This window comes from Pteropus medius, unplaced genomic scaffold, assembly GCF_902729225.1.
Source record: "Pteropus medius unplaced genomic scaffold, Ma_sr-lr_union100, whole genome shotgun sequence".
Taxonomy (NCBI): domain Eukaryota; kingdom Metazoa; phylum Chordata; class Mammalia; order Chiroptera; family Pteropodidae; genus Pteropus; species Pteropus medius.
In genome coordinates, this window is record NW_024342473.1 from 5,089,322 (window position 1) to 5,161,410 (window position 72,089).

Below are 72,089 nucleotides of genomic sequence, written 5' to 3' on the forward strand. Positions count from 1 at the left end.
AAAATGTACCTTATCAAAACTGGAAAATTTTGCTCTGTAAAATACCTTATTAATAGGATGAACAGATAAGCTTTGGAATGGGAGAAAATAATGGCAAATCGCATACCTGACTCAGACTAGTATCTCAAATATGTAATAAACTCTCAAAACTCAATAGTAAAAAATAAAAATCCACATAAAATGAACAAAAGATAAAGAAATATTTCATCAAAAGTAGTATAGAAAAGAGAAATAAACACATTAAAATATGATTAACGTCATTAGCCATTATGAAAATAAAAAATAAAACCACAATTATATATCATTATACACCTATTGGAAAGACTGAAATAAAAAATATTGACAAAACACACAATGCTAGCAAGAATGGAGATAAAGTATATGCTTATACATATTTGTGAAATGTAAAATGGCATAGCCACTCTGGAAAACCATTTAACAGTTTCTTTAAAAAATGAAACATACAACTACATATAATCGACTAAATTCACTCCTGGATATCTATCTCAAAGAAATGAATTCTTACATCCCCAAAAAACAAACAAACATAACCTGCACAGGGATATTTATAGCATCCTTATTTTTAGTTTTCCCCAAATTGGAAACAATCCACAAGTCTTTCAATAGGTAAATGGTTAAAACAAAACAAACAAACCAAAAAACTGTGATACTACCATACCATGGAATGCTACTAAACAATTAAAAAAAAAAATTATCGATACACAAAACAACCTAAATGAATATCCAGAGAATTAAACTGTATCAAAAAAGCTGAAGTCAAAAGGTTGCATACCATATGATCCCATTTATATATTTTTAAAATGATAAAATTATGGAAATAGAAAAAAAGATTAGTGGTTGTCAGCAGTTAAGAAGAAGGCTGAGGGAGGAGGAAAGTGGGTCTGGCTATATAAGGACAACCTTGTGGTGATGGAAATTTTCTGTATCTTGACTACATCAATAATAATATCCTAGTTGTGTTATTATTCTATAGTTTATAAGATGTTACTACTGGAGGAACAGTACAGGGTATATGGGATGTCTCGATTATTTCTTATAATTTTATGTGACTGTACAATTATCTCAAAATTTTTAAAAAATTATTAAAAAGTTATTGAAGAGGTGAGAATTAAGAAACAAGTCAGAAAATAGGAGACTCTATTTGCGGCATATATATATAACAAAGTTTCTGCCAGGGATATACAACAAACTGCTACACATCAATGAAGAAAGACTGGCAGTTCAGAACAAGAATAGGCAAGAAACTTGAATATGTCTTTTACACTAAGAATATCCACATGATTAAAAAACATATGAAATAGTTTTCAACTTCACTGATTAAAAGAAAAATGGAAATCAAATACAAATTTTTATACTACTACTTACCACTAGAATGGCTAAAATTAAGACTGACAATACTAAGCATAGGTGAGGATATAGAGAAGAACTCCTATACATTATTCGTGGGAAACAACTATTTTGTAAAGCTGTTTGAGGTATTCAACTATAACTGTACATTTGTCACCAAGAAAGTTGCTCTTAAGTGTTCATCCAAAAGGATAAATGAACACATATCTCAAAATTATGTATAAGATTATTTAGAAAGACCATTTTTTTGGTAATCATTCTAAACTGGAAACAACCCAATGTTCATCTACATTAGAATGGATAATGTATTGTGATACATTTAGACTATAAAATCATATATATTTTAACAATGATGATAAGCAAACCATAATACCATAAAACAGTGTGAATTAATCTTACAAGTATAACATTGAGGAAAGTTCATTAAGAAAGACATTCCATCCTTCATTTTATATAAAGGTCAAATAAGGCAAAACTAATTTATGACACAGAGTCCAAGTTAATAGTTACCTTTGGAATTTAGAGTAAAGATTTGAAGTGGAACAAAGGAGACTTTGGGATTGCTGGTAATGTATTTCACACCTGTGTGCTCACTTTGTGTCAATTCCTTGTGCTACATGTCAATCATTTATGCACTTTTATATATGTATACTATATACTTCAATGAAAATCTGACAAAGTAAAAGTCAATCATGTATTTGACAAAACAATACATCTTTATCAAGTAAAAAAGTGACCATTTTATAGGCTATATTTTCTGGTTATAGTTAAATACAATTAAATATAATTTTTGAATCATTGGAACTTAGCCAGCATTTTATTACATATCATTTGGATCAAAATAGAAATTTAAAAGATTATAATCTTTCTGAAATCAATAAAAATTGCATATGTCATGCCATAATTTTGGGTCACAGCAAAATCTTTGCTTATAGAAAAACGTATCATGTAAGTACTTTTATTAGTAAGTAGTATGACTAAAAATAAAAGAATTATTCCACTTAAAATTTTTTAAATAAACCAAAAAGAAAAGGAAGAAAATTTAATGAGCATATACTTGAAATTAATAAAGCAGGAAAGAACAAACTATACAACATTTGGGTGAATACAATTTATTTTTCTTGAAAAGATAAAGAAAATGAATAAATCCCTCATGATCCCAAGGAAAAAAGAAAGGGAATAGAAACAATGAAGATTAGACATGCCAAAGGAAGATATAATCTAAACCAAAGTGGAGATACTGTGCTTAACTCTTTAAACACAAATTTGAAAGCCTAGAGATAATGAATGTTTTTCTAGATAAATTTGAATCACTAAAATAAACCCCAAAAGATGTAAAAAACTTGAAAAGAACTTAAAGAATGGGAAGATGATTAAAGATCAACCTTACTTAAAATGAGAATGGCTAACTGACAGTTTCGCAACTGCATTCTATTTCTTAAATGATGGATTTGTAGAGCTTCGAAAGCTTATTAAGCTATATTTAACAATAGGAAAGATGGAAATTTAATTGATTTTATGAAACTAGAAAAGAGATAATATCAAAAAATTATATCACACACATATACATAGAAGTGTAAATTTTAAGTATAATTTTTACAAATAGAAACACCTCAAACCTTTAATATAAAAATAATAAGATAATATTATGATAAGGATTAATTCATAATTCATATTAAAATTTTTCTTTTATATTTCATTCCGATCTCTAGGAATAAAATTTAAAAAAACATTTTAATCAAAAGAACAAATAAAATAATAATTAGTAATATATTAAAATGCAAAACAATCCAATTAAAAAATGGGCAATGAACCTGAGTAGACATTTCTCCAAAGAGGACATATAGATGGCCAATAGACATATGAAAAAGGTATTCAAGGAATATTTCAATCATCAGAAAAATGAAGATTAAAACCACAATGAGATATCACCTCACGCCTAATGGAATGGCCATCATCAATAAATCAGCAAAGAAGTGTTGGTGAGAATGTGGAGATAAGGGAATCCTTGTGCACTGTTGGTGGGATTGTAAATTGGTGCAGCCACTATGAAAAACAGTATGGCAGTTCTTTAAAAAAATAAAAGAACTACTTTATGTCCCAGCAATTCCACTTCTGGGTATTTATCTGAAGAAATCAAAAACACTAATTCTAAAAGATATATGCACCTCTGTGTTTATTGCAGTGTTATTTACAATAGTCAAGATATGAAAGCAACATAAGTGTCCATGATTGGATAAGAAGAGGAATATTACAATGGAATATTAATAAAAAAGAATGAAATCTCACCATTTACAGCAATATAGATGAACCTGGAAGATATTATGCTAAATGAAAAAAAGTCAAATAGAGAAAGACAAATACCATATAAACTCACCTGTATGTAGAATCTAAAGGACGAAATAAATGAACAAACAAAACAGAAACAGACGCAGATACAGAGAATAAACTGATGATTGACAGACGGAAGGAGATTGGGGGAATGGGTGAAAAAAATAAAAGGATTAAGAAGTATAAATAAATACTTACTAAATAGTTAAGGAGATGTAAAGTGCAGCATAAGGAATATAATCAATAATAGTGTAATAACTATGTATAACGTCAGGTGCATACTAAATTAATTGGGGGGTCACTTTGTAAATGATACAATTGTCTAACCATTATGCTGTACACTTGAAACCAACAAAATAATATTGCATGCAGACTGTAATTGAAAATTAAAGGAGCAAAACATGATCTATAAAAATAAAACCACAAATATCTAATTGAAGAATATAAAATAATATTTAAATATGGAAATCAATCATTTTCCTGGGTGATAGTTATATACAATAAAAATGCCAATTTTCCCAAAGTTAACATATAAATTTAACATAATTTCAATTAGAAGACCAACATTTTTTTCACAATTTGGAATTTGATGAAATGCTATAAATTTTATCTAGAAAAATAGAGTAGGTAAAGAACAATGAGGGTAAGTTGTATGTCTTACTAAATATCAGATCATATTTTAAAGCCACAGTAATCAAAGTGAAGCACTATTGACAAAAGGCTAGAAAATTATAGAAAAGAGAATCCAAAAATAGATTATACTCTACATGAGATTTTATTAACAAACATTGTATTTAATGGGTTAATTCTCAATAGACTGTACCACTGAAAATCAAATTAGACTTTATGACATTTCATATTTTAAAAGGGATACCAGATGAAACAAAGACATTTCATTTAAGTGAGTAAACATCTTTTGAAGACTTCCTATAAAACCTAAAGATGAGAAAAGTGAAAGAAAAAATGTATGTATACATATATATAACTAAGTCATATATTTCAGCACTTTTTAGAATTGTTTTTAACTGATTTCAAATGAAATGTTTGTGTTCTAAGAATTCATCAAGAACCGTAAAAAGACTTTTTGATCAGCGGAGATACATCTGTGCAGACAGGCTACACTGCAGTAAGTAGAACCCTGCCCAGATAACTTCCTCAGGAAGAGCAATGTCACATTTTTGTTTCTTCTTGCTTTGTCTCTATTTCTTTGCTCTGATATTGGACTGCCCTCCAAACTCTAGTTCACTTATTTGTCTTTCCTCAGACTGATAACTTGGTTCAGTCTTGGCTAGTTTTTGACTCTGCTTTCAGGCTACTCCAGTCTTTGGAGACCTGTTATTTAGCTCTTTTGATGTAAAAGAACTTCCATTTACAGCAACTTAGGAGACATCGAAATTGAATTCTGGTTCTACACAACAGCAGATAATATTTTGAGCAGTTCGACCTAGAGAGTCTCACCCATCCTAATGGAAAACTTTATACTACTTGTTTTAATTAAAGAGGAGTGAGCTCGTATGTTCATTTTTCCTGATTGAAGGCACAAGATACACTTAGCATAACCTAGCAAAACACAACAAATTTCTTCTATCAAGTAATATACGTTGATATTTTTTCTCAAATAATTGCTCAGTGAACTTCTTCACTGGCATGTGGATTCACATCTGGAAAATAAATTCAGTGGTCACTGAATTTACTGTGATTTCTTTGTGTTTCCTTTTAAACACTGATACCTATGTCAATGCTGACAGTTTGTAAGGACTCCAATATGCTGTGGGGCTGAGTTTCAACTCACTATTTTGAAGACATTTCTATCATTTCAAAATCTTATGAATACCATATATTATGTTCCTCAATAATTCTAAAATTTGGATTCATTCAGTGAGTCCCCCGCTGTATTCAATTCCCGAACAGACACTTAATGCTTTCCTGCATCAAACAATGAGAAATAAATACATTAACCCAAAGTATTTTCTCTTTCTGAGGCAGCTGTCATGATAGTCTGTGCTGAATTTATTGTTTATCTATCCTCAAAAACTTATTTTGGATGCTTGGTAATGTTTTTTCCTTTATTGTTTTCAAGTATTTGTATATTATGTTATTGTAAATGTTGCTGTTGCTAATGTGTTTAATTTGTGGGATTACTTTATAACTTATATAATATACTATATTACATGTATAATATAATATGTATACTATATACTGTATAATAATTTGTGGGTTACCTTATAACTTACATAGATATAATACCTATAATAATGTGCAGACAGAGTTTAAGAAAGGCTTTTAAATAAAGCTTAAAGAAACTAAATATATTCTTTTTTTGTTTATCACCAGCAAACTGTGTCATTTTGACTGAAATTGCAAGCTAAAACAAATGGCTTGATTGTGAATGGACTTGACCTTAATGTGAAATACAAAGTAGGATGTATGAAACTGATTAAAACATTGATTCTTCTTCGAGAAAAAAAATGTCTTTTACTCATACGGCTGGCCACTGATTGTTAAGTCTGTATCTTCTTTTAAGATCACATAAGAGCTCATGTGATATGGCTTACCATTCAAATTACTCCATGAAAGTGTTTTTGTTTAGTATTTCTTTAATTAAGAACATATTCTTTTAAACCATCAAAATTTCAAAGTGCTTTAAATGTTTAAAATAAAAACAATTTGGCTCATATTTGTTGTGGTATTTACACCAAGTTTTTTAGAAAAGTTTCTACTGATGTGTAATAAATCTAACATAAGTATATTTACTTCTTAATATTGGTTCCTAAGTCCTAAATTGTTACCTAATCTTGTTCTGTTCTGAGTATTTTTTTCTTTTCTGAAAAACTAGATCATTTAAGATGATATTTAAGTTTCTTTCCTTTGTGTCTTGTTATTTAACTTTTTATTACTTCTAATTATTTCTTAATGTTCAATATCCTGGTTTACTATCTTAATTCTTATATCTGATCACTAAAATATGTACCACTAAATACTTTATTAATGCTATAACTTCAGACCAATTTTCTATTTGACAAAATAAAACAAATCTTTTCAAAGTTAGATTTTTTTATTCAGTAATAGACTTAAAACTTACCTTTCTTTTTTCCCTGGCAGTTATTGACCTTTCTTGCAAGAGATTATTAGCTAAAGGTCACTGCCTTTTTATTTTGTTACCTTAAAGCTAAAGAATTTATTATCTCATCCTTAATACTATGGCAGATCATTTTCTTCATGGGCTGTGTAGTACATAAATAATGCAAGATTTAAAGTCTTAGAATTCCTTTATCAGCAGATAGCAAAGTACTTTTAAAAAATCCTTTTCTGGCTTGAGGTAACAGTCTACTTTTATGCTGAATCCATGCAAGGCTTTGTGAACTGCTTTTGTATGGGAGAACAGCCACTGACACTGGGCAAATCTGAGGATAGAATGAATTCACCGTCCTTAAAATTTTCTAGAAAAAAAAATTGATGGAAATGCAATTTTAATTTTTAACATTATAATTTTGATGACATCACCTCCTTTTACTCTGTTACTGGTTTTCTAGCATAACTATTAGAACAGGAAAGAAAAACAAAAATAAAAAAGGAACTATTAAGTAAGAATGGAAAGGAAACTGCATAACTGTGATACCCAGTAGAAATATTTTGCAACTGGAAACAGAACGGCCATATTTACTTTTCTTAGTTGAGTTTAAATAAAATAGGAGACAAGAAGGTCCTGTCTGACAGAGACGTAACACATTTCTCAAATGTTACAAGTTCTATTACCAGCCAGAGGAGGAGAAATAAAAGTCAATATTATATTTTTCCAAAATGCATGTACTGGAATACTGCTAAATAATTATGTGGCAAATTTTGACCTGCTTCAAGATGTTTACCATAGGAGAGTTCAAAAGATCAGCAGTTCTGCCTTTAGAAATTCAGAGGCCTGATTAAACTTCTTTATATATTCTAAAAATCATTTTTATTTTTAAAGTGCTATTAAAAACTGGTTTATGCATTTGATTCCTAAGTCTTCTTAATTATGAAAGATGTTAAACTGCTATAACCAAGAAAAAAACCTTAAATATCTTCAATTGACCTGAAATATTTTCTGAGTTAAATGTTTGAATGTCAAAATAATTCCATTAGCTGGTATTGAGTAAGAACTCAATTTTAATGTGAAATAGTCTAAACTAAATTTCTTATATGTACAGTAGAATTATTATATAAGTATTCAAACACAAAAATTTGTAATAAAATATTTTAAGAAACTTATTTTACCTCACTTCTTTTTATTTCATGTCTCATCTCGGATTCAATTAATAAAACGATAGAGAATCACTAATATCTATTTCAAAATCTTCAACAAATGTCAAAAGCAAACAAAAAGACTGGTGAACTGTGACTGAAACAAGAAAAATCAATAAAATACTTTGTGTCGTGCAATATTTCTACCCTTTCTTCCTTTTCCAAAGCATTTTAGTATGTAGGGGAAATGAAGTCGCCAAAGTTTCAACTGAAGTTAGGAATAGTTGAGGTCTTTTATCCAGTCTAACTAATTTAATATTCTCATTTAAAAATAAAAGAAAGTAAAACGAGTATAATTTACCTTTGCACAACTATCTATTCCTGCAATAAAATGTTAAGTAGTTCTACATATTTTATTTTAAAAATAGAAAAATGTATTAGATATGGCAATTACTAATATTAATTTTAAGTGTCAAATAGATATGAATAATTTAATATGAGAAAATTAAATTGATATTATGGGGACAAAATGCTGCAGTCGGTCAATAATTAGTTTACTGAAAATATTTTAATGTAACAAAATACTGTATAGCAAAAAATTATTTAGCATTTAGTATAGGAAGATGAGGTATGGCGAATAAATAACACAGGTGTCAGATGAAAGAAACTGACCAATGGTGACAGATAAAAAAAATATTTGTAATATGTCATAATTAAATAAATATACAAATAATGTCCCCAAAAGATTTTTAAGGAAGACATAATTTCATGGATATAAATAGGGATGTATATAAATATTTAAGCAGTTTTATTAATATTGATTAGCTGGGTATGTTTAATATGTGGGTGAAAAAGAAGTATGCTATCATGAAATACACTATGGGACAAAAATGATGGACCTGAAAACGAGTTTTATGGCTTGTCAAAAAACATGAACATGCATTTCTATTTATTTACACATAAAAATATTATCCTACTAGTATGATAATATCTCCTGACACAATAAAACTTATTGTGTCAATCTTTGTTTCACACATTACTGACAAAATAAGATATAATCCTTCTGCTCTAAAGGAAATACATATCGAGAGTTGTTTTAAAAGAAGGAAAAACAAACATGATCTTTCATATGAATATGCTCTTAAGCATTTTAAAGAAACAGATCATTGACTTGGTGCAAAAGCTTTTCCAGCCTATCATGTAAATACATATTTACAACTTTGTAAATTTCAGGTCAATGATCCAATAGACCAAAACATCTTGGAGCTATCATAGTGTATCCTGTACATGAATATTTAGAGAATTTAAAAATTGTAGATTATTAACTTGATTATTGATGCAGAGTATCTACTACAATTTATCAGGTAATTAAACATCTTAAGATGTATATTTATAGGGTGCAGTCATAATTTATGAATATAATTAAATGTAATATTACTTTAGAAACCATTTGGCTAATTTTAAATTCTTTTTAGGCTCCTATTCTCTTCTTCCCTATAATACATGTCTCTTTCATGTGTAAGAGAGGAAAGGTTTTTCCTTGACCCCCTTTAGATTCTCTGTCTGGGTATAAAAATTTAACTGACAAAGACAAATTAACAGAGGAAAGCATATGAATTTTTCTAATATAAGTTTTACATGATACAGGAGATTTCTTAAGGAAATCAAGACCCAAAGAAATGGTTAGATGTATGTTTATGCTAGGTTCGATGAAGAGTAAAAATATGATAGGTAAAGGAGTATGAAGTAGGTTCAAGGGGGAACTTGGCAAGGCCTGTTTGTTAGGATCTTTCTCAGTGTCCCTTTGTCTTCAGATATAAGGATGTTCCTTTCCTCTGGGTGTAGAAAAGGCACCTCTCACCTGAGGGTTTTATGACCTGTTTCAGGGAAGAAGGGTGAGGTAGAAAAGAGGTCAGAGTGACCTTCCTGCTTCTGCTGTTTTCTCGAACTCCTATTTCAAGTTAAATTCAATATGCCAAGGTGAAATATTTTGTGACAGTGTGTTCTGAACCCCATTATCTGTACAATATGCTTGATTTTAACAACTTTATAAACTTTTGCAAAATTTTCAATAGTTACTTATATGAATATTATTATATTGTTACTTCGTCAGTTACAATCCAGATAATGATTTTGGATGTATACCTCTAATAAGAAATAGTTTAAAATATTTTATTTTAAATTTTTCTTCAAAAGACATTTATGTTTTAAAGTTAATAAAAGACATGAAGCTTGTCTCCTCTGCATTGGCTGAGAGTTTGGTATGCTTTCCAGTTATGGCATTCACTTTAGTAATGTGATAATAATATGTGTGTGTAGGCGGGTGGCATTCTATTGTCCTATGATTAGGTCTCAGTCTTTTAATAAGCCTGTGTCTCTAGATTGTGAACTTCACATGTGCTTTTCATCCCCGTTTTTCCCCTCTCATCTTAGGTAAGACATAATGGCTAGAGCTGGCTGAGGTTGGGTATTTCAATTTTCCTAGGTCAGTAAGACTCTAATAAAATACCAGCCAGTTAGACTCTTGTTAAATAGTTTCCCTTAAGGGCAGACCTTGTTAAGAAAAATAGAATGTTCTGGAATATTTCAAAATTATTTATTTTCCCCTCCCCATGCTGGAAGTGTAATAGGGTGAAATGTTTCTTTCTTCCAGTCTACATTAATTCCAGCCTGCACTTCTATAGATATGCTAATTGACTGGAGGAGTTCTGTCTGTAACCTAAGTCAATGACTATTTACCGAAGGTTGACAGGACTGAGTCTGACCCAAACAGTGAGATCTGGAGATTTTGCACTCTTCCCTGGACTTTGCCTCTTTCTCTCCCTTACTTTCTCCCCTTGTGATAAAAGACGGTTGATGTCTGTGCTTTCTTAAGATAGATTTGAGAAATCTAGAAAGCTCCCATCTTCTCATTAGTGTCGTTTCAATAAATAAACCTTTTCTTATTCCAAAGTCTGATCTATTGAATAGTAAATATTTGATTCTCCGAGCACACAGACCTTGTGACTGCAATGGAAGCACAGGTGGATTTTTATCTGGTATTCACCGTGAGAACCTGGTAGACTCCAGGAAGTAAAACTTACAAAAGTATATAGTCTCCACAATGACTGGGTCTCTTTGAAGCTTCTAACTCTCCAAGTAGTCCACGAGTCTCCAGCAATTCATCAGCCAACTACATACAGTTCAGTTTTCTCTACCCCAACACTGGTTCACATGAGATTTTAGCTCATGGGTTTCTTCTTCACTAAATTGCGATTCTTTGTATTTGCCTGTCTGTGTCTCCATTTTGGTGAGGCAGCAGTTTGCCCTCTGACCCAAATTTCTTACAGATCTAACAAGAGCTGATTTTTCAGTTTGTACAGCTTTTACTTGTTTTTAGGATAGCATGGCAATTTTTAAGCTTTTTACATATCGGAACTGTGCTATTTCCTTTTGAAGAAATCAAGCTATTTGAAGGTGAAAGATGTTAAGACTCATTTCTCCTTTATTTTAGACTCCCATGGTACAATCTAATGAAAAGCAGAGAAACCTTTTAAAAATTTTTTTCTTGCACTTTAATCATTTTCTTCTCATTAGCCATTCATAACAGTCAGCTCGATCAGCAGGAAACGTAGCTGACAAATAAAAGAAGTTAGACACATTTTCTTCACAATTTTTTTACTCATTTCACTCATTTTCTTTTTCTTTTTACTCATTTCACTCGCTTTTTTTCTTTTTCATAAGAAAATCTTCTTTCACCAAGAGTTGTTGAAACTCTCATAAGAAGCAGAAAATAAAAGCAATTATATGTTGTGTTGAAAAATAAATTTCTGCATAATCCAGTCTCACAATTTTAAAGCCCTCTTCTACCTCCCATTTGACTTAATATCTTACAATTATGGGCTTTTTTAAATAGAAATTTCATTGCATTTTTTTTCTTCACTGGTCTCTCTGTTTATCCAAAAGTTAAAGGGAAATTCAGACTTCTTATTTTCATTTAAAATATGTAATAGTTTGTTTAACCAATTATTAAGTCAATAATATATTTGAAAATGCTACAAAATCTCATACATTTTCTTTGCTTTTAGGCAAATATTAGGCAGAAAGATAAAATCTTCTTAGCCTATATTTCTATTTTCAGGGACAGGACATGAATAGATGTTATGTTGCCAAAACACCAACTTATTTTCACCTCAAACTCATCTTCTCCTTTTAATACCAAATTCGTCTTTACCTGAAACTCTACACAGGTCTTTTTTTTTTTTTTTAGCATGTTAATTCCGAGACTCCTTATTAAGCATTTTTAATATTTTAATTGAGTTATCTAGGTTTATGTCTTAAAAATTTTTGCTTTTTGAGTAATAAGAACATAGAATAGGGATTGGCAAAGAAATCCCCATTAATAATGAATGTGGATGGAGAAAATCCTAGACTTTATTTGTTGCCATTAATATTATGATGCAGACTGTTACAACATGCCTATCAATATGGTTATGTAAATTTGCATACTTAATGATTCTGTTGCTACAGATTGATTTATATTTCACAGTAAAAAGTTTGTTTGCTTTATAACAAAATTATAACCAGGCAGGATAAAAGCCTCTAGGGCAATAATTGCTTCACAGTAGGGGGTATCTACAACTCAAATTGCTGTGCATCTGGCCTGTAAATCATCTGTACAGAAGATGGTACTGCCAGCCAAAAAAGCAAGAAAAGCAAGGCCTAATTATCAATATACAGAGCACAATGTATTTGAAGTATCTATAATTTATTTTATTTTATTTTTCAAACAAACAGAAAAAAACAAGGAAAACTAAGCAAGGCTTGATAGTTTAAAAATGGAATAAACTTTATAAATCTTGGACTGTGTCAGAAAATCTAGCTGCTATTATTATCTCAAATAAATATTTGTTTTAAACTTTTTTCTAGACCAATGTAGTGTAATAAAATGTATACAAATAAGAGACAACTCATATTTTGCCTGTTATATGCTAGATACTAAGTTATGTGTTTTAGGTTAGATATACATTTTATTCTCACTTTAAATCTATGACATACTGAGGATTGCTCTAATTTATCAGTGAGGAAATTAAGGCTTCAAGAATTAAAGAAATTTGCTCAAATTCAAAACTAGTATGTACCCACTCAAGGTCAAAATTGTTTTATTTTATTTTATTTATTTCCTGACATGTAAGTTTATTTTCTTAATAATTGGGATATTTACCAGTATTTCTAGGTTTGTATGAATTTTATATCTATTCCAAAATCTAAAATAGCTCTCAGCAATGGTAAATAAACATAGATTCAGCTCCAGTTTGAAGTTTTGAAGTTATCTGCTGCTATTTAAGGAATTATGGTTATTCAAGAATAAGGAAACAGTGTACTGTTGGCTAACATGCTAGTACATTTGCAGAGGTCATCAGAAAGATAAAACTGGCCAAGTTATCTTCAAGGCAGCATTCCCAAACATCCAGGATGCTGGCAGTTTTCTACCGTTCTTCATTGTTTTATTTTCTGCATAGCTTTCATCACTGTGTGAAATTATTGTATGTTTTTATTTGTATTTTACCCTGTGTCTGCCTCCTCTTACACTAAGAACACAAAAAAGCAGGTTCTTTGTTATACTGTTCTTAGCCAAATTCTCAGAGTTTAGAATAGTGGTGGAAATATAGTAACCACTCCACAAATACGTGTGAAATAAATGGGTGAAAGAGAGAGTGAGTGACAGTAAGAAATGCTCCTTGGAGGAGCTATAAAGAATGGAAGTGAAGAGTAGTAAGGAATCATTTCCAAAGACCTGTTGGCTATATGTTAACTTTTTCTTACTGTGTGAGAAACTCTCCAATACAAAGTGGTATAAATGTAAATGGGAAACAACTTGAAAAAAAAGGCAAGAGATGTTGGTAAACAATTCCTTAGGATCAGTTTATTCTGAGAAGATAGAGAAATGATCTAAGGAGCAAGCCTTTGAGGAAAAGTTGCTCAGTAGGTATAAGGAGACCAAAGAGTGTCAAAAGATTGGCAAAGTGAAAACTCTTACAGATATTTCTCTCTAATCACTGAAATTCTAAAGCACCTGAAGATATTTCTACCAAAAGCAAATCTAGCTTTTCTGAATACATAATATTCTATATTTTACATAACATTACCAAAAAAAAAAAAAAAAGGAAAATCGACCTCTTTTGAAGAATATTTGTAAGAAGAGATAAAATATAGGGATTCGTGATTTCCCTTCAAGGATCAAGGGACACTTGGCTAATCAATCAAGTTATGAGCTATCTTCTTGGATGGTGATATTAAGATATACGAGAGATTTCCCTCAAGGTTGGGAACAAAAAACTCATTAACCTTTTACCCAGTTGAAGTAAAACACATGAGGCTAATACTGGAGCTTTAAAAAAGCCTAGAGTCTGTCACTATTGGTTTTCAAGTATTATGTAGGAAACTGAAGGGCATGAAGTCCAGGTGGTGTTTTCATCTTTTATCCCTTTGTGAAGGTCATACCTTTGGAAGAGAAAAGAAGATATGAGAAATGAACAGCTGGTTGCATAAATAACATCAAAGAACAGGATTTGTGGGTTTTTTTGGGGTTTTTTTGGACCATGATTATCCTAACAAAATCACTAGCTCCTGCAGCAATAAAGTATATCTCATGTGTCAGGAGAGAACATATTTTCAGGACATGACTGACATAATCAAGAAGATTCTTAAATCTCAAGAGGAAAAATGAATGCCATGAGGAAAGCTTAATAATAAATAATATGATGTGTGTCAAATAAAAAATACAGAGAGGAAAAACAGTAGTGTATATACCTACTATTTCTAAGGAAAGAAACACTGTATTTAGAATGCAACTTAATGTCTTCATATTTCTATCTAACAATATTAAGTATAATGAGATAAATATGATATCTTAACAGGAGGAAGGCAAACATAAGATAAAGCATTGATTTAAATTGCTATAATGAAAGCTATACCATGCTTAGGAATAATAATTTTAATAAAAAGAAAAGTAGATTTTAATGTTAAGATTATATATAATTATTTGTAAATTCACTTAAAGGGAAAGCATTTGTTCAGGGGGGAAAATTTATTGAAGGCATTTTATTTTTGGAAATATACGACATCTGCTTCACCAACCACAAGAATTTACTACTAAAGATTACAAAAACAGTAAAGTGGCAAGGTTTCTTAATAATACGGTTTATCTAGGAATTCCATTTTAAGAAAGCTCAAAATACGATAAATAATTGAATTATTTTGATTTGATAATAATTTTCTCTTTAAAATATTTTAGAAAGAAGCAAAGGATCTTTTTATATAGATGTAATACTACGCCATATGAGGAGGAATTTAGAGAAAAGGATATGATAAACGATAACATTAAAAAAAAGTTATCTATACCTTCTAAAAGTCTATGCTTGCCGAAGAATAGAATGCTGTTGACATTATAAATAAGAGTTTAGGAGCATAAAAAACAGCTTCAGGGAAACAGAAAAAGATGTGATCCTGTGACCTAAATCTCTAGTGGAGTGGTTCTCATCTGGTGACATTTTGCAATATCTGAAGACATTTTTAGTTGTCACAAATTCAGGATACTTGTGGCATCTAGTAGGTAAAGGCCAAGGATGTTGCTAAATGTCCTGCAATGCACACTAGAGCCTCTCAACACCAACAAACAATTTCCAGTACAAAATGTCAAAAATTGAAGTTGAGAAACTGCTCTAGGTAATAACATAGCTCAATAAATATGTGAGATTATACAAAAAGAAATCACAAATTACTATAATAAGGAAAGAGGGGAAACATCAGAATAAACCAACGTTTATAGTTTAAAGAATTCCAGCTTGAGATTCAGTAGGTCTGGTAGTATTACCGGAACTCCAATCGCTGCAACGGTGACAGTTTTTTATGAAGAATTGAATTTCAGTAGCTAGTTTTATTTCAGCTACATCCTTTTTTTTTAATATTGAGGTAGAAGCAACTCTAGTAGTTATGTTAGAGTTACATAAAAAGAGAGAAGGATTCTACTTCTAAATCTGACAACTACTAGTTGATGACCTGTGCAAGTTCTTTTTATGAACCTCATTTTTGTTTTTACCTGTAAAATGGGGATGAAAATAATATCTATTGAAGGGAACCAAAATTTTGCCATTGGGATATTGATTTTAAGCTGTTTATTAAGAAACAAAACTCGGAAAGAAGCTTCATGTCTCTTTTTCTGCTAATATCATGAAGTTTTCATTATTGTCACTTTGTAGTATACCTTAAAATCAGGCAGAGATAACTCTGGCCTTGTTTTTTTTTTCTCTCAGGATTCCTTTGGCTATTTGGGGTCTTTTGTGCTTCCAAATCTGATTATTTTGTTGTTGTTGTTGTTGTTGTATTTCTTTAAAAAAGGCAGTTGGGATTTTGATGGGGATTGCATTAAATCTGTATATTGCTTTAGATAATAAGGTCATTTTAACTGCTAGTGAGAATGTAAATTGTTACAGCCACTATGAAGGTTCCTCAAAAAACTAAGAATAGAAATACCTTCTTCCAAAAAACTCAAAAACATTTACCTGCAAAGATATATACATCCCGATGTTCACAGTAGCATTATTTACAGAAACAACAAAAGTGTCCTGTGATTGATGATTGGATAAAGAAGATGCGGTACATATATACAATGGAATAAAAGATGAAATACTTGAAATGTTGTTACCGTTTGCAACAACACGAATGGATCTTGAGATTATCATGCTAAGTGTAATAAGACAAAAAGTTGAGGACCATATGATTTTACTTATATGTGGAATATAAAACTGAAAGCAACAAACAAACATGACAAACAGAGACTTGTGGACAAGGAGAGCAGAATAGTGGTTACCAGAGGTAAGTGGGGGGAGGGGGTGGTAAATGGAGTAAAGGGGGTCAAATATATAGTGACGGAAGGAAATTTAACTTTGGGTGGTGAACACACAATTCAATATACATATGGTGTAAAATTGAATTGTACACTTGAAACCTATTTGATTTTATTAAACAATGTTACTCCAATAATTTTAATTTTTTTTAAAAAAAGGAATCTTTGGGCCTCTCCCCATTTTTTTGTCCGAGAAATTCAGACAGAAATCAGCTTCAGGAAAAAGAAATCTTAGAATGTTGCCTTAACACAACTTGAATTAGGTATAGTAAACAAGAGGACATCAGGCAAGAGCATATTAGCTAGAAACCCCGCATCCCATTGTTTCTGAGTTGCTCAGCACGAATTTGCCTTCCAGTGTGTTCCCTTCATCCTCAAGTACCTGTGAATTGCCCATTCTCACTGCTGAAATTATACTCCTTCTTCCACCTCCTCCTTTGTCTAAAAATGTCTTATATACCTAATGTTGCCTGTCTGAAATTCTCAAGCTTATGTGAATTCCTCATGTGCATGTATTAAAATTTTGATTTTCTCCTGTTAATCTGTCTCTGTTAATTTGATTATAAGCCCAGTTTGAAGAATTTAGAAAGTGAGAAGAAAAGTATTAATTATGTTTTTAGCCCCCACACTTCTCATAGTATTTTCAAGGTTATTAAGTGCAATAATAAAATTAAAGCACTTAATAAAATGCTTGCAATAGAAAGTGTGAGATGAATAGCAGCATTTATTTATTACTATTTTCTTAGCTGTCATGTTCTTCACCTGTAATTTAAGAATACTTGATAGATGATCTCCCAGGTAAGATTTAAGATCTGAAAAATTTCAGCTCTTCAATGCTGTGAAAAACCAATAACTAAAACTGAAAAAGAAAGAAAACATATACAAAAGTGATACTTTAAAAATTTCCTATTTAAAATAGTGACAAAAACCTATAATACACTAAATTCTAAAATACAGTAAATTTGGAAAATAATACTAAAAATAGCTTATATACATTTATTATTTTTTAATTTAAATATTGTTGGTATATAATCTTATATTGGTTATATTAGTTTCAGGTGTATAATATAGTGATTTGACATTTTTATACCTTAGAATGTGATCATCCCACTAATTCTAGTAATCATTATCACCAATCAGACTTATTACTATATTATCAACTATATTCCCCTATCCCTTTTCACTCATCCCCCCATGTCCTCCCATCCATTTGGTAATTATCCCTTTGATTTGTTTCTATGACTTTGTTTTTGCTTTGTTTTGTTTTATTTTATTTTTAGATTACACATGTAAGTGAAACCATATGGTACTTGTCTTTCTCTGCCTGACTTATTTCATTTAGCATAATACCCTCTAGATTCATCCATGTTGTCACAAACAGCAAGATTTAATTTTTTTTATTGTTTCATAGTATTTCGATGTGTGTATATACATATATATACACACATATATATACGTATATATACATATACGTATATATATGTGTGTATATATATATGTATATACATATATATATATATATACACACACACAACAATTTGGGAAGAATAAAAAGAGAAAAGTAGAATTATGAAATTTCTACTTTGATTCAACTTAAAAAAATCAAACATGATTAAGAAGTTTATTGAATTGTGACAAAACTAGAATCAGTGTTTGATTTGTTGAGCTAAAATCTGATGAGTAAGGGCATTGAAAACCAACATAGGAGACAAGATGCTAACAAGAACCAGGCTCTTTTCAAAAGCCTTGTCTCCAGCCCTAGGTAATGAGAATGGCTTTCAAGTTTACTAAGTAGCACTTCAGTAATACTAAGAGTGAAATTTTAAGAAAACCTAAAGTAGAACTAAAAAATATCATCCTGATTTTTTTAAAAAGAAATAAACAGATAAATTCTAGAAACTCTAGACTATTTTCCAGCTGTCAGTCCACTGCATAACTGTTGGGACTTCAGCTATTTCTGCAGGCTATCGGTATTTGTTTAAAAAAGAAAGTGTTGATTACTTTATAAATGGAAACCAAGTGTCATTTACTACTAGTAGAAATATTATTATGAATATAATGAACACAAAACCATGTTTTAAAATTCTTTCTAGATGCTCTTGTCTGCCAAAACTCTAAGATCTCTTTTTATTTTCAAATAGGGCCATTAGCAAGTGTTACTAAAAAGTATTAAGTATATACTATTTATTTACTAAATAAATGCCAAATTGAGACATCCTTCTTGATAAAATATAATTTTTATAATTGAAAAGATAATAAGTCAATATCAGTTAATTATTCAATGAATAATCATTTAAATCAGTGTACCATATAAAATAATTTGAAATTCAGCTAAAGTCAACTTGAACAACCAAGTTGCCTTCCTTTAAGCAAATATGCCCTAGAAACGATCAGAGTCATCTTGGGAGTTATTAAAATATAATGATGTTCAGGGTCCCCTGGCAGAGATTCAGATTCAGTTGATCTGGGTACATTCTCCAAACTCCCATATGATTCTACTGCACAGACAAGATTGAGTACCCTACTCCAAGAACAACACACTTAAAAAAGAAGATTGTTTAACAGATTGTCTAAGAGCACTTAGAAAATGAATTATTTAATACCAAGATCCAACTTCATTGTATTTTCTGATACAATTTGTAGACTAATAAGGCAAATCATGCTGAATGCTGATTTCAGCAAGGCATTTAGTAAACCTTGATGATATTGCAGAAGTATATAAAAAAGAATGCTACATAAAAATAATTTTTAAAAGAATGCTACATAGTAATAATAATAATGCTACACAATATTTCTATCTGCTTCAATCTGGTTAAACTAATAACTCATATTTAAAGCATATCTAAAGATGTTTGTGTATATCGTGTCCTATTCAGTCTAATCTCCTATTTTGACAGCTGAAGAATCTTAATCAATGATGTGAATAGGAAGCTGACATAAAAATTGTGGTGAAATGATATTAGGAACAATGTATAATACTTGGCATGACAAAAATCTACTTTTAAAATAACCTTATACTAAAATGGTAATGATGATATTTAATAGAGGGGAAAAAAGCTGACTCTGGATTTTAAGTCAAAGATTTGGCTATAAAAGTATAGGATAATGGTCTTGTAACAGCAATTCACATATTAAAAGATGTAGGACTTTAGCGTTTCCATGTTGAATGTGAACCATTGGACTGTTAGGCTATCAAAACAAAACAACTCTCCCTAATGTAAGTTTAGCTGCATTATAGGAAGAGTAGATAAGAATATGTATTATTCTCACTCTGTGTGTGTCATACTGGGCTTGGAATTCTGGAAGCCAATATTTTTAAGATATTGTTAAACGAGAGTTTGTCAAAAGAAGAATAGGAGGACAGAGAAAGATTTTAAAGTATGGCGATATAAAAAAAATAATAATTCAATGAGCCAGAAATTTTTAACTTGGAAAATAAATTGTGTGAGAATTTCATGAGAGTCATCCATGACAAATCATTTTCAGATATTTAAAGGGCTATCATACCAAAGGATGTTTGATAGATTTTTGTGAGAATGTGGTGAACATAACTAGAAACAATTTTTTGTTAGGCTAGGATCTAACCTCAAATCAAGCTTCAAATTGTTCACATGCAATCAATAATCTGTCCTTAAGATAAGAGCCTGTCTTACAACTGGAAGTTTTTAACCAAAGAGTGACTTTATTTGAGAAATAGTAAAAGTTGGGTGCTGGCAGCATTATGATCAGTTGGACAATGTTTCCTACTAGCTTCCTTATAGCTCTAATGTTTATTTAACACATGGTTCAGAGAGGCAAGAAACTTGTTTAAGACTATAAAACTACTTAATATCAGAAATGGATTACAAGTAGGGGCTTCTCATTCTCTTGTAATATGGGCACTGGTTCTTCTTGAAGAAAATAGTTGCTAATTTATATGTTTATCACAATTCTCTTGTATTCTATTTCAAATGTCCACAGAGAGTATGAAAAATGTAGAAGTGTGTGTTCTACAATGAAAATTTAATATATATTATCAATTTTCAAATCATAAGTGATTCAGTCTTAACTGCTGAACTTCAACTAGGAGTTAGGTATGTATGTATATAAAAGGTAAAAGGTATATCTTATTCCATCTTTTAATAGTAGTTCACATTTGACAGCTGAAGAAGTGCTTTAAATTCTATTAGAATATATTACTCTCTCACAAAACTAGCTTTAAGAAGCATGGCTTTAAGCAAGCTCCCCTTTCTTTGAATGAATGAACTATAAGATTGTTGAAAATAACTTCTTAATGACTGCCATTTATTTTCGAAGTCTGTAAGCATGCTGTGAAAGAGAAATAAGCTTTGGCATTTCCTTTTTTAAAAATCCTTAAAATCGTAGATAACTATTTATTAATATTGCCTTAGTGAACTAAGCAGGAAATAGATGTGCCTTCCATGGCTCAGGACCTCCTGACCATAATCAAATTGAATGAGTGAAAGATCTATATCCCACATCAGATTTTAAGTCTTCCAGCACTCATAAAATATCTGAGATGTGATTATAAAATGAATTAACCATAATCTTTACAGAGGTGTCAAATGCACATATTTAATTCTGCATAATTTTAAAGGCTAATAAATCAGATGAACAGAAATATATGGCAAAAGTCATAAAAATTTTTACACACAGTTATATGACATGTTGTTTTCTATTATTTTAATAAATACTCATTCAGCTAAAGTTCTTGCTAGTGAAACTCTATAGTCATGCAAACACCCTGAACAGAATAATAACATTTAAGTATTTTCAATTGTTTATATCTCAGTAGATTTTCACTAATATTATTTAAATAAATAAATGAGAAAGCATAAAAAACTAAGATTAGATATTTTTTATATATTCAAAAAAATAAAGGATTTCTGAGGCTTTCTACCTTATTAGCTCTTTTTATATATTCAAAAAATATATACTTTTTATATATTGAAAAAAATAAAGCCTTTCTGAGGCTTTCTACCTTATCAGCACCTTGATCTTGCATTTACTTCTCTATAATGTGCAGTCCTTGTGGAATTATAAACAAAAGGAATCCTTTATATATAAAATGGATAGATATGTAGCTCAAACTAGCCAATTGATGTTTATATACTATCCTGATCTTAACCTGAATGACTCAAGGGCTGAAAAGAGGTTACCAAAAAGCAATTGGAGCTCATGCATTTCATAATGGTTCCCTGATGGGATTTTTGATAAGTTCTTATTACCCAGATCCTGACTTCTATATTTTCATATTTTCCAAGTCTGTTCTCCATCCTTGTCAGTTCCATGAGCTACTTGATATATTTCAATTATATTCCTACTCCGCTTAATTTAGACAAAAATCTAAGTGATAAATACACAAAACAAATAAACAAACAAAAACAAATACACAAACAACCTGCCAATAAGCCAGGAAGGAAATATGTGTGTGCATATATATACATACATATATATTTACATATATATATGTACACCTCTATGACTAGCTATCATCTACCGATCTATCGATCTGTCATCTAACATCTATCTATCTATCATCTATCTATCTAGATCTACATCTATTTCTTTGTTATGTTTAGCTAATATTTTGCACCCTGATTTGATCAAAAAACTCTTCCTCCTCTGCTTTACCCCCTTATCGACTGAATATCTATCTATTAGTTCCAATTAACATACTTTGAGCAACACATACTGATGCATTACCTGTAACCAGGAGGAATGTGTTAAATCCAGAGAATTGCATCTGGCATTCCATACTCCATTACTGCTTCCATTACATTCATTTCTTCCACTTATGCATACCATTTCCATTACAGTTGTCATTACATCACATTTTTCAAGTATTGAAAAATCCACACTTACACAAGAAAACTTGTTTTGAATTGTGTCATCTGGACTTTTGCACAGGAATGTAAAGAAGTGCCATTGTTCATTAGGTTAAAAATGAGATCGGAAACCCACCTTGGTTACTGGATTTCCTCTCACGCCCCCCGCCAACTTTCATGTATAGTGGCGTAAGGCAATTAATCAATAAGCAAGGACAAGGGATGAAAACATATAGTCTTTTATATTTAATAAATGAATTAATAGTGTCCCTTGCTTAAGCATATAAAGTAATAAGCATTAAATCCTGCACTTAATGAGGAATTTCCCTTTAAAACCCAAACGAATTATCAAAAAGACCATGCAGAAATTCAAAGGCATTTTCTGACCTTGTATTCTGGCTGACGTGAATTTTTAACAGGATGCTGTATATCTGGACAGTCTATTAGAAATTTTTCATATGAAAACTTTGCTTAAAAAGAAAAAAGAGCTAAACAAGTGAAGCAAAGAAAATATCTAAGATAGAAAAAGTAACTTGTGGGATATTGAAGTTTTGAAAAAAATTTTAACAAGCTCACATTTTGTTCTAAAATATTGGTAAGGAACCATGTCTTTTATTTTTATTGATGATTTTATCTCATATTATATTTTAAAATGTTCAACATTGTAGGAATAACAGAAACATAACAATGTGTATTTTAAACATAAAAAGTCGTAGGTAAAAGTTTTTTATATTCTTGTATCATATGTTGCTTTTCCAAGATTTTTAAAGTCAAAAGAAAATTTTTATACTAAAAATTTGTTGTAAATTATTATATATTTAAATTAAAATATATTTTAGTAAAGAAATGTCAAAAGACTTGGCCTGGTCTCCTAACATTTATTCTAAACTTAGTAGTTTATCTCCTACAAAGATATTACAGGTTTTTTATTAACTCTGGGAGAAAAGTGCTCAGCAGAACTCTTTTTTGAGAAGGTAATCAGAAATGGAATGGCTGGACTATATGATGTGTGCTTAATTTTATATTCTAAGAAACTAATTTTATATTCTAAAGTAAATATACCATTTTACATTTCCACCAGTGTTCATAAGAGTTCCAGTTGCTACACACCTTCACCAACATTCTCATTGTCAGCTTTTTAAAAATTTAGCTATTCTAATGGCTATGTAGACTTAATTACTGTTGTTTAAATTTGTGTTTTTCTGATGACTACTGGTGCTGAGCATCTTTTTAAGTGCTTATTCATCATCCATATATCTTTTGTGAAGTGTCTTTAAATACTCTATTTTTAATTGGGTTATTTATATTATTATTGAGTTGCATGAGTTCTTTATATATTCCGAATACAAGTATTTGACAGATATATGTATTGCAATTATTTTTTCCCATTCTTTTGGTTTTTTTCCACACCTTTGTTTTAACAAAGTCTTTCAAAGAGGAAATGTTTTTAATTCAAATAAAGTCCAATTCATCAATCGTATGTGTTTGTTTTGTCTTATATAAGAAGTGTTTGTCTATTCCGAGGTTGCAAAGATTTTTTTTCTATGATCCTTTCCAGAAATGTTACAGTTTTAGCTTTCACAAATAGGTCAATGATATATCTAAAATTCATTTTTATTTATCATGTCAGCTAAGAGTAAAACTGATTTTTTTTCATATAAATATATAGTTTTCTTAGCACCAAAAATGTGAGAGCATTTTACTGGATTGCTAATTCTCTTCCATTGATCTAAATATCTAACTTGTTTATAATACCATACTCTATTGATCACATTAGCTTTAGAGTGATTCTTGAAATCAATCAGTTGAACTCTTCTAACTTTGCTCTTTTTAAAAATTATATTGGCTATTCTAGAATATTTAAATTTTCAATTTTGGGAAATCTAATGTCAACAATTTTGAATCTTCCAAACCACGAATATAACATGTCTCTATTTAGGTCTTTTAAATTTTCCTGTGTAATGTTTTAATAGCTTGCAGATCAAGGTATTGCAGATAATTTGTTACATATCTTTTTTTTTATAGTTTCTATTTCTTTCCTGAGAATTTCTATTTTACTTTTCTTTTTAAAGGTGTATGTTTATAATAGTTACTCTAAAGTTTTTGTCTGGTATTTCCAATATCTGAAACATCCCAGCATTGGCATCAGTTGATAATCTTTTCCCTTAAAAATTTTTCTGGTTCTTTGTATGTTATTGAATTGTGGATTGTATCTCAAACAATTTTAGTATATTGTAAAGACTCCAGGTCCTGTTAAAATCTTCTAATAATGATATTTTTTGTTTAAGCAGATAATCTACCTGGTTAGGTATATATTGAGAGTTCTATCGCAGCTTCTTGGGCAATGGTTCTAATGTCAGAATGTTTCACAGCGTTATCTAGGCTGCCCCTGTCCTCACATATGCACAGCTCAGGGGTAAAATGAACTTGTTTTGGGTTATACAATGAATTAGAGGATCTACTTTGTGCACACTCTCTGACTCCCAGAGACTACTTCTCCTGACTTGAAAAAATAGGTTTCAATTGAATTTTAGACATCTGACCTCTAGTACAGTACCACATGACTGGGGACACCCTCTGGGCAAGCACCAAAGAAAGAAAAAAGAAAAAAAAGTGGGCGTTTCATACACAGTGTTTCACAGGGTCTCTTTTTTCCTATCTTCTGTCCAGAAAGACATTTTTCCCCAGGGTTTTAGGTGCCTGCACTGCTGCCACTACAGTGCAGCTCCATGATTGGCTTCCCCTGTAGGCAGGACTGGTAGTTTTCAGTTGATTTGCCTAGTCATAGTTTATAGTCTGTTTCTTAATCTCTCTAGTGATGCCCACTTCCAATTCTGTTTATACTTAGACATGTATTTACTGTATCTAATAATTATAATATTTTAAATATTTTAAGTGTTTGTATACCTCATTCTATCTTTTTCTTCATCTTCCATCCTTGTTTTTAATAACACACCATATATTTTCTGATTTAAAAAGTCATTATCTGAGGAATTCTTAGGGGTTATATATGTGTGTTTTTCCCAAGTGCCTGAGGGCACTAACAATCTAGGAATTTTCAACTGAAGATATATTCTCAGCAGAAGAGTTTCCAGAAGACTTGGGTGGTATAAATTTAGACCACAAACTTATGTGAGGAAAGACTTGTCAAAAAGAACATGTTAAATCTTGCTTATGAATACAACTTTAGGGAAAATCTTTTCCTATTTTATCCTTTTACTAAGGGATTGCCTTCCAAAAGACTTGTTGCTTAGTTGATTGGTTGATTTTAGTATATCTGTTCAGATTCCTCGACTTGTGTATGGTCTATGAAAACATTAAAATAAAAGCTTTATGTCACTGGTGTTCTCCAAATGGCTTCAGGAGTGCTGATCACTTCAATTTTCCCATATCTTTCTAGATTTTGAGGTTTTCTGTTTGCATTGCACTGCCTGTGCAGAGTAATCATCGAGTTCAGTGTAGAAATTATTATATTCCATGAGATATTCTAGTTTTCAGAAACTTGTAAGTAGGCATAAACCCATAAACACTGTAAATTATCTACCTGCTCTCAAATTATTTTTTTTATTCTTTCACAAAATCATCTTATCTATCTAGAAAAAATGTCAAGTCACATTCTTTGAGCTAGAAAATACATCCTTCCAAGGACAGCACAGAAGGCTGAGTATGTGATTAATATCTTCCTCAATGTCATTTACAAAATGGCCATGGTTACCTCTATATCTTTCTTAGGAGTCTACTCTGGAGAGAGAAAAACAAGGAAAAATAGAAAATAGAATATATTAACAAAATGCTTGTGTCTTTGCATTTGTATAACTCTCTGTGAAGTATGATTATAATTTCATGTGATCATATTTAGAATAGTTTCACATACACAATAAATGTAAGAGAAATATATGCATAGTTTAATAAGCATTCTGAGATCAAAGGACATGAGATGAGTGCTATAGGGAATAGAGAGTAAATGAGGTAAAAGCTAAATTTTGATTTAGAGAGAGGTGAAAGAAATCAAACATAATGATTTTCAAATTATTTCAAGGAGTTTCTTGAAAGAGAATTTAAGGTAAGCATGTTGACTTTCTGCTTTCCTTCTCTTTGCTATTCTGCTATGGCACCAGAGCTTGCAACATATTATATGAATATACATATTAATACATACAGATATAAATATGCATATACAAAATATATATTTATTACGAAAAGTATAGATTAAAGTTCTTCTGGAAAATTATAGGAAGGACAGTAAAGATAGGTGGTATTAAAACATGGTTTGGAAGAAATTTTAAAAATTATATGCTCTTTAGTTTTCTTATAAAACTTTGGAAATTCTTAACGTTCATTTTTAGATACCGCCTTTTTCCATAATTTAGTGAAGTAGGTAATTAAGTAATTAAGCCCTACAAATTTAAGTTATCTGTATAATTTCACTGCTTCTGAAAAGACTTCAATGACTCCCAATATTTTTATGTAAAGTTGCAAACATCAAAGTAGCTTCAAATGTTCTTTATGACCTGATTCTTAATTAACCAGTCTCATCTTGGCCAATTCTCGGTATACACCAGCAATACTAAATTTGTTTTTGTTTTTTTTTTAAACTTTGAACATGACACGCTTTCTTCTCTGGGTGCACATGCTCTTTCCTCTTGTTATGTGTGCTTTTTACTTTTTCTCTCACTAAATCTTATTCATTTATCTTTTATCATCTTAGAAGTCATATGTTTTCATTGATTCCTGGAGCATAGATTACATGTTCCTCCAATATGCTCATATAATACTGTATTCTTCTCTTGGCTTTGTATTTTCTGAAATTATTACATTTATTGTATATTACTCTAATAATCTTTTTTACTTGTCTGTATTTTCTCCCTACTACTATTGTTTGGAACTTAGAATTCACTACTTCGACATTTTCTACGAGTTTATTGGCACTGCAAAAAAAGTATTTCTAATTATATAAATAAAGCTATGTTCCAAGTCTATTAGAATATTGTGAAGGGAAACAAAATTTTGCAACCCTAAAGCTTCTTTTTGGCATATGGATTTTAAGCCTTTTATTAAGAAAAAAAAATGACTCAGAAACTTTCCCCTTTTCTGCTCTAGAGATTCAGGCAGAGAAAACTGCTTCAGGAAGGAAATCTTAGAATGCTGCTTTAGCCTAATATGAATTAAGTATGATGAGTAAAAGGACATCAGGCTGGCACTTGTTAGCTGGATATTACGTATCCCTTATTTTCCGAGCTGCCCAGCCAAGAATGTTCCTGCCATGTATGTTAGGCTCTTCTTTAAGTAACTATATCACCATTCTCACATCTGAAATTTAATACCCCATCCCATCTCTTTTCTCTTTCATTCAAAATGTCTTTTATACCCAATGTTGCCTCACTGTCTTTGGAATTTTCATGTCTATGTGAATTCTCCATGCACATGTATTAAAATTCTGATTTTCTCCTGTTAATCTGTCTCTGTTAATTCAATTATTAGCCCAGCTAGAAGAATTTAGAAGATAAGAGGAAAAGTAGTATCTTTTAGCCCCCACAACTGTGATTTATTTCTGACAAGGAACTAAAAATTCAATATATGGATAAATATGAGTATGTGGATATTTGATAATAGTGTCTAAGAAATTTAACCTTAAGTCTTATGTGATCATTTTGAAGTCATGAACATAACTTCTGATGTACAAATATGTCAATTTTGTATTCAAATTTTATACTTATAATGTTATTTTAGTAATATCTATATTTAGTAATATCTATAAAATATCAATAGTTTTTAGTAATATCTGACCAATAAAGAGTCAATATATGTATATACTCTCTGTTCCTCTCTGTTTCTATATTGTGTAACCTTCTTAACCAAGAGAATATTTAATAAATTGAGTGACAAATAATATTATTCAATGCCTAAAGTGGCCATGGTTGCTAGCATTTCATTTTCTAAAACTAGTTTTTCTTTGGGCCTTATTAAACTATCGTAAGGCAACAATTATAAACGAAATGTTAGAATTTTAAAAAATATTTAAGGGAATTGGCCAATAGGTCTCTCATCTTTACTCCTCCTCTTTGACAATCATCTAGTGGTTCACCACACATAAACAAGATAAATCCCCAGGTTCTTTATTAATTAGATAAATTTTCTAATGTCTTTACAATTCTCAAATAGCAAAAGAACAAAAGACTAATGAGGTCCCTGCATGGGCAAAACTGTAACATTGGGAAAGATCTTACATATAATTTTTTTGTTTCATGAAATGTAAGTTAGCTTCATTCAGAAGACCACAATAGTGACAAAAGTAGTGAGATATTATAAGAAATGTCTGCCCTTGCTATTCATATTTTTATCATGGTTAATATGAATAGGTGAATAAAAGAGTTTAGTGCTCAGCACTTAATAAGTACTTTGTAAATGTTTATTGAAATACATAGCACTTCTTCCAACTCTTCTCTCATCATTTCTTCCAGAACAAACTGTAGGCTAAGGAAGAATGAGAGTGATGTAAGTAAAACAGAGATGACAAGGATGGTGAGGGAGAGAGAGAGAGAAAGAGAGAGAGAGAGAGAGAGAGAAGAAAGAGTGAGAGAAAGGAATGATAGTAATAGTCTTTCATTATCCAGGATTGTCTAAGAAGAAATATACATATAGATGCAAATATCTACATTCTGACATGGAAGATAACAAAGGCATTATGCTTTGAGAATAAATGAAAAAATTTCCCTCCTGTGGCCCTTCAGAGGTTAATATCAAATGGTACTATCACTGTTGCTGGTATTACATGACTTGACTTGGCATGGCTGTCTTTATCTGACACTATAGATACTTGAAATATACTCCTTGCATATATTACTATGACACATATCTTTCCTATCTTTCTCATACATTGAGAAATACTTCACTTAACCAAATATTGAAAAATGAACTCATGGTTTAGTCAAGTCTGTCAGAAAGTAATAACACAATTGAGTCACTAAGCATTGCAAACGCACATCATAAAATCATATGTATCAAACAAACAAACAAATACGCCAGAGTCTGTTGACAAGTGGAAGTTAAATCCTTGCAACACATAGCAATGCAGGTCCTATGTTTGGTATCTGAACTTCTTAAAAACTTTTGGAATATCACCAAGACTGTCTCATCAGAATTCATATCCCCTGCCAAAGCATTCCATAAGTGTGGAAGAGATAAAACTGCAACACAGAAACATATGGGCAGAAGATAAAAGGAGATCAGTGAGCAGGAAAATATGTTTCTTAAAATCTGTGCTGCAGTCATTTTTCTTCTCAGTTTTGTTGTTTGTTTTTGCCATTGAATGCCCATATCCAACATTAAAGATGTTTCTACACAACATCAAAAGAAAAAAATTGATTCAGACTAAAGAGTCAATTCAGTTAATAAAAGAACAGCAACATAGGCAAATGGAAATAAAGTTCTTTGATTATTTTATAATAAATTGGTTGATTTGTTTGGGTGTTGTATAGGCACATACTGAATGACTAGTGACAAAGTTCAGGGTTTTTTTTTTTTAATTTAGAATTTGTTTTACCTGCAATCATGAGTATTTTTATTATTCATGTTTCATTTGGCTTTATGCAACATTTACTATCATAAATTTTTGCTTTCTTCAAAGTATTATATCTGAAAGTGGTAAGTTTCCATAAAAAGGTAAATGCTATTTAAAAAATGATCTAGTATTCTAAGTAGGCAGGCTGCCATGAGTTAGTTGCGGTGGCAAATAGATATTTATCTCATCATAACTTTTTCTAGATACATTTATTTTCTGTGGTGTACGTAATATTAAAATTTTTAATTTAAACTGTTTCCACATTTCATTTTTCCCAAGAATATAATTTCAATTTTGTTTGTCTAAGCTTTTGTATGATGTTACAAATGCTGAAAGAAATTCTCCAACCCACTGATTGTCACTTGGTAGAGTACTTATTTGTCTCAAGACCAGAGTTTCTAGGACAAATCTACTTAAACTATTTTGTCAAATAATGACAATACATTCTGAAATATTCTAAACACTTAATATCAATGAAATAAAGAATTGAACTAAAGAAGAACTGAAACAAGCAAGATCTTTAACAGAAATGTACATGTCAAAAAAGTTGCTGGTCACAAACTGTGGAGATACCAGTTGAAAAAAATTCATATTTACTCAAAAAAAAGCAAACATGCTCACCAATATTGTTTTAATTCCACAACTAAATACACAATTTTAATATTATGTGATGCTTGTCAAATTTTTAAAAGAAAATTGTCAAGAATATAACTGACATCTCCTATGTGAATAGAGCTGGTTGGGGATTACCTTAAAATAAGTTGTCCTTGAAGGCAATTTTGGTTCTTGGGAACTTAGCTAAAGCATGAGATAGAGAGCTTAAGGGGGAAAAAATAATGTAGCATTTAAAAAGAGAGGACAAACTAGCAGCAAAAATAATTTCATTTTTGTATATTTGGCTTTTAATCTCAAAGCCTCATGTTCAAATGTTGCTAAATGTTCAAATAGCAACTTGAATGTTTAGAATGACTTGTCATATGTATTGCAAAGGACAGACCTTCAACAAACATCTGTTGAACAAATGAATGGATGAAGAATAAATATGTTAAAAGCTAACTATGCAACAAATCAACTGAAAAAAAATCCTGTCTGGTGGGTTCTTTGGAATTAGAACTTGAAATATAATTGTTAATAATAGCTACTGATCAATTGGTGAATATTTATTAGGACTCTGGTCCCATTAGTCTTGGAGATACTCTGAAAAAGACAAAGTAAAACAGTAAATGTGTCTACTCCCTCAAACCTCCCTTCTTCCCGAAACACACAAAAAAATGAATTCACATAAGACAATATCGGAAAGACATAAAAGCTAAGCAGAGTCTTAAACCAGGATCATATCTTACAGAATAGGATGATCTCTTTGAGGTGGTGACATTTAAGCTGGATTCTGAATGACTAGGAGAAAATAGCCTTGCAAAGATTGGGAGAGTATCATGACAGACAAAACGAAAAGTTACTGAAAAAGCCATTAAGTTAGAATGTGTTTGATATGTTATTACCACATGGAGTAGAAAGGCAAATGTATCTAAAAGTTAGTGGGATTATTTATCAAAGATAAGAAGAGGAGGGTGGAGTTCAGATCATGTAGAACTTTTGAGAAAGGAGATGGGTGTGATTTCATCAAGTAAGTGGAATAGTTTAAGAAAAGGAATGTCATTAACATTATATATTATAACATTATATTATTTATATATTATATCGATGCGTCCAGAGTTCTTAAAGAAATCAAGGTTGGAAATAAAGACAGTTGAGTCATTGGCATATAGATGTTTAAACCAGGAGTCCCAGGAATTAAAGCACCAGAGAAAGAAGGGGATAAAGAAAAAGTCACCGAGGAAAGGTCTTTAGAAAAAACTGAGAAAGTGATTATAACCACAAAGCAGGAAAAAATATTTGATGACTTTGATTTATATTTTATTTCCCACTCAGTAATTTTTTTAAATAAGAAATAAAAATATAAAATGAAACTGTAATAGTGTTCTTTAACAGGTAGTGATTGTTTTTGTGGAAATATGGGTTAGTAACCTTGTCATATATGTGATTTTATAAAAATTCACAGAATCATTGAGCTTTAATTAGGCTATGGAATTTTGCACATTTTTGGTCAGGATATTCAAAATCTCAAGTTACTTTTTTGTTTTGTTTTATTTTATTTTATTTCATTTCATTTCATTTTTATTATTATTTTATTTTCCTAACTAGAGGAAGGCGGAAGTCCTTATGACTCACAAACCATTTGCAGAAATTTGAATGTCCATTTATTGCTAAGTGTTTCGTTCATTTTGATGTACAGTCAAATAACTAAAATAAATGTCAGTAATATTTTCTTATTTGATTTTGAAATTTAATGATTGAGAAAAGCAATCATTTGAGATAATACAGAGGGAGACAAGTTAGCATATCCAATTGTTTAGGTGAATTTTTTAGTGACATCTAATTTAGACATACCAAATAGATTTAGTCTAATAAAAGTATTTTAGAATTTAGGTTGAGTTTTTTTAAAGTCACTTATGTGTTCAAATTATCTGAGTAAGAAAAAAAACTAAAAAATATTATGGCCAATTTTATCTTACTAATTTTTAATTAAAATATATGTGGGACTTGTTGAATATTCTCCATTGAAATTTCCAAGTCATTTGTGAGTTGAACCATGAAATATGTCTTTATTTCTCTATTACGATAGGATTGTTATATCACCCAAATATTCAAAGTACATTTCCCTATGTCTAGTGTCTTAGTATAATTTAAAAATCACCTAGTTATTTAAAACACATTTTCATTTTCTATAATGGAATGGTCTAATTTGTAAATAAATTTAATCATTTGAACAACAATACCTAAGCATGTACTACATGTCAATTTGGTCATATTTGGTCCTATTGGTGAATACATTGGACATTGTGCAATTATAAATACAATAGATAGAATATGAGAAGGCTGATTAAGCATATAGTATTTGAATACATATTCTATGTAAACAAGCTTAGATCTTTTAACATTTTAAAGTCTGCTATGGAATGTGGAGATGTAAGAGAACTTTCAGGTCATCTAAATTTACTTTTCTAAGCATACAGAGCTCTGTTCTGCTTTATCCTTGTTGCAGGACTGCACATAGTTGTCCAGAATTGAGTATTAGCAAGTGGCAGAGACTTTTCTGGGAGAGTGGCCTGTCTTGTTGTTCAATAACGACATAGCTTGCAGCAATTTTATCCTTAACTTATTAATTTGATTATAAAAGATTTTAGCTTGTTTTCAACTTTCCTTGGTTCATTTTCACATGTTAGAGTTCTTTCCTTCTGAGGATCTTATAATGTCAACTTTAGGTTATAACTCTACGGATATAGTATCTTTATCTTTTTAGTTTAATCATAATTTTAGAACTATAAAAGAATTATAAATGTTTTTAGAGTTTTAATTTTGTGTATGATTTCAATTCTTTTTTTATTTTCCAGAATTATAAAAGGTGAACGCTGTGTTATGTTTATTTCCAAACATATTTTTTATCTTTCTATTTGTATTAATGTCTGTAAAATCACTGAAGAGCCAACTCTAAGGACTTGCAAATTAATTATTTAAATATTGTTTAACGTAAAAAAACTGGACTTGGTTCAAACTTACAAAATTTGTTTTTTTCAACCACGCTTACATTAGATTCTTGTCACTTATACCTTGAAGTGTGGGAATCACACTGATTATCTTTTTTTTAATGCGAAATCTGTACTCTGATATGTTGGGTATACCATTAAAGAATTGATGAGTTTGCATATGAAACAGATTATTTTTTTTCTTAATTTTGTTTTTGAGAATTAGACCATATTTTTAAGCTCTCAAGCCTTTATATATATATTTGTGTCAATAGCCATAAAAAAAAGACCACTTGTACCTATACATAAATGAATGATTTACTTGTTTATTATTCAGAGAATTTGAGGCTATAGTGTGCCAAAAAGCTATAACATTTTCAAAGAAAATTTAGCGTTTCTTCTTGCTCAGTACTGTAATCGATGTGGTAAAAATAGCAGGCCTACCCTTCATCCTACTACTTAGAGGGAACCCACCCACAGAGTTACATTGATTAGGATTTGAGTCTAGCATATTTATTTTCATGGTAATATAAAGAAATGTTTATATTCCTGCTCACATTAGATTGCCAAAATGTGAGAGGCAAAGTATTTTGATGTATATCCACCTGTTGACCAACCAAGTAGCTCAGAAAAGAGACAAACATGTATGACTCAGATAATGCAACAGCTTTTCTAACCATCTATACTTGACACATCTCTGGGGGAAGGCAAGAAGGAGAAATAAATGGGGGTAATATAATACAGTTGACCCTTGAACAACTTAAGTTTTAACTTCATGGGTTCACTTATATGTGGATTTTTTTCAATAAATACCTGTATTGTCTTCAATCTGCAGTTGGGAGTCTGTAGATGTGGAGGGCCAACTGTATGCATTCATCTATGCCATTTTACACAGGGGACTTGAGAATCTATGGATTTTGGTATTCATAAGGGTCCTGGAAATGAAATTTTATGGATAGTTAAGTTTTGAGAGAGTCAAAAATTATACACAAACTTTTGACCACGAGGAGGGTCAACCTCCTACCCTCTCATGTTGTTCATATAGTGACAACTATATTTTAAATTGAGGGCATCATAGTTTGTTATGTATCCATGACCTTAGTATTAAAATTAGTGAGATGCAAGATTTAGAAATACTGATATGGGAGTGTTATTTCAACAGTCTCACCTATGATTTTCCTGAAGACAAATTTAAGAATTTTTAAAAAGTAATATTTTAATACATTTTATTTACAGTGTATGTGTTTTTTATGCAGATAAAATTATTGAGCATATTTGATCTATGGACTTTAAAAAATGTTTTTTTCTTGCCTGTTTCATGTTTTTCACTATCTTATCCTATTGACCAAATTATTTGTATTTGTCAGTGTAATGGTCTCTACACTTGATCTTAGCCAAAAGGCAGAGAAGTAATAGTGTGATATTCTCTAAATCTATTTATTTAATTGTGACATATGCTTGGAAAACATTTAAAAAATACTGTTTCATATGTCCTTCCAACAGTTAAATAAAATGTGAGAGATATAGACAGTTTATCATAGTAATTAAGAAGTGTTTAAAACAATGAAAAGAAAGAGCAAGCAAAACATCTCAGGATGGATAATAACGATAAAAATTTTAATAAATCAATTGTAAGTGCAATCAATTTTGTTATCACCATGTTAAGATTGCAGACATCCTTAGGGGAGAATGTTGCATACATTGCCATGTTCTACTGATACCTGCGTAGCCTCTTTGTTTTTTCAAAAGCCTTTAACTCTTATCAGCTATGGCCCAGAATCCAAAATTCTCTCAAGCTTATCGAACTCTTATGAACTCATGTTTTCTTTAAGTTGTATTTTGCAATAATGTTCTCATCTTTTATCAAGTATATCCCAGCTATATGAATTGAGTCCTTTTGACTTATATGTTATAAAGATCATTGTTCTCCACTAGAATGTCTATCAAATATTTCATGTTTGAATCTCATCTGAAATATAAATAAAATTGATAATTTTGTGTGCTTGCCTATGCCTTTCTAACACCAGGGCTTTGCATAATGCAGATTCTCAGGATGAGATAGATCAGATAGTTCATTCAGAATCAAGAACATTTCTGAAAATAGGTACTTATCTGCCCATTTCAGTAATTCTATTCTACCAGACATTGAAAGGAGATCTTGTTATCCCTCTAATGTAAATATGAGGAAATTGATTGTGAGATTTAGTGAATTTCCATGGGCTTACATCAAGGATATGATGGACCTGTGATTTGATCCAGGCTAGTCTACCTAGAGAAAGCATTCTTTCACTATGCATGTTGCACGGTTTCACTTTCAGCATGTGGAAGTTAGCCTGTCATAGGAGAGTTCAGAAACCTGACTAACTCCTTTAGCTCAAGTCCTTATCATCTTTCACCTTCTGTTTAAATGGTTATTATGCTGTAAGAAAGCTTTCTCTCTCTCTCTCTCTCTTAGGGGGGGAAAAAGGCATCAGCCTTGACTATAAAATTATGTGAACAATTTTAAGTAAACAAAGAAAATTGAAAGTAAAAACTTTGTCAATGCCCTTTACGACCATACGTATAGTTGAACAAGTTGGATATATCACTGTTGCACCAAACAATTAAATTGTGTGGAGACAGAAAGATTACACACACACACACACACCCACACACATACATATACATATATAATAAAAAATTACACAAGGAAATGTTACCGTAGTTCAGTACTTTAAAATCAATCATGGTATAAAGAAATATTTATTATGGTCTACATTCCACACATTGAGCTTTGTCCTGGCTGTCTGTCTGTCCATCTGTCTGTCCGTCTGTCTGTCTGTCTATCTATCTATCTATCTATCTATCTATCTATCTATCTATCTATCTATCTATCTATCATCATCTATCTGTCAATCTATCATCTATCTACCTACCTATTTATAACCATTTGGTTTAAAATATGAAAGAACTTCTTGATAGCTTTTATAAATTTTGACTTGATAATTAAGATGATCATAAAAATTTTGTGCATCTTTATAGCTCTCTGTATCATAAATACCTTATAAATTTTGCCCCTTTGTGTCCTCTGATTTCTGAAACAGGGAAATCACTGTATCACAACCTTGCTTTTATATTAGCAATTGTTCTATGAGAATATAAAATAGAAATATAATAGAAGACATTGATTTTAAAATGCTAATTGATTTAGAGTATCTATTAAGAAGTCCAATTAGCAAAAAACTAAACAAACTGACAAAGAAAAAAAAAATTACAGCAGCTGTGGAGTATTAGATATTTGACAGTCTGATTAATTTGTACATTCTCAACTTACCTCTGCAAGCATGGTTAATTAAAGACAAGCTGGGGGCAAATTTCTTTATCCTCTCATTCTAAATTATTATAAGGTAGGTCCCATTTTTCTATTATTTATACCTCCTGGTCCACTATATTTATCTTTGCTACTATAATCTTTACAAAGTTAAGCAAATCATACTTTTAGGCTGATAAATTTTTAGATTTTTAAATATCAGGGGAAGATTTTAAAATATCAACAACTAGTCTTACAAATAATAGCTCATTTTCAATGATTTTTAAAAATGATTCAGAAGATTGATAAAAAATATCATATCACCTCAAGAAGTGACAAGTATGATTCTGCAATCCTGACTTAAATGATCTAAGGTCTATAAAAGTTGAGAAAAACTTTTATAAAGGAGGATATTATCTATAAAAAACAGCCTTTGGGAATTTCTTCCACATTTAGTGTAGGTAGGATCGGACTGAAACAAAGAGAAAGCATCTATTCACAACTGGCCTTAGTGTGCTTTAGCCATAGGACATAAACAATACAGTTTGGCCAAAAAGCTCTATACACAGAATTTTCTTTTTGGCAGGGTGTGTATGGATGCTGATACTGAAGGCAAGCTAAAGGAAAGAAAAAAGCCTTTTCCTTGGAACAACACACTAGCATACGTAAGCAGCTGCACTGGGCTTTCCAAAAGCAACCTGACCATCTCTAATAGAAAGCATCCCAGGTGCAAAGAATTTGTCTCAAACGGCTTTGCACTGAGTAAAGCTGAAAATGGCCCCATAATATAGCTAGTGTGGAACCTGAACCTAAGAGAAAAATATCTCTTAAATATATCAATAAAAGCTCTACCCTGACGAATGGCTTCCTTAGGCTTCAAGAAGAGATTAGGTCACTTGACTAGATCTTGGGCTTGGAATAGCTTTTATAGTGACTAATCAACTAGCCATACAGGTCAAAGATAAAAGGCCATGAAAAAGGGATGGAGGTCACTGATACGGTAAGAAAGGTTGGTCTAATATTTTCAAATTTTAAGTTATACAAAAAGAGTACAGAGAATCATTTTTGTATTAGCCCTGGAACATTTCCAAATATTTTTCATATTACCTTCACATAACAAAAACTCAATACATTTGCATAATCAACTGATAAGTCACATATTTTGGCCAAAATATAATAAAATTGGAAATTAATAACATAAAGATATGAAACATTGCAACTCATACATGTAAAAATTCACTTTTAAAAATTCTTGTAAATAATACTTATTTAGGTAATCAAATTAAATAAAAGCATTACATAAAATAATGTATGTGATATAGCCAAACCTAAAATTAGAATAAATAATAATCTCTAAACAGTCTACTTATCAAACATGACAGAAATAAATATTCAACTCATATAAGTTTATAAATATTATAATTATGGCTGGATTATAAAGGATTGAATTCATTAATAAAGCCAAGAACTAGGTGAACTAGAAAGGGTAGAATTAATAAATATATTTAGGAACATTTAAATGGCCAATATAAAAGATACACACAAATCTCTGTCAAGATTAATCTATATAAAAGAATAAACAAAACATTGAAAATAAGAAGGAGCATAAAACTTCAAATAAAGGAGCAATAAAAATACGTTTTAAAAATTTAATTTCTGTCTACAGCCATGCCACTCTGAACAAGCCCAATCCCTTCTGATCTCGGAAGGTAAGCAGGGTCAGGCCTGGTTAGTGCTTAGATGGGAGATCGCCTAGGAAGACCAGGCGCTGTAGGCATAAAAAATAAAAATAAGGGATTGTAAGCTGGTCAACCAAGGGTAGCCTCAAATAAAAAAAAAAAAAATTTAATTTCTACTTTTGGTACTATGGCAGAGCAGATACCCCTCAAATGTCCTTCTGCAAAGTACATCTAGATTGTGAATAAATTACAGCAATAAATATATATAAAAAATAATATATATTTTAACAACTTTCTAGACTTTCTAGAAAGTAATGGACCCCATCCCACTTCTCCCCAAAAAAGAATATGGAGCTATAAATAAAACAAGAAGTATTGAAGGTTAATACAACTTGAAAGATGGGTTTGTTTGGTAGGCACATATCTACATTTGAACTAAAATGAAATTCTATGCTTTGTGACCTTGGGAAGGAGTTGGAGTTCAATCCTAGACTCCTTTATACTTGGAACTTTGAAGGTGGAAAGCAGGCAATAGCAATTTAGGAAAAAAATTAAGTTCTTGCTAAAAGAAGACAAGATTAAGATCCTCTGGATTACCACAAAATAAAGCTCATAATGAAAAAAAAAAAAAAGGCAAACACATACCATCACAAATCACTTTAAATGACTATTGCTAATTGAAATGCAAATGTTACAACCCCTATGGAGATGAATTTGGGAATATTTATAAATATTGCATATGCATGTATTTTTTATTCATTCTATACCTACCCATTTATTTCAGATACTTAGAAAAAATACATAATGACATATACAGACTATGAATTATGGCTTTATTTATAATAACAGAAGAATGAAACTATCTACATTTTATCAATATGTACTAGCAAAATTAAAATTTGTTTATCTGTAAATAAAAAAATTAATATATAAAAAGAATTGAGGATGGTCTTTATAAAATTCCATAGAATAATTGCTAGAATGCTTTTTTAAGTGGAAAAAAAAACAAAATGCAGAACAGCATTAATGGTATACTTCAAGCAAAACATATTTTTTGTCTTAAAGAAAACATATGTGCCTGTGTTTGTAGGTATATGTATTTAGTATGTGTATATGTTTTGATTTGCTAACATTTTCTAAGAAAAATGATGGTAAAATAAGAAAAAATCTAAAAAATTTATAGCAATATGAGGAGTGAGTAAATAGGAATATGAGACTTCTATAATTTTAACTTGACTTCAGAATAGTTTATATGTTTTATATAATTTAAAATAATCATAAAAATAAAGCAATGCCTAAAATTAAAAGTGAATAGAAAAGCAAAATAATCCAAATGTCAAAATGGTTTAAAATGATTTCCTTCACAAGTTTAGCAAAAATTCAAATTTTTCCCAATTTAATTCTCAATAATTTCTATAATAATGTAACTTTGTCTTTATTTTTTATTTATTGTTAATGAATATCTTCATTTTTGGAAAATTTCTCATACATATGACATTCTTTCCTTTCAGATTTCTCATTTTTTATTTCCTGGAATTCCTACTATCCAGATGTTAGATTTCTTTAACAAGAACTCATTAATCAAATCATTGCCAAATCCAATGTCTGGAAGCTTTTGCCCTGTGTTTTATTCTGCGAGTTTTATAAATTTACTCTTACATTCAGGTCTTTAGTTCATTTGAGTTACTTTTTGCATATGGTGAAAGGAAAGTGACCACCTTCATTCTTTTGCCTGTGAATATGCACTTTTCCCAGCAAAGGAACTAAATTTTAAGTAAATGTTTTCATAAACAATTTTGCTGCTCTATTCAACACTCCATTTGGTAGAATTCACATGATAACTCCTCAGACAATGAAGATTTTCTATAACTTTTATTTTTCAGTTAAAAAATACAGTGCAAAATGTCTTTTTCACAATTTCATCATTCATTCATTACTCCATTCAACAAATACTCCTGTGAACAGTTATGTAAAAGAGGATAAAGTAATCCAAGCGCTCTGACTCACAGTTTAATGTTCATTCCTTTACCTCACACTATATTCTTGCTATTATTTCATTGTTTCTGAAATTGAAATGTCTGGGTCTTGCTCCTGGGAAGGAGAACAAGGACACACAAAAAATTTACAAAGCAAGTAACACTGTATATAGGGCTTAAAAGTTTAACATGGTTAGATAAAAAGATATTATAAAGCTTTATATTACTAATATTAATATTCAGCCATTATTGGAAGAATAAAATTCTATTTCTTTTCAGCATTAAGATTTTAATTAATTTTATTGATGCATGAAAAGATTTTACAAATAATATGTAATATTCAAAATTTATATTTAGAAATCTTTGCTTTCTTTGGATGCTTATGAAATCATTAAACTGTGTCCTTTTCTTTCTAGGTAATAATTTTGTATATTATGGCTGTCTTTCCTACAAAAAATTCCCATTAAAAAGTAGATTTAGAATATTATGGTGCTTGGGATTCTGATATCATCTCACTCACTAGAGTTCCGTAACACAGTTGCCTAACCGAATTTGGCTGATTGCTTAAACATAAGGTTAAGTAAATGGAAAACAAAAGCAGTAGAATCTGTGTGATTTCTTCTACACTGGCTTTCCAAATATCATGCCACTACTGAGACTACTTTGTAAAAGCAATATAAGAAATTGTATCTTAAAAATACAAAACTGATACAAAACTAGAGGCATGATCACAGAAAATTCTCTCTTGGAAGAAAAGAAGTGGGCGGTCTTGATAACTATGTGGGCAGTGCCTGGAAGACTGAAGAAAGTAATGTCCTCCAATACCCACACATTAGCAGATAAACTAGTTGTACCCTGGCTCATGAAAGCCTTGAGAATCTAAAAAGAAACACTGCTGTGAAAAAAAATCTGTAAGACTGCAGCCATGCTCAAGCCTGTCACAAGGTTCACAAACAGAGTCTGTATACAGAAATGATGTGTGTATTTTTCTTATATTTGGACTCAATGGGAGATAATTCCAGAGCTAAAAGAGGATGCTCTTCTACCCTGTAATTCAGGATAATCTAAGGGAAAGAACTGAGATTGTTATATGCAAATTTTCTATAATAAAAAAATAGGTGCACAAAAGTGAAAACCGCATTAAGATTTTTTCTTAAGCCATATGGAAGAAATTGTCCATGGATAACATTAGATATATTTTTTGGTAATGTTTTAAGATAAATTATTGTTCCCAGATGAGTGCCATGCTGAATAAAAGGGAAAAGTTGAACAGAGTCGAAAAAGAGGGAAATAAACAATGGAGAAGGAGGAAATAACTGGTAAAATAAATTGGTCCCTCCCAGCACCAAGAAGATATAGGCAGCTCAAAATGATTAAGTCTGAAGGGAGATTGCACAACTGATGTTATTGTTTACACATTGACTTTTCTAATTCTCTTGACAATTAGTATTTGGGTATCAAGTAGCAGAGGACTATATTTCTCAAATCTTCCTAATACCAGGCCTTCATGTGACTGATTAATTGCTAAAGAAAGATGGTTTGAAGAAAAAGACTGAGGGATAATTAGATAGCAAAGAAAGATTGAAAGAATCAGGTTAGACTTATATGAGTAAAAATAACTGTAATAAGAGCTAGTATTTATTTATCAATAAATGTTTGTCAGGTACTTTGCATATATAAGAAATGTATTTTATATATATATATATAAGGCACTTTACATATATAAGGAATTTTTTATAAATAATCAATATATTTATCATCTCCATAGAATGGATAAATAAATTGTGGTGTATTTACACAGTGGAATACTACACAATGATAAAAATAGATGAACTATAGCTCTACACAACAATATGGATGAATATCACATGAAAATGCTGAGCAGAAGCCAGACACCAAACACTGCATCCTATATGCCTCCATTTTATGTATATAATTTAAAAACAGGCAAAATAATCTATAGTGATAGAAATTAGGATAGTGGTTACCTTGAGAGTAAGTAATGCCTGGAAAGGACTACATGAATGCTTCTGAGTTTTTGCAATATGCTGTTTCTTGATCTGGATGCTGGTTACAAGGCATATTCAATTATAGAAAATGCATTGAGCTGTTCACTCTCGTGTATACATGGTGTAACTCAATAAAAAGTTTTTTTTAAATGTTGCGGTGCACTGTCAAAAAAAGTATGTGTGTATATCCATACACACTAGTTAATAGATATTTTACCTGAAATTGGTTCCCCCAGTGAACTACCTTTGTCTTTAATAAATTTCCAGTTTTGTACTTAAAAGGATATCTAAATATTATTCAGCCTAAAAAAAAGAGAAAGGAATCTGCCATTTGTGACAACATGGATGAACCTGGGGGACATTATGCTAAGTGAAATAAGCCAGACTCAGAAAGACAAATATTGCATGATCATATTTATTTGTGGAATCTAAAAAATAGTCAAACTCATAGTAACAGAGAGTACCATGGTGGTTACCAGGGGTAGGGGTGCGGGGGAACACAGAGAATCTCTTACTCCTTCAAAGGATCTTCTCTCTTTGTATTTCCTATTCTGCTACCCTCAAATTTTTACTTTTTTCCCCTCCTTGTTTCTTTTTCTCAGCTTAAAAAAACATATTCATTTTCTCCTAAGTGTAAGAAAGAAAAAAAGAACATCAATTCCAAATCACCTTTTAACAATCTCCTTTTTTTTCCTTCTTTTTATAGTCAGGTTAATACAAACTACACTTACTCTTTTTCCTGTCTCTCTTCTTATTCTTTAACCCACTAAAATCAGGCTTACATCTCTGACTATTCATTAAAATATCTCGACAAAGTTCATCAATGACTTCTTAATTAATTAATCTATCTTCATTCATATGTATTTGATGACCTTTGACATTAGTGTCTCTCCATAAGGCCTCCCCCTGAGCTTTTGAGTTAGCAGTTCTCCCCCATCCTTCTCCTATTTCTCTAATGATTCTTTCTAAATTATCTCTATGGTTTTGCTTCTTCTAGCTCCTTCTTCAATGTTGGTGGATCTAAGAATCTATTTCACTCTCACTTTGCAAAATCTTAGACAATGGCTACCATATTTAGAAATTCAATCACTATATACTGATGATAACCAAATCAATGAGTTTAGACCTAGAATGCCAGGCACCTGTGAGGAACTACCACTGATGTTGCTACCTGAATGTCCCATAAAAAGGTCAGAAAATATATATCTCACACCCACTTCTCTCTTTTCTTCTCAAACTCAGTTACTACCACTGGTTCATCATGTTCTTAGGAATATGGGTGTTTGTTCTAACTTTATTCTCTTACTCATACCATCCCCACATTTTATCCATTGGAAAGTCCTACGGATTCTAATCATATGTTTTGCATAAAGATCGTCCCTCTGCATCTCCACTATCAGTATTTTGGTTAAAACTTGTGTCATCTCTCATTATTTCTCTGACTTCTTAATTCACCTCGGCCTATTGTTTCCATCTTCCACCTGCACACTGCTGCTGATATTATCTTCCTGATAATGCAGATCAAACTCCATGACTGCCATGATTGGATACTCACAAGAGTTTTCAGTGTCCATTGACCATCCCACCAACAATTCCTGCTCCATATTTTGCTATGCTTTTCTCTTCATGTGCCTGTAACTGGTGATAAGTCTAGCTAATTACAGCTACTTTAATGTACCATGTTGTTTCATACCCTTGTGCATTTGTACACTGAACCAAGAATGCCCACTCTTTCCACCTGCTTAGTTCTCTGGCATTTTTTGAACATTTGAAAGATCTACTGGGAAAAATTACATAATTGCTTTGCATGTCTCTGCTATCATAAGACTAACACCAAAATTCTAAATTCCCACACAAACCAATATTAGCATCCAAGCACATCAGTTTGCATTTTACACAATCTGCTTCCCAAGCAACTAAATGCTTAAGATGGTAAATCTCACCTCAGCTATGTGGATGGCCATCTTTGTTCATTTATATGCTAATTCAAATGGAAAGCAATATGATGTGATGATGATGGTTATTCCAGAAGACTGTGTGCCTAATACCTTTTTAACACACAATTTAATATTGTAATTCAGGGACCAGCAATAAAACTTGATGCCTTCTGTTGTTTTGCAAATCTGTTGATTATTTCCTTAAGGAAATAGTGTCAAACATCAACTTCTCAGTTGAAGGGGAATCAAAATCTTAAAATCTGTTCTGGCTCATTGGGCTTCTTAGATATACACACAAATATTGGAGTAAGTTAAATGACTGTGTAAAACAATAAAAAAAAATGAATGATGGGATATAATATGAAATTCTGCCCTTTCACCATAGAGCATAGTATTTATAAGTGAAAGAACCACACTTTCATTATGAGGCTCACTAAGAGTGATTATTTTGATTTTTAAAATGTTTTAATAAAAATCCATAATCAAAATATTTAACTAGTAATTTTTACAGCACTAATGGACATTTTTATTAAATTACTTTATAAACATTTAAATGACTTAAAAACCCTGCCTATGTAGATAGTAAATTTCACTATTCTCATTTTACTAAATAAAGACTACATATTAAAAATTTCAAGTTTCTACAAATACCAGTTACTCATATGTAGCTAAAAGATAGATTCTTTTATTTGTTTGAATTAATCTGCATTTCACAAATTAGAGCTGTATAAATAAATGTTTCTTTACTTTTGAGCATTTTCTGACTTCTTTTTTGCTAATACTAAATTTCATGTAGTTTTAGTGTGCAGCATTCTGTGTTTAAATTATTTCTTGTCCTCTAATACTCAACATCAACATTACTGGAGAAATGATCTTTAAAAATAGCTAGAACATAATCCTTAGAGACAACCCACGTCACAATAATAGAACTACTTAGCGATTCCATTTATGAGGTGCCTAATTTATATTACCTTGTTCTATAGTTTTTAACTGTGATTTGTCTCTGCAACTTAAGTATAAATACCTGAAGTTGAGGACTATGTCTCACATAGTTTGGTACTCCTAAAACAATTAGCATAAAAACCTTGCACATAGCAGGCATAGACTAAATGTTTATTAATTTATTTCCCAAGATACAGAAATAATTAGAATAAAAAGACTTTTTTTTTTAAGAGCTGAGCTTTAATAATTTAAAGAGATGAAGAGGATGTTTAAATGGTTGGGGGATGGAAAGGAAAATTAGAAGTAAGAGCTACAATCCAGTGTACAGGGCATACATTTAAATTGCTTTGAGAGAACAAAACCTGGGCCTATGGCTAAAAAAGACAAAGTCACAGGATGCAAGGAAACTTAACTAATTTTTTAAATTATATGTGGTGATTTAAATAATAGTGCAACAGACATATAAGCAGGAATACAATAATATTAAAGGTGAAAGGACTCAAAAACTGCATCCAGATTTTAATTCTAGAAGTGTTAGGCTCTGGGTCCATGAGTACTGGTCACCTGAGACCATCCTGATGTGGATTTAGGGGTAGACTTTCTGTCTGGGATATTGCTGAGCACAGGACACCTCCAAGAACTGAAGGGATCAAGGCCTCTTCCGTGTTTGAAAATTCGAATGTATCATTAATCAGCTGATACTATGTAAGTATCAGTCAGGAAAAAAAAAAAAACTCAAGGTATACAACAACGTGCCTTTATTTCTTGCTTATATGTCTTTGCTTCAGCTCAGGTGGCTCTACTTGGTATTGCAGGTCTTCTGGTTGCCAGCCCAACTCTGCTTCAGACTGTAGATGTGTGAATTTGTTGTGATGGCTCTGCTTCATGTGCCACATGCTAGGTCTCAGCCTGGAGGGTCAGTGCTTATTACAGATGGAATGTTTGTGTCCCCCACCAAGTGCATATGTTAAAACCTCACCCTATAATGTGATGGTATTAGGAAAAGAAGTTTTTGGGAATTAAGTAGGTGGAGGCCCCAAGATGGGGTTAATGCCATCTAAGAGTCCTGAAAGAGCTTGTTTCTCTCTGCTCTTTGACACATTATGAAACACAGAGAAGACAGCCATGTACAAGCCAAGAAGTGAGCCATCACCAGAAATCACATCTTTAGGCACTGTGATTGCGGACTTCCCAGCTTCCAAAATTGTAAGAAATGAATGTTTGTTGTTTGGGCCACCCAGTCTATGGTAATTTTGTTATAGCAGCCTTAATAGACTAAGAGAGTGCCTACCCACGATATGTTGCTATTTTTGCAATGATAGAAGAACAAGAAGGCAAGCCCAATTGCACAGGAACATTTCAAGCCTCTTCTCTAACCAACAGCATTCCATTGTTCAGAGCAACTCAAATGACCAAGCCCAAAGGCAGGTACCCTACTCACCATAAGGCTATATCAAGGGAAGCATAAGATTTTTTTTTTTTTTTACCAGGAGTGAAGAAGACATACCAGTAAGTCAATCTTTCACACCTAGTATATTAAAAATGCCAGAAATTCATATTTAATAGGTTAATACTCTTAATATACACAAATACAATTATGGCTTATATAAGCTCATTTAGAAATAATATTACCATTTAAAATGTGAGAGTAGATGTGCATGTATAATCTGGGCCTCCATCTACCACCTCACATTTCCGGATTCACTTTCTAAATATATTAACTTTGAAACTTCAACAACTTAATTGTTAAGGTGGTAATGTTAAGCAAAAAAATTTAGTTGGTAAATGTTATCCAAAAAAATTATTATCTTCTTTTTGCACCATCAATACAAGCTCAAGTCTTAATTATACTCATTGTATTCCTGCCTGGTAGATGTTTATGTAGTCCATAGATTTAAATGTATTATAATGTGTGCATTTTACCTATCATGTTTGCTGATGATGCAATAGATATAGAGGTCATGGAGACCCACAACAATAATGTAATAATGTAATAATAATAATGTAAGGATAATAATGTAAGACCAAGGACTCTTCAAAGGCAAGAACAGACCTATCATTTTTGTGTACCCACTATCTCTTGGACTTCCTATAATGTAAGAGCAATGATGGTAGAATAAAGAATGTATGAATAAGTACAGTTTCATTTTTGCAAAGCAAATTGGAGAAGGACAGTGTAAATAGTGCAGTTTTCCAATTGAGTTAGCTGCTTGTCACCAAGTAGAGCTGGCCTTGCTCAGTTCTCAGTCTTTAAATGGAATCCCATTATAAAGTTTTAGATATCGAGGAGGGAGGTGGTAATATAAATATTTTGTTATAATGTAATCTAAGTGTATACAAGGATTATTAAAGTGTTTATTTATTTAAAAAATATTTTTAAGCACTTTGTTCCACATACAGTTTAGGCACTTGGATACTCTGGTGAAGAAAAGGTCAGGAAAGATCCTTTCTCTTAGGGATATCACATTTTCAAAAAGGAAAAAGACTAAAATATTTTTTAAAATTAAAAGAAAACACAGTTTAATAAATAAGAAATAGTTTAAAGGAGTGACTACTATAATGATAGGTAAAATAGGTTCAAGTATTGGAGCATAGCCAGGTATATTTTTGATCTTATGATTACAGAAAGTATCTTGAAAAGCTGATGTTTAAATTGAGACCTGAGAGAAGCAGAAAGCTATATAAAAACTAGAGGAAACACATTTTAGGCAGAGAGGGAGCCTGTGCGAAGGCCTTGAGGTAGACGTGAGGTTAGCATTTTTAAGGAATAGAGAGAAGGCCAGAGTGGCTGAAGAATATTGAGAGAAAAAAAGAGTGGAATAATACATGATAGGAGACAAAGACAAAATGTTTTATCATAGCTTTATAAACCAGGATAAAGAGTTTAAGTTTTATTGTAAATGTAATGGGAGAACATTTGAAGGAGAAGACTTGATTTGACTTATATTTTAAACACATAATTAAGTGTACTATTGAGGAATCAATTATAAAAGGATAGTTGCAGTCTGAGAGATGATCATGACTTTGACTTAAGGGTAGAGATGGAGAATATTCTCTGTAGTTTGAGTCCACAAGATCTGCTTTTAAAACTGACATAGGGAATGAGTGATGTGATAGGAAAAGAGATTAATACTAACTCTCAGATATTGTCTTTAAGAACGGGGTTGATGGTGATAGTATTTACTGGCATAGAGGTAAATAGGGATTGAGAAGTTTAAACAAGGTTACGTCGTTTATTTTGAGATGCTTATCAGAATCCATGTGGAGAAATCACATGGTAGTGTGATTTTCAAGATCTACTGTGATAAAGAACAAGTAATAAAATGTCATTAATGTAACATCTGTTATTAAATGTTTTTAAAAGTCACAAGATCGAATAAGAGCAAATAGCAAACATTTTACTTAGACGATAGAAGTGGTCCAAGAATAAGCCTTAGTGTACTTCAGTATTTGGAAGTCAAATAGAAGAGGAGGACCTACTAAAGGATATTTAGAAGAAATCAGTGAATTCAAAGGAAAACAAGGAAAGTATGGAGTCACAATAATCAAGAGAAAAAGTTTTCAAGAAGGAAAAATATCAAATGTTTTTTAAGATGTCAAGGGAGAAAAGACCAAAAAAGTGACTGCCCATGCAAAGAGAGAACTGAAGAATTAAATATCTCTACAGAACTCTCATCCTGGCCTCTGATCTTCTGCTGGTGCTCTTTATTTGCTGAAGCCAACTGGAATCAAGAAGTCAAGATATATAACTATGGTTCACAGAAGTCCACCCCCAGGGCACAGGATAGAGCGAAAAAGAGCGGAAAAAGAATCTAGGGGGCCATATGAAAGCTACATGACCCAGTGATGACTAGATTTGGCAATGTACACATTGTGGCTGACTTTCACTGGAAAAATGTTAGGTCGCTTAGAATGGAAATCTAATTGAAGTGAATTGAGAGAATTTGAGGTGAGGTTGTCGACAAAAGAATTCTACAAGACATAAAACTGTAAATGAAGTCAGAGATATGAAAGGGGTGAGAGATTACTAGAATCAGGTGTTGGGTCTACTGAGATTCTTTCTGGTCATTTTTGTTGTTTTAGACAGGATGCAGTAGACAATGCATACTAAGAGGAATGGCCTAGCAGAAAGGGGAAAAATATAATTGAGAGGTAGAGAATAACTACAGAAGAAAAAATCTTGAGAAAATCAGATGAAGTAATTCAAGAGGAGGGCAATATACGGTCTATGAAAGGAACAAAGTGAACTTAAACATAGTTAAAAGAAAGAAAAAAGGCAAGTGTGAATGAATGTAGGTAGCCTGGTTATTTGCAGAATGAGAAATTAGGGAAGTCCTATCTTGTTGAAGCTATTTTCTTAGTCATCAGGTGAGAGTGATAAATGCAGAGGAAAAGTGGAGAGAAAGAAGAAGATTGAAACTTCTTTTGGAAAATGGGAAAATGAACATAGTAGGGAAATGCAATCAGGTTTCCTGGCAGTTGCGAGCACTGCCCTGCATTTAAATTGAGCCAGTCAGCAAAGTTGTGTTTTCCTCTCTAGAAACATTCATCATTGTAACCTCAGGCATGAAGACAATAGAACGTTATGTTTAACCTTAGCTGGACTTTTACCGTTCATGCTCAAAAAATGGAGAAGCAATGAAAGTAAGTTTTTGTAGGAAGAGTTAAATAAACCATAGATTCTAAGCTTATAAGGAGGGACAGAAAGACATAAATTTGATTACTGAAAATATGAAAGTGATAGGTAATGCATTAGAACTCTCTGTGAGGTGGAAGGAGTGATACAGAGAGTTTTTTAAAGCCCATGAGCTAGAAGATTAGGAGACAGAAAGAAGAGAAGATAGTAGAAGGTTTCACATTTGATAAAATTAATAAAGATGTGGGTGTGACTGAAGCGATGTGGAGAAAAGAAAGAACTGAGACACCAAGGTTCTGAAAGGATCATCCATGTCCGTGGTGAAGTTGCTGAGAATGTGGAAAGGCCGGCAGTGAAGGCAGTGAACAGGGGGAATAGTAGTTGAGAAAGTTGAAAAATGTGCCTGTCAAAAGCCCTGAGATTCGGAGATGAAAGGGTAAGAAATTGTTTGGAGGAAGCAATAGGGAGCAAGGAAAATGTTTATCCCAGTACTGGGATATAATATATATAGATTGTGAAAGAAAATGAAAAAATCCTTCTTTTAAAATGATTTCATCAGGATTGAGCAGATTCCATATGGAGTGGGAGGGGAAGTTTCAGAGATAAGGTTTAGGATACAGAGATCTTTGCTGTTGGCAATGACCATCGGCCATCAAAAGCAAAACCCAGTAGGAGCAGGGAACTGAAAATGAATCAGGTAAGGATATGCACAGAATAGTATGAGACTAGGAGGAGTCTTCATGCTAGGTTTTTGGTATCATGTGAAGTAATTAGGAATGTAAGGCATGAAGGGATTAATCCTGACAATCTCTTGGGGAAAGCTAAGTTACCAATTTATGTTGAAAGTAAGGGGTCATAGACAATTTATACAACATTCTTGGGAATAAATGAGTTAACCTTAACATTAGGAACTCATTTTGCTGGCTTTTTTAGTGCTGTCCCACACAGAATATTGAATAGACTGTCTATGTAAGAAATGTTCAAACCTGTAGAGAATTTCTATGAGTTTATTTGAGCCAAACAGGGTATACACCTGTAAGCAAGATCTCAATAGGCAGAAAAAGTGCTGTGGAGAATAACAGTTTGCAGTTTCTTTTATGCATTTGAGATTAAGGAGGGAACATAAAGAAGATTTCATGAAGGTGGGAGAAAGCAAGGCAGGGATCCAATTAAAGGATAGTTAAGACTTTATGCATAGAAACTATGGAGAGGGCTTGCTTAAGGCAGAGATAAGCCTTTTACTAAAGAAGTTATATGCCTGGGGTATGATTTCCCACCATGACCAGGCCATTTAGAAATTTATGATCAGATCACTCTGGGAAGTTATTTTCCATAGATCCTCTTTTTGGTCTATAAGACCTAGGATGCTCCAGGAATAATTTCATGTAGTTTCAGAAACTAGTACAATACCTTGCAGAAAGCGATGCTCAATAAATATTTGTTGAATGAGACATTCTATGTGTTCTTCTCTTTTGACCCCAGTTGAAATCAGCCATCTCTAAACTATTTGAGGAAGGCATTTTGGCCAGCTCTGCTTCTGAGGCCCTCTGCAACCCTGCTCAGGTGCCACACTATTGGCCAGGCTGCCACCATCACTGATTTGGCTCTACAGCCTGTCCCTGAGTTTTATGCAGGAATTGAGAGAATGACTCTCTCTTCAAGTCTTCTTTCTAAGACCTTTCTCAAGGTGGTTCTTCAACCTGTACGTTGGAACATGAGTCCATACTCCTACTGATCATAGAGAAGTATGAACAACCAGGTTTTCAGCCGTTTTTCTTCTTCCTCTCTCTGCCCATCTCTCTTGTTTGTTCTCACTTTCACCAACCACTCTGTCTAGTATCATCCTTGCCTTGAATATCAAATCATGCAAATATATATTTTGGAAATAACTTGCCCAACACATCTTTTTTTTTTTTTCTGATTCATCAAAGTTTATCAAAGAACATATTATTTGATCAAAATGTCTAAAAAGAAAAATATGTTTCATTTGTTGAATGGTTCTCCTAATTTATTGTACATGATGGTACCCCAAAAGAGCTTATTTTATTTCTTATCCAACTGCATAACAAATGTTTTATGAGGATTAGAATATATCAATTTATTTTTCCCAAAGTTATCATCATATTTTGCAATTCTTATAGTGATGCCTACTAATAGAAGTGGATGGGAAGAGAGGATTGATTAAAGGGCCATACGAAAACAAACATATTTCTTAACTAACACCCAGATCTAGATGGATCCAACTTGGTGGAAATTTTTAACTCTTTATTTGTTAATTTCAATTTTTAAAATAATTCATAGAAGTAATAAATTTATACAATAAATCACACAAATGAACATCATTTCTAAATTAAATAAAATAGAATCTGATGAAAACTAATCCTCAGGTATCAATAAAACAGTTTTACTATATTACACATGCAGACTTTTTATTAAAAAACAAAAATACTTGATGCAGGTAATTTATGCTATGATCTGAAATAAAAATTTTACTCCTCAATGTTTTTTTCAGAGAAGTAATTATTATCAAATTTATAAAAAATATTTACTAATAAACAGGACATAGAAGAAGGTTAGTAGCATCATATTTATCTGCTAATTCATGACACTGCGAGGAACATAAAATTGTTTATATCTGGGAAAGTCATCTAATTTGTTGTGCCTAGTGTATTTTTTCTCTTTACTTTTTAATTTATTATTGTTGACATATTCACAAAGTTGTTGAAAGGTATGAGTAATATAAAAATCATAAAGCAGTTTAGGAATATAAAGTGCTACATAAATACTTGAAAATGGCTATCTTTCTATAAAGAAAGTCTGAATTCTTATTTATTTCATCAATATAAAATGAAACACTCATATTATTTGAGTGTTATGAGAGAGAAATCAAATCCAAATTCTTTGTACATAATGAAGAAATAGTTGACATAAAATGAATGGTGACAAGAAATTTACATATTTCAGCTCTTACCTGACCTTTTCATATTATCTAAAATCTTTGCCTACAATAAATGGCTACTTAGTCATTTAGAAAATCAAATTTAGTTGAGCCAAATACTTTGTAATAAAACTGTCCTATAAACTAAATTCTCCTCTGAAGAAACTATTCATGAAAAGAAATATAAGCAGCAGTTGAAATATTGTCCCTGGAGGAATAATTTAAACTTCTCCAGAGAATTATTTTATTGATCTTTGAAAAATGCTCAGTCATTGACTCAGTCTGTGACCCCTAGACAAGTTCTTTAACTTTGAGCCTCAGCTTCTATAACTATAAAAGGAAGGAGGATGATAATGCCTGCCTTGCAACCTCACAAGGTAATTGTACTGTGATTAGATAGGTGAGCTTTTGCTAAACATATTTATTGCACGTTTACATGTAAGGAAAAAGGATGCTGAAAAACGATGATTCTCACTAAATGTTTTAACTCTGACTTCCTTAGGAAAAGCAAAATATCCAGTCATAGACTTTTCTCTTATCTGCTCCCTCTTTTCAGGGGCAAAAGTTTAATAAAAGCAACATTTAATAAAGAAACATATATGAATTAGTTTTTTAGTTTTAGAAAAAAACAAAAAGAGTTAATTTGTAGACATATATTTATATAGCATACACTCATATTCCAGTAAGATTATTATGGGTTCTTTGGTGATATGTTACAAACTATGTAAATAGTATACTCAGATTTTAACTAGTTCATTGTGCTTGATGTTTCCTCATGTTAATTGGCATCTCCAACCCCTGTCAACTCTGCTACCCTTAGCCATAATTAAAAATGCCAGACATGGATTGCTATTAACTGACCAGGGCAAATAAAACTTTTTGGTATATGTAAATAGCCAATTTAACTAATGTGTATTTCCTGAATGAGTTTTGTTTAGACCATTTAAATCAATGCATTCAAACAATATAGGAGTATATAAAATAAAGAGAATTAAAATCCTGAGACTATACAACTAGAAGCAACCTCTCAAGTTTGCTGTGTGTATATGTACATGTTTGTGTGTATGTGGGTGGCATATAATAGTGCCTTATTTTTATAAAAATGGCCTTATATTATAGATGCTGCTTTCTAACTTGCTTTTTAAAATGTTAACTACCCATAACTGAATATTTATCCATCTATCATCTACCTATCTATCATCTATCCATGCAGCTATTCACTTACCTCCATGACCACCTTTTATAATTACCCTTCCCACACAACTTCTGCAGTGTGGTGTTATAAAACAAAACAAAACAAAACAAACAAACAAACAAAAAACAACCAGTAGGGCAGGGAATCTGGAAATGCCAGTTCTCAAAGCCAGGATAAGAAATGAGCATCAGGGAAGTTTGTTAGCAGATAGCAGAGCCCTACGCAGCAAGCTCAAGGTCATAGGAACATCGCAGTCCATTGAAAAGAGTATGGTAAAAATGAGTGACCCAGTGGTAAAGGATCGGGAGTTTTTGTTTACTAGACAAATACAGAAAATCAGATAGAAACCCAATTATTGAAATTCAAGTCTGAGGTTGTATACAGGACAGAGTGTAGAAGAAAGCACTGAAATTCTGGAAGAAGAAATAATCAAAAGAAATAAAATTTTTCTTCTATTACCTGAAATGTATCAAGCTCTTCTTCACGTCAAGGCTTTCACATATGCTTTCTCCTCTGTCTGAATATATTCCCCCTTATATTATTTTGTTGACTCTCTCATTTTCATGTTTTAAATATTTTGCTCAGAGAAGCTTTCCAGGACTCCACAAGCTAAATTAGGTCCCTCTATATATTCTGTATCAGCTAGCTTTCAATGCATGACAAAAATACCCCAAATTTGATGGCTTAATAAAAATCATTTATTTAATTTATGATTTTATTAGTCATTATTTGGGGGTTGAGTTTAGCCTTGTGGTTCTTCCTCTGGTCTCATCTGGGCTCATCCACACTCTGTGGTCAGCCACTGGTTCTGCTACCAACTGGTGGCTTGTTTTAGAGCTGCCTGGTCCCAAATGGCTAACTGTGGAATGAGATACCTCAATTCTCCTTCATGGCCTCTCATTCTCTAGTAGACAACCTGGTGGTCTCATGGTGGTCTTACATTCCTAGAACAGCAAGAGAGAAAGCATTTTTCTCCCCTCTTTTTTTTTTTAATTATGTTTTAAGTTTTATTAAGATATAATTGGCATATAACATTGTGTTAAGTTTAAGGTATACTTAAATGTAGTGATTTTATATATGTATATATTGCAAAATTATTACAATAAGGTTAGTTAACACATCCATAACTTCACATAGTTACAATTGCATGTGCATGTGTGTTGAGAACTTTTAAAATCTACTCTCTTAGCAACTTTCAAATATGCAATATAGTACTGTTAACTACAATCACCGTGTTGTAAATTACAAGCTTCCAAACCTGACAACCACCAATCTCTTCTTCGTTTCTATGCCTTTTTTTTTTAAGTCCACATATAAGTAAGATTAATCATACAGCATTTGTCATCATGTCTTTCTCCATTTGACTTATTTCCCTTAGTGTAATGTCTTCAAGGTTCAACATGTTGCAAATGGCAGGATTTCTTTCTTTATTATGGCTGATCAATATTCACACACGTGCCATGTTTTCTTTATCCATTCATCTGTTGATAGACACTTAGGTTTTTTCTATGTCTTGGCTATTGTAAATAATGCTTCAATGAATACAGGGGTGGAGAACAAGCCTTAATGTGCAGATGTTTCTCAAGTCTTTGTTTGTATCATATTTGCTAAAGGCCTATTAGCCAAAGTAAGGCATATGATCTACTTAGGTAAAGATTAGACTTTATATCTTGATGGAAAGATCTGTAATGTCACATTATAAGAGCATAAATGCAGGAAGAGGAAGTATTTGTTACCATTTTTACAATCTACAAAATACTCTCATTCTGCCCTAAAAAATTTTTTCATAGTACTATTTATAGTTATATATGTATCTGACTAGTTATTTTTAACTTATCTGTTTCTACTACTAGACTATAAATATAATATGGGTAGAGTCTATGTCTATTTTTTCCCACCACTCTATTTTAACTCCCATGCCCACGGTTTACCTTATAGCAGGCAATTCATACTTAGTTATTGAAAGTATATGCATGAATGAATCAGAACTATGGCATAAAATTAGGGTTTAAATTGTAGCATTGTAAACTCAGTAATAATTTTCAGAATGCTACATTACAAATGCATAAGTATTTCTTTCTTACATAAGAGAAAAATTGATTTATTTTTGTTTATCCATTTATGTTTTGGTACAGTGGAATAGAAGTCCTAATTGATACAGAAAATATGTAACATGGGTTGCACATAGATTTATAAAACTTATAATGACACCATATTTTGTTGATCTGATTATTTTAACTATAACACAATGTATAGGTTGGATATATTTATAGTTATGGCAATAATAAAATTAGTTTCTTGGTACTAAAATAATTGTTTATTCTTGTTTTTAAAAAAGCACATTTTTGATTCTTTATCAAAAGAATCATAAGACCAAGGAATAAAGTTTCTGCCACATCAGTAGTATAAGTCCCAGTTATTATGAGATTTTCTAATCTGAAACTTCAAATTTTGAATATTAGGTTTGGTTTATATAATCAGCTTCTTTTCACAGTGACTTGTTTCTCATCTTAGCATGTGTTTAAGTAAGAAATTGATGTATGAATGTTTCTACTATATATATATTTTTTTAATTATTACTTCAAAATGCCAGTAAATTCTTCTGTGGCTTACTCAGATAGGCTATTCTGCTAAGGTGGGTGATTGCTTTGCCTGTGGTCTCAATTGCCTCTCAGGACACCTCATACTCATCAATTATATCACAGTAACCAACATGAAAATGGAAATTAGTTAAAATTTTATCTGTCAGCAGTCATTTCTGTTCTATTACTCCATCTCAAATATAGTTCATAATTTGAAGAGGAAAAACTGTAAGATGAAGTTGTCAATATTTTCACTAAAGAACTAATAGCTCCAAAACACAGTTTTTGATGGTCTTGTTTAAAATATATATATATATTATATTTTATAAGATAAAATAAAATATTTATAAATTTATAAAATAAAATATTTTATAAAATCTTTTCTCTGGATTTTATATGGCTTTACATACTCTTTCTCTCTCTCTCTCTCTCTCTTAAAAAACCTCTTGTGTACATGAGATCTTGGATTCTCTATTTCAGTTTTATTTTGAGAAACAATTACCATCCATAGACCAAACTACTCTTTTTGCAATTGTATGATAATTTCTTTCTTATACCTCTGTTTGGATATAAATATGATTAATTCATTTTTGCAAGTATTAAAAATGTTTTTCAAAAAGTCAAACTGATTTTCAAGCTTTTCAAAGTAAAACAACATCAAAATACAAATTGCTTTCTTTGTCTATTCAAGTAATGTGTTTCTCAAGATGCCACTAAATTGCAGAATTATTGAAGACAAAGAAAAATGATGAAATTTAATTTTGTGCAGTATATTTGAGTTTTAATACAGTTTACATTGAATGAGGATTATATAAACCATAAACAAGAAAGATAAATGTTTGAAGAATATATTATCCTGGCTTTTCAATTAACCAAAAAGCATAATGATACAAGAAGGTTTGGATGGACTCTCAACATTCCAGAACCTTAATAATTTAGTGAAATCTTTAATCTAGCACCACAATTCACCTTCTCTTTGCTCTGGGTTTTATAAGGCTTTACTTGTTCATGATTCTTTAAGCTTTCTTGCATAAGGAGAATAATTAAAAAGAATATGGCTAATACTGGAGATGGGGCTTAATCTCAGTTTGGAATAAAGGAGTAAAGACAAACAGGAGATCCCACAAAGAAGAAGGAAAACAAAAAAAGACAGACTAGGCCCTGCTTTCCTAAAAAGGACAGCAACATTATATACTCTAGTTAAGAGAAATGGGTTAGACTATCTCAATATTTTTGCTAAGGGTAAGAAAAATGGCCAGGAAGGGGTTAGCTGTGCGGGACACAGGAAGGGAGGACCTAGGAGAAGGATAAATTTATTCATCAAAGGGTAAGCAAAATCAGGCCTAGCAATGGGATCTGCATGGGTAGGGCAAAGTAAAAAAGACCAAGAGCAGAAGGAGGTGAGGTCAGGTTGAGTTCAGGGAGGGAATGGAAATGAGATCTTGCAGAGGCATCCATACTAAAAATGAGTTAGGCTTCTCTGTGAACTAGGAAGCCACTGGAGAGCGCTTGGCAAAGGGTATCGTGGTCTATCTACATTCTTAAAAGGAAAACTCTAGCTGTCGATGTGAGGATATCTTGTTTGAAAGATAAAATAAGAGGAGCACGAGTTTAAAAAGAGAACAAGATATAGAATTATAGTCATTGAGCTTCTGCCTCATTATTATTATTTTTAATGTTTAGGGCCAATTTTGATTAAATATAGCTAACAAAATCCTATTTATTCTTATAAAAAAGCAATTAAGACACAGGTAACTTTTACTTATATTAGTATTTTTGTCAAATTTAAGAGTCCAATGTGACAGAAGAGCATTAAAAGGAAATAGAAATCAAAAATAGCTCCTGACTTTTGATGCATTAATTTTTTATCATTTCAAATATTGATTCAGTCTATTTAAATCTTAAGATTGATTGAAAGTATAGGAAATTAATTGATTGGTGAGTAAATAAAGCTGCTTCAAAGAGCGACAGTAGAAATAAAAGCGTAAGAATTAAGTTTTAGAGAAACTTAATATATTACTTCTTATAACCAGGTGTTATTTTAATTAGAAATTATGTCCATGAAAAGAGAAAACAGCAAATAGAAAACAAAGCGAGATTATTTAAATCACATTCAGAGAAGCGTCGATGGGTTCAAATAATTATCTGGGAATAATGAAAAATCTATGTAGAATTGCCATAGAAATTCTAATCACATCATATCTTTTTTTCACTTCCAAATTAGAGGCTATAGGACATAGTCGCATATAATAAATTATGTAGCAGATAAAAATACTGCCTTTAGCTACCATATAAGCACAGCACAAAACTTCATATATAATTTTATTCTTTGCTAGTAGGAAAAAAAATAGGAAAAATAAATTTCGAATATTTTAGTCATTAACCCTAAAATTCTGAGACTAGAAGACTTTTTTTTTTTTAATCAAGTACTTTATAACAATAATAAACATTTAGGTACAAATTCCAGCTCATTTCCAGCTGTGTGGCTTTGGGCAAATGAAACCCTATAATCCTCAAGTGTTTCCATCCGCATAATGAAAGTAATAATGATAATATCTACCTAATAGGATTGTTATGATAAATGAGATAATGCTTTTAAAGTGCCATCACAATTCATTAATCATAAACATTAGTTTTTCCAGTTGTCATTTTTTATTATAAATATTCAGAGAAGAACAATGGAATACAGTAATAATTCAAACATTACATAATACCTTTGGCATTCTAAAGTTTTCTTAGATTTCTTGAAGGTCTAAGCATTTTATTTTGTATTCACTAACTTAAAAATATTTTTCATCAGAATGCTATGACCTTATCACAAAACTCCACATATTTTTAAGAAACTATAATTCAATATTGTCATAAAACCAAAATTTACATTATTTAAATGTTACAATGGCAAGAATTGACTATCTTATATATTTTTTCTATTAAAAATACTTCCTCTGTTTGCTTAGCTTACGAATATCATCAAAAGCCTATAACAACAAATCTTAGGAGAAACAGTAGCTCTTCACATATATTATTTTTAACATATTAAAGAAGGAAGCAAAATCAGAAATGAAAGAGAACTGACAACTGACATCACAAAAATACAAAGGATTATAAGAAAATACTACAAAAAATTATTTGCCAACAAACTGGACAATCTGGAAGAAGTGGATAAATTTCTAGAAACATACAATCTTCTAAAACTGAATCAAAAAGAAACATAAAATCTGAACAGACCCATTACTACAAACTAATATAAAACAATATTTAATGTCAACTGTAATTGAGAAACAAAGAAGGAAATGTTAGAAAGAGTAACTAACTGACACAATTTCTCCATTCCTATCCTCCTTACTTTTGTACTTTTGCCCTAGAGTAAAAGCCATTTTCAGGTACTATGCCTTAGGCATGATACAAGATTGTGTTCTTAGTTATGGGTTTCTCCCTTCTCTTCTAATTCAGTTCTACTCAGATGGTGGCCTATGGACATCCATGCAAGTCCATTCACTGCTTCTTACCAGTTCATGAGAAGGTCAGTACAGAAAATGAGAGGAAGTGCTTACAAACATAGATGGCAGTTTGACATTGTTACTGCATACAGGATACAAGTACACCCTCAGTAGGCTCCCCTCCTTGAACAGGAGGTGAACCAGTTTGCACCTGATTTGGTGGAGTTGCATTTTCATCATGTGCAATAGGACCATGTGACAAGATAAAGCTTACAGAAAATTTTCAAGATAATATAAATAACTTTCTAAGACTCTTGGACCAGAAACCTATCCATGTTCCTTCAATTATAGCAAAAGGACACAATCCAGGCTCACCTGTTCCACCCAATTGTCTTGTCACTCTAGTCTTTAATCTACTGTTCCTTAATTTTTCCCTGAGTTTCATTCTTTTGAAACTCTTTTTTTAAGATTTCAGAGCAGTAATATTATAGAACGTCACTGAATTTGACTTAGTCTGATGTTTCATAATTAAACACAGGTTATATATTTTGGGTAGGACTATTACAAAGTTGTTTATTGCACCTTATCAGTTAGCAGCAGATAATGATTTGTCCCATTATTGGTAATGATAAATTTGATAATTTGATTAAATTTATGTCTGAAAGTTATTTTCTTGTAATTAAGAAGCATTTTGTATACAGATGCTTTGAGTTTATGTAAATTTTGTTTCTTATTCCATTTTAGATTCCATTGGTGCTTCTTGTTTGAATTATTTTTATAAATATTGTCAAAAGTTTCTTTTTTAATTCCTGGTTATAGGATAGGTACAAGTAAGAGCTTGAGTCCCTTTGTAGGTGCTCTTGGGTTAGAATGAATCTAGGATGTTTTTAATCAGATTTCTACCTTTCAGGTGCTGTCTCTGTTTCATCAGTCACCTATATTTGCCAAGTAGGGAATTCTCTTTCTCAGCCATCAGATCTCTGAGTTGCCTCATTAATTTCAGACTTTTACAGCCCAAGAACCTAATCTACAAAACATACTCTGAGTGTCTCAAGGCCTCACACAGCAAAACCACCCCACTGTGGTCCAAGGTGTTTTGATTCAGATTGAGTTTCTTAGGGTTTTACTACTGTTGAGACCAAAAGAGAGTTTCTCACAGTAGCCTCTAGTTAACTTATATATTTGTTTATGTATATTAGTTTGAACTTACAAATTTTTATTTTATTCAATAGATTATGAGCTATTATTATTTTATTATTATTCAGATTGGTACTAAAATTACCCCAGATTTGGCCAGTGTAAATACCTTTAGGGCAGGTTGTCCCCCATGTCTTTGTGACATGTATCACTCATTAAGCACTTCCTTTTCTTTTTTTTTAATTTTTTTCTATTTAAATCATTTATTTCAACACAGGCATTGTTTTAAATTTGTGCTTTGTCTTATAACACATTTTATATAAAGAGAACAGGTTTGAGAGCAAAAACATAAAGGGATTATTTGACAACATTTTAACAAAAATGAATGAAGCACTTCCTTATCTTTATTCATAATGAGAATTTTCGGACATATTCTATGCATTCCCTGCCCAGCCTTGAGATTAGCCATTTCTCCTAGGGAACCTGGTTCTTTTTGAGAAGAGCGTATTCAGAAATCAATTTCTTAGTGCTAGATATCCTTATTACCATGAGGGTATTTCTGCTCTCAGACTAATTCTGAGGAAAAATAAAATATTGATTCTCTCTGTCTCTGTCTCTCTCTTTTGTATGTCTTTTTTTCTTTATATATAGATATGCATATATATGTACATACACATACATACTCAATATATATATACATAAACACATACATATATATGCATCCTTATTTGTATCTATATGTATTTCTATATCTATCTATATGTATGAATCATGATTTTATGCCATTATTTCCAATTCAAATCCAATATCAAAAAGCTCATTCTAGCTTCTCCCCTTTCTGTATATGTACTTCCCTTCTCCATCAGTAAGAAATCTGCATCTCTTATCCTCAATGTATTTAATTATTGCTAAATTTCCTGTATTTAGCCAATCTCCTGAATACATCAAGTTGCCCTTGCATACTGCTATGAAGCCATTCTCAATAGGCCACCATTGCTGGCTTCTACTGTACAACCTTGCTTGCCTTCTGAAGCCATCTTCATATAGATTGATAACACTATTGTCACAGGGATGTCCCTACGTAGTTCTAAAGCTATTACTGCCTGTCTCAAGCCTGCTCAATGACTTTTCAACTGAATTGGGGAGTGAAGAATGGGGAGAGGTAGGTTGGGGGGATGGAAAGAAGAAAAGAAGGAAGGAAGGAAGGAAGGAAGGAAGGAAGGAAGGAAGGAAGGAAGGAAGGAAGGAAGGAAGGAAGGAAGAAGGAAGGAAGGAAAAGGAAGGAAGGAAGGAAGGAAGGAAAGAAGGAAGGAAGGAAGAAAGGGAAGAAGAAAGGGTAACATGGTAATTTTATATTAGTTTATAAACTTATCGGCTTATATAAAGATGAAGGCTGTCTTACATTGATGTAGTTTCCTGAAAGTGCTTTGTGGGTCCCAGGCCTGGCTGGTCCCAGGTCTGGCTGTGATCCAGGCCTGTGGCTAGGAATAGGAACTTGGATTTAGAATGTTACATTAGTGTAGTAGGGAGCCTGCGCCTAAAATATATAAACATAATTCAGCTTATTGTATCACATATGTGTGGCTGAATGCCATTATTATACTCTGATATGTGTGGAGCCATGCGGTCCCCAGGGTTGCAGAACGGGAGCACAAGAAAGGGGAGCAGAAGAGCAGAAGCAAAAGTGCGCTCCCTGCAATAGAACTGAGCTCTGCACAATAAAGTTGGTGCCTGCCATTTCATTCTCATGTTAGCCTCTTGTACATTCTTCCAACTGGGCATCTCACCACCGAAAACTTCCCTTCTCCATTAGGTCGTCACTGACATGCTTCTTTTATTTTAATAATTTTGGGCAAAAGATACAATTAAAGATTAACAAAGTTTTTCCACTATATCTTCGAGTTTTTCCACGACACTAGTTGTTATCTATGGGAATTTTTCTTATTTGTCCCTATTAAAACATGGTACATAGTAATTTATAACTCCAAATTTTAGTGAAAATGGTAAGTGTAATCTAGAAAAGGAGGAAGGAGAGAACAAAGAAAAGAAGAAAAGGAAGGCGGGATAAGGAGATGGGACTAGGAGAAGAGAATTAGAAGAGAAATTTGAATACTGATGATAAGTTTTAGTAAGAAAAATGTTTATTATCACACTTTTTCTGAAATATTTATCTGTTAAGTATTCTAACTATAATTTTATCCTGATACTCACAGTCAAAATACACAATTATGTTTTTTTTTAAAGCTGTATGTTTAATATATCCAAGACCAAAGTCTTGCAAACAACCAATTATTGGCTTAAATGCATTTCTAACAAATATATATTTGAATTGTTTAGCATTCACTTCAATAAAAGATTTCACAAATCCAAGTATATTAGTCATTTGACTAAATTTGTAGCTCTGGATGAGTTTTTGGTTGTTTTTTAATGTTTTATTGTTCCTAAAAAACTTATGATTTTTCCATTGAGTATTTCACCATTACTATCTTATAGATATAAAATATTTTTAGACTAAAAGCATTAGTAAGTAGCAGGAAAAAGCTCACTACAGCTTGTTGCTATTGAGGCAAGACCTGGACAGGTTTACTCTTAAAGCTTCAACTGGAAATCCACAATCACAAAGTTCATTTATTGCAGGCAATCATTTTGTCCTTTGCTGCCACTATGCATTGTCTGTTCAATCTGAACATTAGCTGATAGCAGTAGGCAGAAAGCTACCCAGACTTCAGTAGATAGCAAGAAAATGAAATGAAGTGTGTACAGCAATTACCAGAGCAAGCTAGGATTGGAGTGGGGCGGGGGTGGGAGGGTGGGGAGAACAGTACCAGTACAGTGCCTTGTTTTGAAATATTTAAACAATTAAGGCTCAAATTGTAGGTGGGTTTTTGTTTACTTTTGCTCTGTAATATTCAGAATATTGCCTCAATATTCAAATCCACTTTGTTAGTGAAGATGTATATTTGTAGAAAAATATAATAGAAAATAAAACATTTTGTGCTACATTTGAGTTTGAAGAAAGCTTAAAATGACCAATGAACAATATTCTACATGTAAGAACATTCTAGTATTAAAGAAAACAGAAAATTATTATAAATGAGTCTCTGTTTATAACATTATTGGGTGACAATAGGAGGTTCTGATAAATGTTCAAAGTTGAAGCAAAGAAACTTGGATTCTAATTCTACATCTGGCATTTATTAAACTTGTATGATCACTAACAAGTTATGAGAGCTCTTTCAGCCTCAGTTTCCACATCTAGAAAATGGGAATTAAAAGTATCTGTTGTGCTATCTACCTTACATGTGGAGTGTAAATCGAACGATAAAATGTGGATGAAAGAGGCCAAAATTTTAAAGTTTCATACACATTATTACCCTTAGTCTATGGTAAACTCTAATGTATTTAAAACTATGATTTTCAAATGTTTTCTTTTATATCGTCTTTACTATGTTTAATGAAATTCATGGAGCAAATAACTTACCTACGCACATAATTTTGAAAACAAACATTGTAATTACCAAAATAGTAATAATAATATTTATAATATAAAGATTAAATAAAAGAGAAATAATTTATAATTAAATAATATATATTTCAGTATGTAAATGTTAGGATATAACATTACTAGAAGACGTAACAAATGATCAATATAGTATGATTATATGTAGGATTATTGAGAACATCATAGCTACAAATGCAGACTGACAGAGCTAGGTTGTATAAGCAATTCCAAAACCATAGACAGTGTTCCCTGATGCAGTTTTATAAAATGGTGAATTATTCTTATAAATTTTTGAACCAAGAAAATATAGCTCTCTAGTTGTAAGTTAGCAGCCCTCCTAGAAATTCTATAGACAGTAAATGGTACAAAATAAGTTATATTTATTTATAATATGGAGGAAAATTCTAGGTAGAAATGGAGTAAAGAGGCTTTTCTGTTATATAAAAATCTGATGCACATTCAAAATTTATGCCAGCTGTGAAATAATTTTATATTATGCAAGTCCACTCACTGAAAGCTAATAATATGCTTCTCATCATTTTGATAAAAATATACACATTATGCAAATATCTTCTTGTGATACTACCAATATCATTACTAACCATGAGTCTTTAGACCAATAACATCCAAATTATTTCTCTTTCCCAACAATAAGCCTAATGTACAAAAGTCTATCATGTTTTGATAATGATGGTTGGTCAATTTTGCTCACATTTGCTTGAAATGTCAAATGAATGTGGAAATTTGATTCTTATTTTTAGTTTTGTCCATCAACCTTAATAAAGTCCCAATTTCAGTAGAATCTTCTGTCTAGTATCCTATACCTTTCAGATTTATTTTTTCCCATGCCTAACATTATCTCTCATAAATCCTTTTTATGTAATTACTATATGCTCTACATCAGTGAATGAATCTCTGCTGACTGCATTTTCTCATATCCCTGTATCTGATACTAGCTAATTCAACACCTTTATTACTGTTTACATTAGAAATAGCCTCCCTATGATCAATTAGACTGCATACCTTCAGGCTATCATCCTTCCTCAAACTTTTGCAACTATTTCCTAAATGGTGATTGATTTAAGCATATGTCTGAGAATGTTATTGTCTCATTTAAATATTTCAAGTTTCAGAAAAAGTTGTTTTCATTGCTAGACACTCAGGTTTTTCTATATCAGGTGTTTTATTCATGACACTGGTTTTATTTTTTATAGACTTTGCAGGGTTATTTTTTCATCCTTATTTTTTGGCATTAAAATAATAATAGTAAAATACTTACAATTTTTTGTATACTCTTGGCTAACTTATACTTATGTATGTTTGCTCACAATGCTTATTTTATGTGAAAATACCTATCTCCAATCTTGTTCATACTGTATCCCAAGTTTGCTTCCAAGAACATCAAATCATCTTTTGTTTTATAGATCAATAGCCATCTTCTATAATTTTCTCAAATTTATGAATCTCAATTATACTTTTTTCAAATAAACTATACCATAATACTTTTTTATAATTAATTGTAGTATTGTTTTATGAATGCCTTTTCCTTCTTGATTTAAGTGCTAAAGGCTGGTCAGTGATTATTTCTTATTTATCTAAATCGATTCTTTTTAATTTATATAAACCAAATTCAAAGTCTGATATACTAGGCAATTAAAAATTTTTTTAAAATATATAAGTGAATTTAAGTTTGTATTAGGTAAACTGATATACCTTGAGAACTAATAGTCTAGCAAAAGTCTTTAGCTTTCTTTTTTCAAGGAACTAAAAAAAATCAAAAGAGATTTATCAAGAAGCCAGACTGGTTTTAAGAGTGCATGTAACTTCTCAAGGGTTCATGCTGTCAATTGAATAATCTTAACATTTCTTAAGAGTTATCTGACAACATTAAAATCTAAAAGAGCAAAAACCAAGTGACTCTTCAAAAATGGGATGAAGTTTGCCATTTATGCCTTTGAATTATAGCTTGTCTTCTTTTTTTGTTTAATCAAATTAAGTAAGGCTTTAGTAGTTTAACCAAAATCTCTTTTTGACTTTAAAAAATATAATTATTTTTGTGTGTAGATACAGCCTCAAGCCAATATTTTTCTAGGAGAAAAAAACTGTTCCTAGGAGATAAAATGAGACATCAGTGTTTGCCAAGAGCACTGTCTAAGGACAGTGAGTCCATCAAGTCAAGATTTCCTTCATTCTCTTCAATCATATTTATTTTGTTTTTATAATATTCATGATGGTATTTCACAGACTCCGAAGAACAGTGTTAGCTTCAGTTTGTAACTTGTTTCAGAAACGTTATATTTTTTACTAAAAACAATTCCAACTTTTATAAATTTGAAATTAACTCAATATACTGTCATTCCTAGAATGAGAGAATAATATGATTAGTTTTTATTGTAAGCTTAAGAACTTTCATTCAGACTGGTTTTTAAACTTCACTTTAAGGAATTAGGTCTTAAAATGGGCAAGAGCATGCTGAAGTCTTATTTGCTTTGAGATAAATGTTTAATTACATGCCAGACTATTAATTTCTCTATTATATATATGTATTATAACTATATATACATTTATATAATTATATGTATTTTATAATATATATTATTTTATATATCATATATAATCATATATGTATTCATTATATATTTTTATATACCACATGCAGATATTTATATATTTTACATTTTTAAAATTATATTTATTTATACAATAGCTATAGCTATCTATAATTTTTGAGGATGTCAAGAGGATTGATAAGACTAAATTTAAATAGGATGAAAGCGTTATCATTGTTCTTCGTGGTGGATGTATAAGAACTTATTGTGTAGGTCTATTTATTAAAAAATTAAGGCTGTCTTTCAAAGAAAACATACTTGTCCCAAGTCTCCATGGCCAGTAAAAATGGTTAGGCTGGATATTAATGCCTTATTAAAAGTATCATTGGTGAATATCTTTCTCCATTCAATAGTTTGTCTTTTTGTTTTGTTGATGGTTTCTTTCTCTGTGCAAAACCTCTTTAGTTTAATGTAGTCCCATTTGTTTATTTTTTCTTTTGTTTCCTTTGCCTGAGAAAGCATATCCAAAAGAAAAAAAAATACTGCTAAGAGTGATGTTAAAGTTTATTGCTTATGTTTTCTTCTAGAAGTTTTATAGTTTGAGGTCTTACATTAAAGTCTTTAATCCATTTTGTGTTTATTCTTATATATAATATAAGAAAGTGATCCAGTTTTATTCTTTTGCATGTCTGTCCAATTTTCCCAATACCGTTTATTGATGGTTGCCAGGTGGGAGGGGAGTTTGAGGAATAGGTGAAAAAGGAGAGGGTTTAAGATCTATAACTTACCAGTTACAAAAAACAGTCCCAGGGATGTAAAATACAATGTAGAGAAGATAGCAATAATATTGTAATAACTATGTGGTCAGGTAGGTGTCAGGTAGGTACTAGATTTATCTGGGTGAACATTTTTAACTTATATAAATGCATAATCACTGTTATACACGTTAAACTAATATGACATTGTATTTCAACTATAATTAAAACTTTTTTAAAAAGTTAAAAATGGTTAAACTAAAATCCAAAATGAGATTTTTCTAATTCTAAAATGAATGATTGTAATATAATAACTGTGTTAAACTAGATCATGTGTCACTTTATAACAAAAATACTTTAAAATCTCCAGTGTAAGTATCTCCTACTCCTTGGTTATTTTGTGTTTACCTCTGGCTTTGTGAACTGTGAAAGCCAACATTTGGTGCTTCAATTTGGTCATCTGTTTTATGCAGATAGAAACAAATATGTGTCTATATTTTTAGAAAACTTCAATGAAGAAACTGAGGCCATTTCTAAGAGCTCTTATTTATAAGAAGATAATAAACAAATTTTTATTAGTTACAATGCCACAGCATTTCTAGGATCATTTTGATATGCCTTGTATCCAACTTGGTTTTTGATATTACCTCTTATAATCTCAGTAAAGGGGAATATTTTAAAGTCAGAGTTCATTCATTGCTTGCCAATATACATTCTCTACTTCTTTCTTTTAGAAAGAGGTACTTCCCAGTTTTAGCTGAGTATTTGGCCCACTAGCTGGAAGCACATTCTCTTAGACTCCCATGCAGCCATGTTGGCCTTGTGACCAAGCCCTAGCCAAGAAGGAGGAAGCAGAAGTGCTGATTGTATATTCTGCGCGGCATCCTTAACGTGGAAACTGCTTGCCTTCATTTTCCTCCTTTCACCTTTCATTGGCTGAAAATAACCACTAGCCTTGATCCCAAAAATAGAAGCTACATGTAGATGATAACAAAGCCATCTTGTCAATCCTGGATTACACAGCTTCAGACTGTTTTCATGAAAAAGAAATAAACTTCTTACTTCTATAAATTACTGTATTTTTGCAGTGCTTTGTGAGAGCAGGCTAAGTTTAACTTGTTCTGTAACTAAAATAATTAAGACTATGTATCACAGAAGAGTAAACTGGTCCTCAGAGAAATTAAGGACTTAGTCCATGATCATACAGGTAGGAAATGGCAAAGTGATATGTAAAAAGTGGTATTTCTGACTCTAAAACCTGTGCGATATACACCTTATTCCCAGGCAGGGAAAGTCTAACCCAAGTGCATAAATTCTCAAATGTAATTATAAAGGCCAGCCTCAAAATGACTGCTAACCAAAGCCTAAGACACATTAAAACAGTAATTAAAAATATTTGGCTCTTTTATATTTGTTTTAAAAGATGGCAGATATTGTGCTGGAAACAAACCTGGGAGCACATTTGGGTATTTAATCTGGCTCGTAAGTGATGAGGAGATTATAAAATATGCTTTTCAGTCATTCCACCACATTCACCTTGACAGGGAGCATAAAATATTCTGTTACCTTAATGGGAAGTTAGTTCTTAGAAGTCGCAGTTAAATTTCCTCACACTCAGCCTATAGCACCTAAAGTATCACCAGTGGGGTAAGAAAGAGACTAATAGAATCTATTTAATGTTTTCAGTGGTCTAATGAGGAAAGTGTCAGTGAAAGAGTTCAGCAGCTAATGTCCCAAACAACACTGACTACAAAATTTTTCTACATGGAGGTAGAAATATAATAAATCTAGGCCAAGAAGAGCTATTTGGTTACTAAGCAGTGACTTGAAACCAAGGCAGTGATTTTCCCTCAATCTAAAAAGTATTTTGTCCTTGCAGCTGATTTAATTAAAATAAAACACATGAAAACATTAAACTCTTTTTTCCTTGATGTCAGAGTTGCAGTTAGACTAAAGAGATACTTAACATGGGCACTATTTCAGTCATAAAAATGGATCTGCTTTGTTAGTGCTAACTTCAGGGGAAAATTTAAACCCACCAAGTTAGTAAATTAGAATACCCCAGATGCATGACAGATTCAAAAGCACAGTACAGATAGGTGAATCTCTGTCATCAAATAAAGACAACAAATATTTCAGAGAAAAGCAAACAGTAAAAAAAGAAAATTGAACATCTACGTTTGCCAGTATTTTTATGGGTAAAGATGTTGAGCAAAATTTAAAAAAAAATAAATAAAAATTAATTTAAAAATTCTACTTCCTTTTTTGAAAATTAAATCCAAATAGTAATATAGCTGTGTGTATGTGTATATATATGTGTGTGTAGCTATTGTGTAAATATATAACATATATGTGTGTATGTATTGATATCTACATATATATATTCATATGTATATGTATATAATATATATGTGTGTATGTATTTATAGCTGTACACATATATACACACACACATTTAAGGAAATTGGAGGCTAAGTGAGAGTTGTTTTTGTTTGTTAGTGATAATGACAAAGTGAAATAAAACTAGATTTTTCTTCTTTAATCGTTGTGTTGAGAAATGATGACTTTTAGATCCTCATAAAACAGAACAATAAATTCTTGCTCTTTTTTTCAATATTAAGCTTTAAATCCAATCCAAGTGGCCTTATATAGAGAGCAACCTGTACATAGCTATTTGTTCTCTGACGGAGGGTATGGAAGTTCTATATCAGAGAGCAAATTTACTACATGTTTTATTAAATGTGCTTTAGTAGAATTCTAAGTAGTTCTATAAGTAGAATTTCGAAGTTAGGAAGAACTCTGTCTTAATAGAATTATTGATATATGATTGACATACCACAAATTGAAGATATTTAAAATGTACAATATAAGATATAATGTACATATGAGCATTTAAAACTATCTGCGCAGTCAAGATGTTAAACATATCTATAACTGATAAAGTTTTCTTGTGCCGCCTGGGACCTCTCATTCCAACTTCTCCTTGCCCTAGCTTTCACGTAGCTACTGGTCTTCTACCAATAAAATTCAATTTGTATTTTCTGTAATTATATATTAATGGAATTAAAAATTATGTATTTTTTTATATCTGGCTTTTTCACTTAACCTATTTTGAAATAAATCCATAGTGTTGCTTATACCAACAGTTATTCCTCTTTGTAGCCAAGGTAGGGACATACCATAATTTGTTTATCTATTCACTTTTGATGAAAATGTGCATTAATTCAAGTTTCTGGCTATTACGCATAAAGTTACTATGAACATCCAAGAACAAGTTTTTATTATTCACATATATTTTCATTTTTCTTGTCTAATTTCTTAGGCATAGAATTGTTGAATTATATTGTAAGTGTATGTTTATCTTTTTAAGAAATTGCTAAACTGTTTTTCAAAGCAAATGCTCTGTTTTACATACCTACCAGTTGTGTATGAGTCAGTTGCTCCTATACCAATACTTGTTATGATTACACTTTATTTTTAGGTAGTATAATACATGTATAGTGGTATCTCACTGAAATTTTATTTTGCATTTCTCTAGTGAATAATGATGTTGAGTATCTTTTCATGATTTTCACTTCCTCCATTCATATATCTTCTTTGGTGAAATGCCTTTCATATTTTTTGCCCATTTTTAATTAGATTGTATATTTTATTATTATTGAGTTTTGAAAGTATTTTCTATATCTCAGATACAAAAAATTTATCAGTTGTATGATTTAGCAAATATTCTCTCCCTAACAAGGACT

The 72,089-nt window shown here is 31.4% G+C and overlaps 1 pseudogene; it reads left to right on the forward strand.

Moving 5' to 3' along the window:
• The first annotated feature begins 38,724 nt into the window (after window positions 1–38,724).
• LOC120604693 (uncharacterized) lies at window positions 38,725–38,843 on the forward strand (annotated as a pseudogene).
• The last annotated feature ends 33,246 nt before the right edge of the window (window positions 38,844–72,089 follow it).